This window comes from Pelobates fuscus, chromosome 1, assembly GCF_036172605.1.
Source record: "Pelobates fuscus isolate aPelFus1 chromosome 1, aPelFus1.pri, whole genome shotgun sequence".
Lineage (NCBI taxonomy): Eukaryota > Metazoa > Chordata > Amphibia > Anura > Pelobatidae > Pelobates > Pelobates fuscus.
Window position 1 is genome coordinate 319,605,880 of NC_086317.1, and position 69,281 is coordinate 319,675,160.

At 42.9% G+C, this 69,281-nt stretch overlaps 1 protein-coding gene across 1 annotated transcript; it reads left to right on the top strand.

Annotated features, from left to right (window-relative positions):
- Positions 1–24,767: 24,767 nt before the first annotated feature.
- RP2 (RP2 activator of ARL3 GTPase) lies at positions 24,768–56,075 on the top strand. Its single transcript, XM_063459431.1, has 5 exons — positions 24,768–25,035; positions 51,057–51,722; positions 52,766–52,880; positions 53,707–53,792; positions 55,477–56,075. The coding sequence occupies exons 1-5, from the start codon at positions 24,886–24,888 to the stop codon at positions 55,558–55,560; spliced, it is 1,101 nt and encodes a 366-aa protein (XP_063315501.1). The 5' UTR covers positions 24,768–24,885; the 3' UTR covers positions 55,561–56,075.
- Positions 56,076–69,281: the final 13,206 nt, after the last annotated feature.

Here is a 69,281-nt window from a genome sequence, read left to right on the forward strand (position 1 = left end):
ACGGCGGAGCCACATGTATAGGGGGCCCACCGCTGGTTATATCTAGAGTCGCAAATGTGAACCCCAATGAAAATGAGTATAAGACAGCGATAAACCTATGTGTCAAAAACGTGTGTACAGAGCATATAGTGTAGGTACGATTAATAATGCAATAAGGCACTGGGCCCAGCAGCCGGGGGGAAAGCCGGCCGTGTCTTAACCGATACAATGTGGCTATATTCAGGCCGGTACCAATGAAACTGTCAGGCCGTAAGTTGTAAGTCAGGGGGTCCAGGTGACATCCCTCAATCCCTGTAAGGAGGCGAAGCCCTAACCTAGGTATAATGCTAAACTATATGAAAAGCCATGTACAAAAATCATAAACAACGGACATCTTAATGCCCTCATAGAAATACCCGCATACTAATCATATCTGTTCCCTTCAAGTATTTACATATATCTTTTTTTTTTTTTCTTTTTTTTTTTTCTTTTTTTAAAGTTAACCAAAAGATTGTTTTACCCGTAACATAGGGGCGGAGGGGTACACAGTGGCGGTGTGACACGTATGGACTTAAGGTCTTGGCAATTTGTCCCAATTGAGCCAATAGTCCCCCCTCCCCCCCCCCCCCCCTGTTTGTTTTTTTTTTTTTTTTTTTTTTTTTTTTTTTGTCTTTAAGCTTATTTACTGAGTTAAACATCTAAGTATATATACTGTGCTTGGCGTTTTCAACAGATTGTAATTATTTTCATCATTTTTTTTTTTTATATAAATAATCATGTCACAACTTTGTCAAAAACCAAAGTCCAACTACCTGTACACTCTATTTTTTTTTTTTTTTTTTTATATGAGGGGGGAGGGGAGGAGGGGGGAGGAGGGGAGGAGGGGGGGAGGGGGGGAGGGAGGGGGGGAGGGGAGGGGGGGGAGGGGAGGTGGGGGGAGGGGGAGGGGGGGGAGGGGAGGGGGGAGGGGGGGGGGGGAGGGAGAAGGGGGGGAGGGAGAAGGGGGGGAGGGGGGGAGGGGAGGGGGGGGGGGGATGAGGGAGGGGATGAGGGGATGAGGGAGGGGGTACATCGATCCAAACAACACAAGAGGCATAGCAATACAAATACAGGCTAATTGCAATAAACGTGATAATTACAGTTCCGTCCTGGTGTAAGTTCACTTAGGGACAGGTAAGGCAGGAACCAGATGCCCAGGAGGCCGATGACTTCGGGTCGGAGTCCCAAGCCCACGGAAAAAGCCCCCACATACTGACACCCAGCCTCGAGCCCCCCTAAACCAAGCGGGGGGCATCCGGGCTCCCCCAAAAATAAAGCTTCCTTCCGTGGCAGAAGTGGCATACAGTAAATAAGGGGAAACTGGCAAACCGGGGGTAGCAAGAGGTTCTGCAGAGGAGTCCCGCAGGGAAAGCAGTAAAACTGAGGCATCGGGGGGGGGCGAGACAGGCACCGCTGATCTGGACCCGGCCAGGGCTTTAAAAACGCCCAGCATGGGCCCTAGCTCCATGACCCGTACCCCCACCCAAAAGGGAAGACGACAGCCTCCCCGACCCGTGTGGACACCCTCCCCCGGCAACCCCCCTCCCCAAGGGGGAAGGCAAAAAAAAAAAGGTACCCCTCCGGGGACAGGGCAGAAGGGCAGGGGTCCCCCGGGTATGGTGTGGGGAAGGCACATACGCTACCCTGTGACCTTCAGCGATGGCTCCTGGCTCCGGCGGCACTCCAGTCGTTCGGCAGCTGAGGGAGGTCATCGATGTACAGGGAGACGTCTGGGATCTCCGAGGGCGGCTGAACTCCAAGGCTCCGCAGGAAACGCTGGGGATCGCCGCCAGGTGATAGAACGTGCGCCCGGTCACCCTTGAACACCTGCAGCTTGAAAGGGAAGCCCCAGGCATACTTCAGGCCTGCTCCTCGCAAGGCCTCAGTGATCGGCCGCCACTCCCTCCTGCGCTGCAGTGTCGTGGGCGCCAGATCATGGTATAGGGAGACAGCTACCCCCTCGTGCCGGATGGGCCCATCTCGGCTCCTTCTCATGAGGGCCTCTTTGGTGCCGAAGTAAAGGAAGCGGACAATGACGTCCCGCAGGGTGTTGTTATCCGCCCTCTGGGCTCGCAGGGCTCTGTGCACCCGCTCAATGTGCCACTGTTCTTCAGGGAGGTCAGGGAGGAGAGGCCGCAGGAGAGTAAGCAGTGTCTCCCGCAGATTTTCGTCCCGCACCTCAGGGAGCCCCCTAAGGCGGAGGTTGTTCCTCCGGGACCTATTCGCCATGTCCTCCAGTGCCAGGTCAGTATCCACCATGCGGGCCGCCATCTGATTCACCCGTTCAACAACATCGTTGTGGGCTCGAGCGGTGGTATCCATGCGGTCCTCCAGGGCTGCAGTGCGTTCCCCCAAGGCTCCGATATCTGCCTGGAGCACAGCCGTGGACCTGGCTATTTCTCCTGCCAGGAAGGCCCTGACTTCAGCCAGTTTGGCCAGGACAGTTTCCTGATCAGCGGTCGGTGCCTCAGTATCGGCCTGGGTCGGGGTGCGCGGAGATCCTCCGTCGCCATCTTGGCTCCCTGTTCGACCAGGCCGTTGCATGGCGAAGTGGTCGAGGACGGAGGCTCCGGATTCTGCAGTTTTTTTCCCCAGCTTGTTTGTACGCCTCCTCTCCATGTCTGGGGACCCGTTTTGGGGTAATTTGCAAATATTTAGGTCGCTTTAGTGGGCTTTAGGGCGCGATGAGTGCGGAGCACTAATGAAACACGTCCGTGTTCATCGACGGTTCGGCCACGCCCCTCCTTGTTGTCTTTCTAACACCTCTCTTTATAGCTGGATAACTATCACCACTAATTTTTAACCAACTTTGTTTCCCTTTATGAGTATTTTGATATAACAGTAAAAATTGAAATTTAGGAACTAATTTAGAATTTCTGTAAGCAGTATAACTATATATATTCAGGCAGATACTAGATACTAGGATACTAATACAGGCTGAGATGTGTCTTATTATATGAAACATTATTGACTAGTAGCATTGTTATAATTGAGCAACTCCACATATGGAATCTCCCCTATATTGGGGACTTCTCTACATCTTTTGTGCAGGAGCATGTTAGTCTGTATATTTTGATGTTTATGTTACAGTATTTAAGGGTTTTTTTTCATGTTCAACACAATGCTGAGTAACAACACATCATGTAACTCTAGCTACGTATTGGCCTATTTGGCTGTTTCTTATTGTCATTTACCCCACTAAGAAATGTATGAGGGGCAGTATTGCAAATCATTCTTCATGATAATGAGCTTGTACCAATTATGCATTGGCCATAAAAACGTGAATTCATTTCATTTTGCGCATCTTGATAAAAGCATATTTGCCCTGTTAGTTGAGAGATACTGGTATCTCTGCATATGTAGTGTATCAAACTTTGGTTTACATTTAAAGGACCACTCTAGTGCCAGGAAAGCATACTCGTTTTCCTGGCACTAGAGTACCCTGAGGGTGCCCCCACCCTCAGGGACCCCCTCCCGTCCGGCTCTGGAAAGGGGAAAGGGGTTAAATCTTACCTTTTTCCAGCGCTGGGCGGAGAGATCTCCTCCTGCTCTCCTCCTCCGATCCTCCTCTTCTCCTCCCCGTCGGCTGAATGCGCACGCGCGGCAAGAGCTGCGCGCGCATTCAGCCGGTCACATAGGAAAGCATTCATAATGCTTTCCTATGGACGCTGGCGTGCTCTCACTGTGAAAATCACAGTGAGAAGCACGCAAGCGCCTCTAGCGGCTGTCAATGAGACAGCCACTAGAGGACATAGGGGGAAGGCTTAACTAATTGATAAACATAGCAGTTTCTCTGAAACTGCTATGTTTATAAAAAAATTAGTTAACCCTAGCTGGACCTGACACCCATACCACTTCATTAAGCTGAAGTGGTCTGGGTGCCTAGAGTGGTCCTTTAAGGTTACATTGGATTCAATACATTTTCTACATCGATACATCAGATGAATGATATAGGTTTTAGCAATTCAGAATGCAACATATTTACAGATTCACCACAAGTAACTTTTTTCATGATTTTGTAATTCAATTTGTCTTATACTGATCAATGATCAAAAATAGATTCTATACTCCATAATATCATTTAACTAGATGTTTCTACATATCATCCGAGATAGGTGTCTTTATACAGTGCATTTAAAGGACCACTCTAGGCACCCAGACCACTTCAGCTTAATGAAGTGGTCTGGGTGCCAGGTCCAGCTAGGGTTAACTAATTGTTTTATAAACATAGCAGTTTCAGAGAAACTGCTATGTTTATCAATTAGTTAAGCCTTCCCCTATTTCCTCTAGTGGCTGTCTCACTGACAGCCGCTAGAGGCGCTTGCGTGATTCTCACTGTGAAAATCACAGTGAGAGCACGCAAGCGTCCATAGGAAAGCATTATGAATGCTTTCCTATGTGACCGGCTGAATGCGCGCGCAGCTCTTGCCGCGCGTGCGCATTCAGCCGACGGGGAGGAACGGAGGCGGAGAGGAGGAGGAGAGCTCCCCGCCCAGCGCTGGAAAAAGGTAAGTTTTAACCCTTTTCCCCTTTCCAGAGCCGGGCGGGAGGGGGTCCCTGAGGGTGGGGGCACCCTCAGGGCACTCTAGTGCCAGGAAAACGAGTATGCTTTCCTGGCACTAGAGTGGTCCTTTAAGGTCTTTCATTAATAGACTAGGATAAACTGTTCAAGAAGAGTAGCACTGGCTTTTTCTACCATCTCATTTCAGTAGTGGTTATGTTATAGAAAGAGGAACAGAAATTCTGAAGTGGATTAACCACTGCAAGAGTGTAAGATTAAATTAACATTATCCTTATGTACAACTAAATTGAAAGACTGACAGATGGATATCTGTCTGTGAGCCATTCAATGTTCACTTTAAGCATAATAAAGAGTTGTCGAAATATTGTGATGCTTTTTGTACTCATGATTATTTCATAGAAGATGGTTTTGATTCAATGCAATTGCTTGGGATTTATTTACTCAATGGTGCAGCCACCAGCCGCTGTAGCTACGAGCTTTTCATGACATCATGACATTGTCACGTATTCATCCGCTTATAAAAATGTGGTTAATGACATTTACTGTCCACACAGGAAAAGTTGTGCCGAGCAGCAACCTAATCCACAGAAGGGTTAATGCTGAGCAGCAATTATGCAAATGAAACCTGGTAACTGACTTGGGGGTCAAAGACCATTTTTTGGGTTACAACATCTCTGCATCGGGATTTCAAATGGATCCTAAAAAACTAGAGGCTGTACTACACTGGCCATTACCCTCTGGTTTAAAAGCCATTCAAAGGTTTATTGTTTTTGCCAACTATTACAGAAGATTCATCAAGGAATTTTCTTCTGTAATAGCCCCCATCACTAATATGACTCGCAAAGGGGTTAGTAGCACGGTATGGTCCAAAGAGGCTGTGAATGCTTTTGAGACTCTTAAACAAAGATTTGCCTCTGCGGACATACTAAAACATCCCGACACAAGTAAACCCTTTATTTTGGAGGTTGATGCATCCGAGACAGGGGTAGGGGCTGTTCTCTCTCAGAGAGAAAGCCAGGGAACACCATTGCATCCTTGTGGCTACTTCTCCAGAAAGATGTCTCCTGCTGAGCGCAACTACGATATTGGCAATAGAGAACTGTTGGCCATTATTCTTGCCCTCAAGGAGTGGCGACATCTTTTGGAGGGTTCCAAGGACCCCCTGTTGATCATAACCGACCACAAAAATCTGGCATATATAGGGGATGCCAAACGTTTGTCTTCCAGACAGGCTAGATGGTCACTGTTCCTTTCACGTTTTAACTTCCTCATTACTTATAGACCTGGTTCTAAAAATACCAAGGCTAATGCCTTGTCCAGGCAAGTTGATAATGAGTCAGCTCCGGAACAGGTGACATCTCCTATTATTCCACCAGAGTGTATTATTGCTACTACTGTCCTCTCACTGTCTTCTCCACTGCTTGGCACCATACTGGAGGCCCAGCCTAAGGCGCCCAGTGGTAAACCGTGTGATAAACTGTTTGTTCCCCTATGTGAAAGGGTTAATATCATGAAAGTGTTCCATGACAATATAATTGCTGGACACCCAGGCATCAATAAGTCCACTGCCGCGATCACTAGATCATTTTGGTGGGATTCACTCAGGAAAGATGTAAAGGAGTATGTGCAAGCATGTTCTGTGTGTGCAGTTTCTAAGATGACTCATGCACTTCCTTGTGGCCTGTTGCAGCCTCTTCCTGTTCCTGAGATTCCATGGTCCCACTTATCCATGGACTTTATTGTTGAGCTTCCTAGCTCTGCTGGGTTCACTACTATTCTCATGGTTGTAGACCGATTTTCTAAGATAGCTCACTTCATTCCTCTCAAGAAGTTGCCATCTTCGCAAGAATTGGTCCTAATTTTCATACGTGAAACTGTCCGTTTGCATGGCATCCCTCACAATATTGTGTCTGATAGGGGCTCTCAGTTTGTGTCCAGGTTCTGGAGGGCGTTCAGTAAACAATTGGGGATTGATCTCTCCTTCTCCTCCTCCTACCATCCACAGACCAATGGTACAGCTGAGAGGGCTAACCAGTCATTAGAGGTTTATTTGCGTTGTTTTATTAATAGCACACAGGACAATTGGTCCGAACTACTCCCGTGGGCCGAGTTCGCTAGAAACAATGCTGTTCATGACTTCTCTGGGCACAGTCCATTTTCTTTCAACAATGGTAGGCATCCTATGGTTCTCCCTGCCGTATTTTCTGATACTGCCATTCCTGCTCTGGATGAGCATCTGGCCTCCATTCGGGATACCTGGGTTAAGGTTCAAACTGCTCCAGGGGCTGCTGCTGAACTCTTCAAACATTTTGCTGATAAGCGTAGGAGTGCCAACCCGGTGTACCAAGTGGGGGGCCGGGTTTGGTTGTGATCTCGCAACATCAAGCTTAAGGTCCCTAGCATGAAGTTTGCCCCCAGATTCCTTGGTCCCTATAGAATGCTTCGTAGGATCAATCCAGTGTCTTACTCTTTGGCTCTTCCTGGATCTTTAGGGGTTCCCAACACTTTTCATGTGTCCTTACTCAAACCTCTTGTCTGCAATAGATATACTGTTCCTTGTGTTCCTCCCCCTCCGGTGGTGGTGGGTGGTCAGGAGGAGTATGAGGTTTCTTCTATCGTGGATTCTAGGTTTTCTCGGGGCACTTTACAGTACTTGGTTGTTTGGAAAGGTTACGGTCCTGCTGATCGTTCTTCGGTTTGGCTTTTCACGCCAAATTTCCTCTCAAGCCTGGTCCTGCCCGCCCGGTGGGTGTTCTTCAGGTGGGGGGGGGGGTAATGTCACATATTCATCTGCTTATAAAAATGTGGTTAATGACATGTACGGTCCACACAGGAAAAGTTGTGCCGAGCAGCAACCTAATCCACAGAAGGGTTAATGCTGAGCAGCAATTATGCAAATGAAACCTGGTAACTGACTTGGGGGTCAAAGGCCGGTTACAGCCTATCAGATCTAGAGGAGGGGTATTTAGGCCCAAATCTCATCCTGCTCAGTGCCCTGTCGTGGTTTCCCTTGTGGTTGTCCGAGAGCGCGTTCCTGTTTATAGTTTTCTACCTGGTTTTTGACTTTGGCTTTGTTTATTGACTTCTCTATATTCTGGTATCCTGACTCCTGGCTTTCCTCATCGCTGTGTCCCTTTCTGTGTTCCCTGACCTCGGCTAGTATTTTTGACTATTCTTTGTACGTTAAATCCGGCCAATCTAAGGACCGGTAATACGTTACTTATTTATCATCCGTGCTGTACAGTTCTACGTGCTGGGTCAAACAGTAATCCTGACAGACATCAAGGACTTCACAGGCAGCCAAAATGTTAAAATTCTAATGGGTTGTTAAGGCTTCGGTTCTTGCCCTGTTCTGGTTCTATTTTCACTACCCAATATTCTCTCCGTGTCTTTCTGTTTTTTTATCTCAGCTATACTAACTATTCTCCATTCTAAAATCCTTGACTAGGCTAATGTAACTTGCTATCCCTGATTACAACGTTATAGAGAATTGCAATCTTAGTGAGTGCCCGTTACCGAAGTGATAGGATAGATAGCATGAGTTGCCTCTCTATGCGTATTACATGTTGAGAAATAATAAAATTAACTATTTTTTTTTTTTAATTCTTTATTTAAGTCGTGCATGAGTATAACAAACATGTGTGCGTAACCACAACGGTTGTCGTACACAGAGCATAAAATATTGTCAACATGTGGTAATAAAGGCTGGGCACATTTTTTTTTTTTTGAGAGAAAGAAGATTAGTAACAGTATTCTGGTCTAGGCTAGCTTTGTCTTATTCATTGGTAAGATAAGTGTCCCACTAGCGTGCTCATAGGGATCTTTTGCGGCTATAATCCGTGCAATATTGCGCAAGGGTACAGACGTTTATGCATGCAAATTACAGAAATGCGTTTACTTTTCCCCGGTGGAGTAAGATAAACATAAAATAAAATAACGAGGTATAATAAAGTGGTGAGATTCCAAAGCACTACTGGGGATAGACATGTAATCTGATTCCTCAACCTGGATGGTATAGGTATCTCTATGTGTGTTACTGGCTTTTATTCACCGTTGAGACGCTACCAGTGATCTCTTGTATAGGTCATTATGTCTATCTCTTGTGTGAATTACGCCCGTTAATGACAGACTCGTGGGCTATGGAAGTACTAGACTGTGGACGGGCGGGGGGGAGGCAAAGTGGTCGGTAGACCTTCGTATGGAAAGGAGTGTGGCTAACATGCCAATAACTGTAGCAGCCTACTAACTTAACCGCAGCTGTAAAACATATAAACATACGTAACGGTAAAACAATTAAGTCCAGCATATCTCGGCTCAGGTAGTCACTGTTTCGATCCGGCCAGTCATGGGACCGCGGGGGATGAAGGGTGTCACTCTATCAGGGTTCCACCTGTGTGCCGGTTTGGATGTGGCTTGTGCCAGGGCATTAGTCAGAGCGTCCTGAGGGAATCCCAGTGTGGGGAGTAGCATTGCAGCTTCCTGGAGGTCTCGTACTTCGTATGTGGAATCTCCATGCAGTATCATCAATTTGCGGGTCTGGTGCCATTTATATTTTAGTCCACGGTTCTGTAGGAGCGTCGTGAGTGGTCTGAGCAGCCTTCTCCAGGCCAAGGTGCCCCCAGTGAGGTCTGCGTACATAGATAGTTCCATGGATTCAAATTTGTAGGGGGAATGATTTCTGGCTGCCGCCAGGACAGCAGTTTTGGCTGAGCTTTGCTGGAACCGGACAATCAGGTCCCGTGGTGCTGCCGCTGGGGCCGAGGTTGGCTTTGGAGCTCGAAAGAAGCCGTCTATGGTAAGTGCTTTCGCCTGCCGCTGTGACAGTAGAGCCATCAGCAAACGCCTCAGGAGGTGTGGTATTTCGGCCTGTGGGGTAGTCTCTGGTATGCCCCGTATTTTGATGTTGTTGGCTCGGCGTATATCCTCTAATGACGAGAAACGTTGTTCATGTTCGGCATTCTTTTTCTGTAAGCTTATAACCTCCTGTTGTAGAGAGGTAAGTTGGTCCGAGCAAACAGTGGAGGCAGTCTCTAATGCTCCCATGCGGCCTGTCAGGCCCTGTATGTCGTTGCGGAGTGAGGCTACATCCGCGTGGATGTTCCCTTGGAGGTCTGCGAGGAGCGCCTTCAGTACCTCTGTTGTTACCGGTGAGGTATCCGCCTTTTGGACGGTTAGATTAGGTCTCTGCAAGGGTGTGAAGTCTGCTGCATCTTCCCCTGAGGAGAAGTCATCAGATAAGTCGGAATAGTTTTCCGGATAGGCGGCCATCTTGGGCCTAGGGGCCTCGTGTGCCTGTTGCAGGAGATCCGCAATCGTAGGTCCCTGCCTCGGTTTTTCGGGTTTTATTTTCTTGCTCTTGCGCCCCATCGTGATATGTTGTCGCCACTGGACCTCGAGAGGAGCCCAAAACGGGTGCAATCGTATGTAAATGGTGATTTTTGGCCCGGAGATGCGGGAGCTCTTTTGATATGCGACTGTTTAGCTCGGCTGCTTGGCTCCGCCCCCAAAAATGAACTATTTTTAAACGAAAGTTAAGCAAGCTTAAGTCTGTCACGTCTAAACATTTGTTATGAAGGAACACAACTGCAGATTTCGTATAGTTTGAATATTTATTATAAAAAGTAAAAGGTAATGACTTTAATTCCAATTTACAGGTACTGTTGTTTTAAGTAATAAACGATAACTGAAGTCCACAATTATAAGCACTGTAGCTTTAAGTAGTAAATGATAACTGAAGTCCACAATTACAGGTACTGTAGCTTTAAGTAGTAAATGAAAACTGAAGTCCACAATTACAGGCACTGTAGCTTTAAGTAGCAAATGATAACTGAAGTCCACAATTACAGGCACTGTAGCTTTAAGGAGTAAACGATAGTAAATTGCAGACACTGAATCAATAAAGAGTCTCTTAGTAGAATCAACGGTTTAGGTGATAAGCAGTCACAATAGCTGTTCCATAGACTTTAACCGAAGCAAGACAGATGCAGCTAACTGAGATAAAGTATGAGTTGAAGTTAGCTGTAACGGTTTTGTATTATCGAAGGATTTTGGAGACAGGAAATAACAGCTTGAGATGCAATGCTTATCACAGAGGTTTTACTTAGCTTCCGGCACATAGAACACTGGTTCCCGAGATCTCCTCAGAGGCGTTTATCCTGGATGGAGAGTGTTAAGCTTTTAGTTGTGGATGAGGAGAGGTGAAGGGAACTTGCAGAGTCTTTCAGTCCGGTCTGGTAACAGAGGTTTTCACAACGAAGTTGTAGCCGGTTCGTGAGTACGGAACGTAGTTCAATAATCCAGCCTAGATCAGCTGGTGCAGTCAGATTAAATAGGCAGACCGTGTCATAAAGGGGTGTGGCTAGGCTCTGTGGAACCAGGAAGTAAGAGGATACCATAGTTAAGGCATGACAAAGTCATATAGCTAGTGTTTAAACCTGAGTGACTTCTAAGTGGGTCTGCCGCCAAGCCATGGTTGAGCACAGTAGTCATCTGCTAAGTATGACCACCATTTTATAATGTGATAAAGACAAGATGGCCTCAAGCCACACAGTCGTGTCTGACTACGAGAATAAAGCTAGTTCAGTATATCACGCTAGTGATGCTCATTAATTGTTGGGGACCAAGGCAGCTAGCTAGGCACGGTAATATATACCAGTGTAACTGCAAGTAGACATGCTATCAGGTTAGTGCCCACCTGGGCGTAGTGTTAGTAGCAAGTCGCCCTGCAGTGTCATTAGTTCGCATAAGGAAACAGCAGAAATGAAAATCAAAGTATAATAGAACATAATACTCAAGATTCGGTGTATGGCATTTAAAGGCAAAATTAGCTACTCGGGTCGTCAAGGGGAAAGTCCAGCCCGGTGTCAGTCCCAGAAGCTAGCTTAGCCGATTCCTTTAGGTGGCAGGTTAGCTGGACCACTGGAGTTGGTGGCATCAATGCCTTCGGGGTAGGTATCTGAGCGCAGTCCAATAGTGCTTGCTGATCCAAGATGGGGTCTGCTATGTTTGTGCAGCTGGGGGCTGATGTCTGTCGTTGCAGGGTTCCGCTCAGAGACCTGTCGCTTAATTCCCCACTGTGTTCCCCTGGGCCTCAGCAGTGCAGGATGGATGTAGGGTGAGTGTGGGACTGACTCCATGGCAGGGGTATCGTGTTTGGCGGTAAAATTTCTGTTTCCCAGGGCTTGGTTACGGGTGAGTGTGGTCATCGCTTTGGGTTGAGGTGTCGCTTACGAGTGTGCGGGTTTAGCGCCGGGGTCTTCCCCTTCTGGGCCCTCCATCCAGGGAGGCTGAGGTGGACCCTGGGCGGTGTGGGACCTGAGTGGGTCTCCGTTGAGTGAGTCATCTGTCTCCCCGGCTTCTCTGGGGATATTGGAGGTACTCCGCTTTTTTCCTGCCGGGAGGGAAGGAGGTTCTGTAGTCTTGGTTCCCATCTATCCCGTAGCCTCTGCCAAAATGCGCTGAATATAGCCTCTAGCCGCTCCTCAAGCGTCCCCTGTGGGCCTTGTGCTGAGATGTCCGATCCGGCAGCTGCCATTTTGGTCTCAGTTTCTGCTTTGAGCGCCGGCCTCAAGCACGGGTGAGTAGCTTGATGTGTCCCATAGCTTGGAGGCATAGCCCGTCTGAGTTTTCCGGGATAACCCCCACCGGCTGGGGGGGGTAGGGGGTTTCCAGCCACCGCAGCGTGTCTGCCAGCCAGCAGGGAGATCGGCCGCCTCTCCCATGCTCACCCCCACTGGTAGGCCGCAGGTCGTTTTAGCGGTCCGGTTTCTTGGCTGCATGTGAGAGTTCTGCAGGGCGTAGCTCCGTTGTTCACCAACACTCTCTGGTGTTCAGATTCTTTGAGGTGCCCTATTAAAAGTCGATTTGCGATATTTTTAGCAGGTTCTCACTCGGAGCTGTCTCTTGATGCAACCAGTTAGCTCGGCGGTCAGGCCCCGCCCCCGGTAGTGGCCACTTTTAACAGGATAATGCATCCTGACACACTGCAAAAAAAATTCAGGAATGGTTTGAGGATCATGACAAAGAATTCAAGGCATTGCCTTGGCCTCCAAATTCCCCAGACCTCAATCCAATTGAGCATCTCTGGGATGTGTTGGAACAAGATATCTTGTCCATGGAAGCCTCACCTCGCAACTTCCAGGACTAAAAGGATCTGCTGCTAATGTATTGGTGCCATATACCACAGGACACATTCAGAGGTCTTACGGAATCCATGCCTCAATGAATTAGAGCTATTTTGGCAAGAAGAAGGCGACATACTCAATACTAGGTAGGTGGTTTTACTGTTGTGGCTGATCAGTGCATATCCACCTGTAACTGGTGATGTAATATATTTTAACTTAACACCAGGAACGTAATAAATCCACCAGTAATGGGTGACAAAAAATACTCACTCGTAACCAATGAGTTAATATATCTACTGGCAACCATTGATGTTTTTGAGGTTTCTTTTCTCTACCTGCCTCTCCAAATACGTTATCAGGTGAAAATATACATTAAATAAAATATCCAGTATAAATATGAAACTGCTAAAGTTGTGAATTATCCACATAATATATAAGCAGCTTTTGAGTTGATACACAATGACTGAAATATTTGACACATAAATAGGACAATGTCAGATGGATTCATGGTAAATAAATTATATATACAGTTCTGTATACATTTATTTTTAAAGAATACCAAGTACCATAACAACAGTGCTGAACTGCTCGACGCCAAGCTGGCACGCATCTTCAGAAGTTGGTCCACTCACATTCAGTGCGTGTCCTTTCTTAATGGGTCTTGCCAGTGATATAAGCTGCATTATTGGCAACGTCAAACCTTGAGTGTCCGCTCACCGGTCCCATACCTCATAATGTTGGGGGGAATGCAACACTCATAATGAATATACATTACCATCGGTTGAGACATTATACTAGAATCTTGTATAATAAGCAATACATACATATAGCCATGCGTATATGTAAAAAGAAAGCCATAATGATGTTTTTTTCAGCCTTAATTCATTGATCCTGTAATTAAAGCACACTCGGTTCAAAAGTGTAAGACGGTAATGGGACCCCAATTCTGTATAGTGGTTGCTTGCAGTGTTTTTGCACACGTATTTCCTTTCTCTGATTCCCAGCATGCAAATTCTGCACGACTAGTATATTCCAGGCACACCTCTGACACAGTTTTATCAATCTATAATTGGTAATGTTAGAGAAAGTCCATGGGCAAATGTTGTTGCTTAAAGGAACACTTCAACACCATAACAATAAGAGTTCACTGTAGTGGCTATGGTGCCAGGAGTGCCCTGGTACCGCCATTACTTTGGGTACCCCAAGTGCTGCTCCCTGCCTCCACAACTAACTACATAGAGACAGGAGGTAAGTCCTGTTGTGACATTATATTAAAAAAATCAAGCACTTAAATTTTTATTGTTTGTGCAAAAAAAACAAACATTAAATTAAAAACTGCGGTGGATTGGCACAGATGCCATTTCTGGAGCTCGGCGAGGTTACTGCTTGAAACTGCCTTTTATCAGCGATCCACTATAAAAAAGGCTGGCATTGACTGCAGAAAGCTGGGTGGGACACACATATGCCGTTCTTTCTATCACTGGGCCTGAAGGCCTGTCATACAGAGAGCCCCATAGCGGACTGGAGGGACCTAGACTGGTACTCCCTGATCCCACACAGAGCTAACTTCACATAGCCAAGGATATGGGCCGGATGACATAAAAAAACTGACCCAGCAAAAGATACCCATGAGATAGAGATCTTGCTTCACTGCACACCCCAAACTAGGTGAGTGGAGCAGGCTGACAGAGAGGCCTACCATTCTACAATGCAAGATGGTATGGAAGATGAAGACCTGTGACAGACCTCCCCACAACAACCATTCCAGTCACCAATGATCCGGAATGTATGGCACCTGCTACTAAACAGGACATTCAAAACATTTTTGTAGACACCCAGAAGCTGTTCACGACTGACATAGCGGTGTTAAAGATCAAGTGCAAGCTGTCACCACCTAAAGCCTCGGAGGAGGAAATAATAGATATAAAGGGCAGTCTGACTGCTGTTGGAGAAATGGTGAGGCAGCTACAGGCCCATCATTCCTCCCACACTGCGGGTGGATACCCTGGTTGAAAGGGGGTACCAGAAGAATTTGAAAATCAGGGGAGTCTCGGATTCAGTTAAAGTGGAAAAATTATCCCACTTTATTAGGTGCATGGTGGCCACACTGCTGCCAGCAAACAGGCCAAGCAGTTTACAAGCGACAGGGTCGCCGCATAGCAAAGTCTCCAATGGCATTGGCTACTGCCCCATATTATACCTTGCTGCCTGACACTTCCAGATAAGCAAGCCTTTATGGCAGTTATACAAAACAGACCACCTCTGGACTTTGAGTCTTATAATACCACATTCTTTTGGGATCTCCATCCACCCTGCTCTGGCGGAAGTCTAGTCTTTGGGAAGCAGGAATTGCGTATCGATGGACTGCACCTAGATCACTCAGTCACTCAGGAAGGCAAATTGCTCAAAGCTACTATTGCCGCGGAGGTCTCCAACTTACTTTCCATGTTCGGATTGGGAGACGGATCACAGGAGCACTTGGGATATGCCACTACTAGTACCTGGGATGGCGCAAATGTGACTGCCTTCATCACAAGATGGGGACAGGACTCAGTAACATGAGTGGCCATGATCTGGTTCTTACTTAGTTTATTGTGCACTCTGTTATAGTTCCTAGTTAGTAGCAGCCCTTGCCTGATAGGCATTTCCATTCCAAGATTCAGAAGCTGTGGTGCCGACATTCTGATATAAACGTATGACTAATCTGTTTATCCAAAGCGTTTATTCAGAACTCCAGAATGCTTGGGGAGGGTTTCCCTTTCCCTGGGGTCCAGTGGGGCTGCTGGGCGGGCGGCGCTGGCGAGGGAGCACTAATTAGTGAGCTCTCTGCTCAGCTCCCTCACGCGCCGCAGAGTAATGCGGGAGCCGGAATATGACGTCATATTCTGGCTCCCGACATCACTCTGCAGTGCGCGAGGGAGCTGAGCAGAGAGCTCAGGGGAAAGTGCTCCCACGCCAGCGCCGCCCGCCCAGGATTGTTTCTTAGCCGCCAGGCTAACAAAATATTTGCCCTGGGCATTTGGGGGCAGCTTTTCTTGCCGCCCCCTGGAAAATGCCGCCCAAGGCAAATACCTTGTTTGCCTTGCGGCTAATACGTCCCTGTCTGTATGTGTGTCTATATGTGTATCTGTTTGTATTTGCGTCTGTTTAACTGCATGTATGTAAGTCTGTATGTGTGTCAGTGTTTGTATCTGTAGGAGTGTCATTCTGTGTATCTAAATGTGTATCATTCTGTGTGTGTATTTGTGTCAGTATGTGTATCTGTGCATCTGTATCTGTATGTGTGTCTGTGTATCAGATTCAGCATGTGTGTCCATTTATGTATCTGTATGTGTTATATGGTGTGTATGCACCTGTGTGTCTTTGTAACTTTCACCCCACCACACACACTGTCCCTCCCCTTCACTATGCCACACTCACAATATCCCCCCTTAATCCTGTCACTCACCCATGCCATACTCACCTCCCATCGCTCTGCCATACGCACCCTATCACACTCACGTTCTCCTGCACTGTCACGCTTACCCCCCAATCCTGTTACACTCATTCTCCATCACTCTGTCACACTCGCCCCCTTTCACCCTGCCACACTCAATGTATGACATTAACCCCTCCAATTCTGGCATTGGGAGGCATGAATGTGACACATGGAGGGGCTGTGGAAGGGGTGAGACATATGAGAGGGGGAGGGCAGGGCAATTTTCACACCAGGGCTCCATGGTTTCTAGTTATGCCTCTGTTCTCTCAATAGGATCACTGACAAAATGCCTGCCAATCTCCTATCTCCTGAACAAAGTTGCTTCAAGTGCCTTTTGTAGTACCTGCTACCTAGATATAGGGGAAAGCAAAACCTAGTTAAACAGTGGAATAAATAATTCAGGTTCTGTCTGCAAGGAGATGCTTAGTACGTCCTTTGCCAGCGAGCAGTGCACAGAATTGACATTTGGCAGTTCTGGGCTGCCAAAGTTACGTGTGCTGGGGGTGTAACTAGCCCCCAGCACAAAAGTGAATATATCTCTGAATGTGAGTGTTTAAAGCCAAAATGCTGTATATACATACTCCTACCACCACGACTATTTCTAAAAGCAGAAGTGCTTACGGTGCTTGGAGTAACCCTATAATGATGACTCAAAAACCTTAGGTTGGTATGCTTACCTTACCAATGAATGGCTATTCATCATTTTTCTAGGGAGAAATATAGATGATACAAAACTCAAACTATAAGAAATCTCTAAATGGAAGAATACTAATCTTCCAAAGAGAATCTTTACATTATGTAAATAGCTGCAGTTTGTCAAAAGCTTTTATTTATAGACAGGCAATTGCTAGGCAACTAATCTTCCTGTGTCAGAATTTCCGTTACAATGTGTCAGAGAAAAAGAAACACATTTTCCATGGTAATTTAGAAACAGCTATTGGAATTTACAAGTCAAGACAGAAAGTGATAGCAACAGTATCTAATATTTACTAAGATTTTTTATAGATTATAAAGCGAATACCAAGAAAATCATTAGCGCAAAGTAGCGCATATGACATCTTTCACTAGCTTATTTACATACTTGTTATTGTTCTTTTCTGGAAAGTGAGGTTTGTTTATTTCACTGTATTTAGGTTTCACTACATGTACGTTATAATTGGTTATACATAAATCATGCATTTTTCATAGCCACAAGTCTACAAACATTGAACATTTTTAGAACCCTTTAGGGCTCTTTCGAGATGGGTTTTATGGTTTCACAAGGGATTGTTTATTTCAGTCTGAGAGGGGTATGTTTATTATTATTTATTCTATTTTATTACCTTGTTGTTTTATAAGGCAACATTTTTAAATAGATTTGCAAAAAAAGTAATACAAAAATTCTGTTGAAAAAAGCACTCATATTTTACTTGGTTGCAAAATTGTATTCATAGTGTTACTTATTAAAGTGAGGATTTTCAAGAAATTAAAGTAAATGTCAAAGTTTAGGTCAAAGTAGCCAAAATGTAAGCATAGCTAATAGAGAATACAGCTATTTTGGCCTTAAGTTTAAATTCTCTTTAAATTGTTTCTTTAGAGAATAATCCTGTTAGCGTCCTTCTATGAGGACCATCAGACCTTTAATGACAACATACACCCAGCATGCTCCTATGTATTAAATTCCACCATAAATGAATCTGATTTTGTTTCTGCTTGTTGAAGACTGAAAGTAAAAGAAATACTTCTCATACACAAAAGGTTTCACATGTATGTTAATGCATTTGTGGAGCATATGGTTCAATTCGTCTTGTTATTTATAGGTGAAGATAGAAAAACTGCTGCTGGCCATGGAGATGAAGAGTGCACCAATTAGGTCTACACAAAAATTTCCTTACCATTTCAAAATTAACAGGGCACTTCTCAAAACATTACCAGTTCTACAATGTTGATGATACTACATCAGAGGCTTGACAGGAACATATACATTCTGCATTGTGGTTTTTCCAGTATAAGCTTACCCAATTAAATTTAGTTGTGTTTGTTTTTTTTACCGAAACAATAAAACTTTAAGTTATCTGTTCTTTAATATGTCACTGCAGGACTTCTATGCAGTTAAAGTTAATTGTGGAGGCAGGGAGCAGCATGTGTGGGACCCCAGGTAAGAAGTCAAACTGTTGAAAAAAGTTCGACTCCTTAGTGTCAGGATTAGAATTGATCCAGCACGCAGAATTGTATAACACCTAGGATTAAGGATAACGTCTAACTGTGACTTAGAGTGGCCAGACTTAACCCTTAGCCCTGTTGCAGATAAAGGGCTTCAGTAGGGAGACATGAAACATATTACGTACAAGCAGAGAGGCGGGGAGAGCCAGGGAATAAGACACAGTATTAACCCTGCGAATTATTCAAAAGGGACCAATAAACCTTGGGGCAAACTTCATGCTAGGAACCTTGAGTTTAATATTGCGTGTGGAGAGCCATACCCTGTCACCCACCTGGTAACCAGGGTTGGCACCACGCCTCTTAACAGCCTGCATTTTGAAACGAGCGGCAGATGTTTCCAAAACCGTGTGGACCTTAGTCCAAGTCTCATGTATACATGTGAGATGGTCATCCAGGGCGGGAATAGCAGTTTCAGAGAATACCGCAGGGAGGACAGTAGGGTGACGACCGTTGTTAACAAAAAAATGGACTATGTCCAGATGAGTCATGGGTAGCATTATTTCTAGCAAATTCGGCCCATGTTAGCAAATAGAAATGTGCAATTCGTTTAGTTGCGAATGCAAATTCAGCCAAATTCCGGAAATTCGGATGCTTCCGAATGTCCGAAGTGCCGAATTTCTAAAGTGCCGAATTTCAGAACGCCGAACCGAATTGCCGAGGTGCCGAAGTTCCGAATTTCGGAAGTGCCGAAGTACATCGGATTTCTGAAAAGTGGAAAACAGGAGAGGGTTAGTGGTTGGGTTAGGGTTAAGGGTTGGGGTAGGGTTAGTGGTTGGAGTAGGGTAACCATAACCCTACCCCAAACCTAACCCTACTCCTAAACCTACCCCTAACCCTACCCCTACCCTTATACTTACCCGAAGTGCCGAAAGTTCTGAAGTGTCAAAGTTACGAAGTGCCGAAGTCCCTGTCACGAAGTGCTGAAGTCCCGAATTTCGGAATGCACATCCCTAGTAGCAAACCAGACCAGTTTTCTTGAGTGCCATTAATGATTGGTTGGCTCTCAGCTGCACCATTGGTTTAAGGATGGTAAGAAGAAGAAAACGATAATTCAATACCCAACTGTTTAGAAAATGCTCTCCAAAATCGTGACACAAATTGGGAACCCCTGTCTGACACAATATTTAGCGGAATACCATGTAATCTGACTATTTCGCGTATAAATATATAAGCCAGCTCTTGGGAAGAGGGTATCTTCTTGAGAGGAACAAAGCATGCCATTTTAGAAAAGTGATCAACAACCATAAGGATGGTGTTGTAGCCTTTAGAAATCGGTAGTTCACAATAAAGTCCGTAGACAAATGAGACCATGGAATACTGGGTATAGGAAGCAGTTGTAATAGCTCACAGGGTAATTTATGGAGAACCTTAGAAAACACACAAATAGTACGTCTCCACATACTCTCTGATGTCCTTTCTAAGAGAAGGCCACCAAAATGACCTAAAAACAGTGGCCACAGTTTTATTAATACCTGGATGACCAGCTGTCACATTATCGTGAAATACTCTTCGTACCCCCTCTCTCTCCATTAACGGAATGAAAAATCTATCTTGAGGTTTATCACTAGGAGCCTGAGTCTGAACTACAATTATAGCACAAAGAAGAGGAGAAGACAAGGAAAGAACCGTAGAGGCAATGATACATTCAGGTGGTATGATGGGAGAGGTTTCTTGTTCTTGTACCACCTCTAGGTCAAATTGCCTTGATAGGGCGTTCGCCTTTACGTTCTTAGGACCAGGCCTGTACGTGATGATAAAGTTAAAGCGTGACAAGAACAATGACCATCTAGCTTCTCTAGCAGACAGCCTTTTAGCATCTCCAAGGTATGCCAAGTTTTTGTGATCAGTTATGATCAGGAGAGGGTCCTCGGAACCTTCTAAAATATGTTGCCATTCTTTAAATATAGTCCATTTTTGAACAAAGTTTGCAACACTTGTTTAGCAGTGTTTCATGGGAGATAGGGATATAGTAGGTGCCTTATATACTATAGGTGTAGGTACAGTAGGCGGAGGTGTAACTGAAGGAACTTCAGGCTGCAAATGAGCTATATGTATTAGGAGCGTATTGAAAGCCTGGACAAATTTATCCATACGATGAACATTTTCCTCTAGCTTTCTCTCGCAAGCTGCTATGTGCTAACACAAATCTGCAGGATCTATGGCCATGTCGTAATGTCAGGATTAGATTTGATCCAGCACGCAGAATTGTATCACACCTAGGACTAAGGATAACGTCTAACCAGACCTTTGAATGGCCGGACTTAACATACCCCAGAATAGTCAAAATACTTGCCGAGGTCAGAGACACAGAATGAGACACAACCATGAGGAAAGCCAGAAGTGAAGGATACCAGAAATCAGGGTAGTCAAAACGGATCCAAAGTCAAATACCAGAAAATGCAGTCAGGAACACACTCTCAGATAACCAGTTAGTGTAAACCACGACAGGGCACTGACAAAAAGGTAATTTGGATTTAAATAACCCTCCTGTAATTGGTTGTCTCTGACCTCTGACCCCAAAACGTGCGTGCGCGTCTATGATATGACGCCGGATGCACGTCGGCGCCATCTTTGATGTGGGCGAAGATAAGTTCTTTATAAAAGTCCTAAGAACGTTGCACCCGCTCAGAACCGGAACGGAGGGAGACCGGGTAGCTGCCTGCCGAGCCCCAGGTAAGTTGAAAACATCTCTGACGGCCTGGCTGCTATGTTTTAGTGCAGCCACGCCGGCAAAGATGTTGGAAGCTGTGACACTTAGGATGTAAACTATAGTGGTTATGGTGTTGGAGTTTCTTTATGCAACAACAGGCAGGGCACATTTGCCCAGGGACTTTCTCTAACATTACCAGTTACAGACTGGTAATGATACTGTGTCAGAGGTGTGTCTGGAATGTACAAGTTCTTCAGAATTTCCATACCGGGAAAATTACTGTGCAAAAACACCACAAGCAACCACCATACAGAATTATCAAAATATTGTGATTTTCCATTACCATTTTACCCTTTTTTTTATTCTTTTTTTTTTAATGTGCACAAGGTATCACAATTGCTTGTGCTGCCACGACAGCTAGTGCAAGAGCAGTAGATTTTAACATTAGTATCATTTGCGCATATTTTTAAAATTTATAACACCAGGTAAAAGTGTGATACGCTCCAGCTAGTTAACTGGCCAGGTAGGGTTAAATTCAAGCATGTATTAGTAAGGCATCCTGTCTGGCTAACTGAAGTGGGATCTCGTAAAAACCTGCAATACACCGATAAATACAAAAAGTAATAGTCTTGGCATTAGAGTCACTTTGCCCATATTTGCAAATTATAAAACAAAAGTATGATATACTCAGGCTGTTTATCTGGCTGTGTAAGGTCAAATTAATGCATTTGCTGGCAAGGCATCTAGGCTGGCTAGTGACTGAGATGTTGTCTTGCTAAAACGTGCATTGTACCAATGTAAATAACTTGAGAGAGCTATAAGATACAAACATGATGAATGGGTATAGGTAGTGTGAAGATCGATATAATGTAGCTTACTAAGTTGTTGTTGCTGTTGCTGCGCTTTGTCTGCAGTGTTATGTCAGGTTCATCGCATAGGGAAGAAATAGTGATGGCCCGTGTCCCCTAGTTGGCTGCAAGCAGGTTCTTAGTTAAGGATGAAGCCTAGGGTGAGTGGGTAAATGAGTGTCGACCAGAGAGTGGGCAGTAGGTCCTGTGCTGAGCGCGTGAGCATCAGAGTAATTGGTAATGCCATTTATACCTTGCTCCGGCAGTCGGCAGGACCCGGTCCCGCCCTTCCCATCGGTGCGTGTCAGGCTATACGACCCAGGTAAGAGTCAGCGGGTCAGCTTAGGGATCGGGAACAGGGCTTCCCACCGGCAATTTGTGGTGATGTCTATGGGCTACTGCATGGGATGCGGATGTCGCAGGAGCATAGGTTGTTGGGGTGTGAGACGCTTCCCCAGTCTGGGGAGGGCAAAATCGGAGTTAGCGGTACTCCGTATGAGTATGTTTTATGCCCGTGAGATATATACTCGGGGACAGAGCAGCAGGAGCCGGTGTCGTTAAAGTGACTTCGCGACCCCGGCAAGATGGAAGCCTGTTGGTGCAGGAGAGACCTCGTGTACCGAATCGGTGTGTAACAACAGGGGTACCTTATATTGTATGTGGGTGCCTCGATAAGGAAAGAGCAAACGCAAAACTTGATTAACGATTAAATAATAACTGTAAACTTATGATATTATTAGGTGTGGGTGGTCTGGTCCCGCAGACCCGTAAGGAAAACTCAGGTAGTAGCCATCACATATGCTGCATGGGTGGACCCTCGGGGGACAAATGTCTTGGATGTTGATGGGTTCCACTCATGGGGTTTGGAAGCTGAGCGGGGCTGTTTTGTGAGTCTTGTGGAAGGCCCAGGGTTGTTAGGTGTGTCGTCGCCTCCTGCAGATCCGCGATGGAGTACGTAGCTTCTCCATGGAGTACCAGGAAATTATGGGATGAGCGCCATTGATACCTGATGTTTTACCTGATGTTGTGTGCACGGAGCAGGGATGTAAAGGGTTTGATGGATGTCCGCCAAGCCATGGTTCCCCTGGATAAGTCCGTGTAGAATGTAAGGGCCATGCTCTCAAAAGTGTACGGTGGGTTACTCCTGGTTGCGGTCATAACTGCATCCATGTCTTGTTGCCTCTGGAATCTTACGATTAAGTCCCTTGTTGCTGCCGCTGGGGCTGTAGATGGCTTGGGGATTGTGAACATGCCGTCGAGGCTCACCCCTTTAGCCTGCTAAGACGGGAGTATTGCGCTCACCAGGCGCCTCAGGAAGTGAGGCAGTTCAGTGTCTGGAACCGAGTCTGCTATGCCTCGTATCTTGAGATTTTGAGCGCGGCATGAATTCTCAGACACCGCCATCCTTTTATCAGGTGTTGTCGTTGCATCGACTTTAATTCCTGTTGTAACAGAGTGACTTGCCATGTGTGGTTGCGAGAGTCCTGCTCTAGGGTCCCCATGCGGCCTGTCAGGCCTTGGATATTTTTCCGGATATCAGCCACATCGGCCTGGATGTTCCGCCTGAGGTCCGCCAGCAGTTCCTGCATGACCGCCTTCGTGACCAGGGTTGAGTCCCGTTGCGGCTTGGGTTGCGTTGGTACCAGCGCTGTAGGTAGGCGGGTTTCCTCTGTGTCCGAGGTCTGCTCATCGGATTCATCAAAGTCGTTGTCGACGTAGGCGGCCATATTGGGCTCCAGAGTGCCATGTGCCCGCCGCCAGAGATCCCCTATGCTCACACCTGGCTGGGGCTTTCCTGGCTTTTGTTTTTTATTTTTCCTTCCCATCACATTCGTGTTTGTCATGGGAGCTGAGCTTGTCTCACAATTTGGGGGTAAAGGTAGTCGTTTAAGCGGTTTCTGTGCTTGATGTTACAGAGCTCTCAGAGAGTGGAACCAGTCAGCTTGGCTGTTGGCTCCGCCTTCCATCTTACCATGTTTAACTGAGTGTGCTTTAAATACAGAACCAATAAAGCTTTAAGGCTGAAAAAAAATATCATTAAGACTTTCTTTTAACATATAATAAGCAAGGTTATATGTACCTATTGCCGTATAAAGTGTTACTATAATGTCTTGAGAGGTGTGGGATTGGGAGACTGATGGGTGAACACTCGAGGGCTGGCGTCGCCAATTAGTTTGTGTCACTGGCAATGCCTATTAAGGAGAGACTCACACTGAATGCCTTCCACGCATCATCTGACATCAGCAGTGGCCGATTGTGGTCCAATTGAATGCTTCTCATCGAGGCTGGTAGAAAAGGGAAGGGGCGGACAGAAGAACAGACAATGCAAGAAGAAGGGTGGGAGAGTACACAGGGAGGGTAGAGCTAGGTTAACCCTTGCAATAGAGAATCTCATTACATCTGTCACCAGTGTGTGCTTTAAATGTAAATTTTGCACAGAATTGACATCAGGCAGCCCGAAACAAAGCTAAAGGCCTGCCCAAATCGTGTGTCAGGGGTGCAACTAGCCCCCCAGCAAAAAAAGTGCAAATATATACGTTTCAAAATGCACATACAGACTTCTACTACCATGATGACTCGAAAAGCAAAATGGTCAATGGAGTAACCATTTAAACTGGTAAACCATTTAAACATTTAAAATCCATGCCTGCTATACATACAGCGTGGCTACTTTGGCTTTAACTTTAGAGCCTGACAATAATCACTTTTAGTGAATTAACCTGGTAGAGAAAAATCTGAAAGAATTCGAAATGTAGAGTTTGTTCTCAGTGTCCTCACCTAGAGATTATAATAAAGCTCGGAATGCAAAAAAAAAAAAAAAAATCCCTGATCAAGGGAAGCCCAGTGCAAGGTGGGGCTACTGCGGGTGCGCGCACGGCGGCTTCACTGGTGACGTCATCATGAAGCCTTCCACTCTCCCCATTGCCATGGTAGCGAGCCGCGCGTGCCCGTGCGGAGTGAGTGTCCTGCTGGGGAGAGGTAGAGTCTCACCGCCTGTCAGTGTGCGGCCCGGTCACTACCGACTGCTCGGATAACACGGAGTCATGGGCTGTTTCTTCTCTAAAAAAACCAAACGAAAGGGCAAAGAGCCGACTGCTGGGGAGCAACAACAACCACCACCACCACAACAACAGCAGCAGCAGCAGGAGAATGGGGAGGGCAGCAAGCAGTATAGCTGGGACAAGAGGGAGAAGGTAAAACCCCGGAGTATTAATATGGGGGGGTATAATAAACTGTGTGTCTGAGCCAGACTGTATGCAGTGTGTGTACTGTATGTGTACTGTATATATGGACGTGTGTATATATATTAGTGTGTGTGTGTGTATGTGTAATTTGCCAGCCTGTGTGTGTGTGTATATAATCTACCAGTGTCTGTGTATATATAATTGTGAGCCAGCCTGTATGATGCCCTGTGTGTATACATGAGGCAGTATCTGTGTGTGTTTGTGTGTACATAAGCCAGCCTTATGCTCTGTGTGTGTATACATGAATCAGACTGCATGCCCTGTTTGTGTTTGTATGCAAGAGCCAGCATGTATGCCGTGATTGATGTGCATGTATATGAGGGAGCCAGCCCAAATGCCCTCTTGTTAATATTCGTGTTTGGCAATGGCAGTTAACTAATTTCATATTACATTAGCAATGCATGTAATGTGTTGTACAGATACTCCTTTGTGTGTGGGTGGGCCTTCTGATACATGTTTGAATGTTTGTGTGAAGATACAAACACACACAGTATTAAACAGATGCAGTGCTTTGAAGGTTTAGCTCTTTTTTTTTTTTCAGTGGAATTTTCAACAAATCCAAATTATTTGCTGGCTTTGCACTTTTTTGGAGCTTTATATTGATTATGCTATCAGGAGTCCCCAGGACATCATCCACTACTGATCTGTCAAACTGGTTAGGAACAGTTTCATACATACCTTGCTGTGTTGGTCATCTGTTGTCATTCTGAGTTGTTATATTTTATATTTCCAAATTAATGCTTTACTATGGGGGATTTAAACGCTGGGCGTCCTCATGCAAAGAGTGGGGACAACTAGTGTTGCTTTACAAGTTCAACTCTGTGTAAATGTAGGAAATTCCTCTAGTGGCTGGCTACCGGATAGTCTTAACCCTACAATATAAACATTTCAGTTTCTCTAAAATTGCAACATTACCTTGCAAGGCTAAGGGGACGGGGACACTGCACCCAGACCACTTCAATGAGATTAAGTGTCCTTTTAATTATGTTTTAAATATTAGGATTTACAGGGCTATTCACTAAACGCTGGTTTGAACAGTTAAGGCTAATCTATCTGAACCTAAACAATTCTCCAACTGTGCATTAGTGTTTAACCCCTTAAGGACGGAGGACGGTTCAGGACCGTCATCGGCATTTTTGCGTTGCTGACCGTTGACGGTCCTTAACCGTCCAATGTACTTACCCGATCGCCGTCGTTCCCCTGGCGGCGATCGGCGGTGATCTTGTTGTGGGGAGACTGCCTGCAGCCCAGACAGTCTCCCCATGGCGGATTAGGACCACTGGGGCCATGTGATCACCCAACAGGGCGACCACATGGTCACAATAGGTGTCCATGTGTCTGCCTGCAGGGGGACTGTCTGTGCTGACAGGCAGTCTCCCTGCAAGTGTAAAATCAGAAAAAAAATTAAAGTTAAAGTTAATAAAAAAAAATATTATTATATATATGTGTGTGTGTGTATGTATATGTATATATATATATATATATATATATATATGATATATAGACATATATTATACCTATATAATATACATCTATATATCATATATATATATAATGTCATACTAAGTGTATTTTTATATTAATATGTAAATATATTAATATAAAAATACACTTATAATTAAATTACACACGTGTGTATATATATAATATATATAATAACTATATATATTATTATAAAATACAAATAAGTAATTTAAATTAAACATGTAAAAATAATAATAAAAAATTTAAAAAAATTATATATCTATATGAAATGTTATTCTAACTGTATTTTGATATTAATATATATATATATTTATATCAAAATACACTTAGAATGAAATTGTATATATATCTATGTATATATAAATAAATAAAAAGAATACGAACTATACATATGTCCATATACAAAATTACAGAAATAATTATATAAATATACACGTAGACTTCAAATATATAAATATGCATATATATTTAAATTCTACGTGCGTATTTATGTAATATTTTTACATAATTAAGTAATTTTATTGATTGCAATTTAAGGGACCTGCCTGCCAACCCAGGTCGAAAGTCCAGAGAATTTAATTTGTTAGCACTGTATTTTACCCTGTAACGTTCTACGACACCCTAAAACCTGTACATGGGGGGGTACTGTTTTACTCGGGAGACTTCGCTGAACACAAATATTAGTGATTCAAAACAGTAAAACATATCACAGCGATGATATTGTCAGTGAAAGTGACTTTTTTTTGCATTTTTCACACACAAACAGCACTTTTACTGATGATATAATTGTTGTGATACATTTTCCATTTTTTCAACACTAATATTTGTGTTCAGCAAAGTCTCCTGAGTATAACAGTACCCCCCATGTACAGGTTTTATAGCGTTTTTGAAAGTTACAGGGTCAAATATTTTTACATTGAAAATGGCCAGATTGGTTACGTTGCCCTTGAGAGCGTATGGTAGCCCAGGAATGAGAATTACCCCCATGATGGCATACCATTTGCAAAAGAAGACAACCCAAGGTATTGCAAATGGGGTATGTCCAGTCTTTTTTAGTAACCACTTAGTCACAAACACTGGCCAAAATTAGCGTTCAATTTAGTTTTTTACTTTTTTTCACACACAAACAAATATGAACGCTAACTTTGGCCAGTGTTTGCGACTAAGTGGCTACTAAAAAAGTCTGGACATACCCCATATTGAATACCCTGGGTTGTCTACTTTAAAAAAAATATGTACATGTGGGGTGGTATTCAGAGATTTATGACAGATAATAGTGTTACAATGTCACTATTGATACATTTTAAAAATGTATGTTTTGAAACCGCAATATTCTACTTGTACTTATAGCCCTATAACATGCAAAAAAATTGCAAAAAGCATGTAAACACTGGGTATTTTTAAACTCAGGACAAAATTTTTAATCTATTTAGCAGTTTTTTTCATTCGCTTTTGTAGATGAGTAAAAGATTTTTCACATTAAAGTAAAAAAACATGTATTTTTTCATCATATTTTTTCATTTTTTTTAAATTAAATTACATGAGATTATATAAATAATGGTATGTAAAGAAAGTCCCTTTTGTCCCGAAAAAAACAATATATAATTTGTATGGGAACAATAAAGGAGAGAGCGGAAAATTACAGCTAAACACAAACACCACAAAAGTGTCAAAAAGATGCCTGGTCGCAAATGTACAACATCGCAAAAACAGTCCGGTCCTTAAGGGGTTAAAGGACCCACAAAAATAGCACGCAAAGCTATAGACAAGAAACAATTGTAGGAAAGTCTAAACATCTGTAGTCCCGTCATGACTTTGGCTTTTCGATTCCCCATATGATCGTAATCACCTATTTTAGACCCAATTTTGTTATTTGGATTTCATTTCACCATAATTAGATGTTTACGGGATAACCCTGTTAGTCTACAAGTTGGCATGTACGTAAAATTAAAGTTCATGTTTTTATCCTTTTTAATTTATAGATCCCTGCTAGAGGCACATTATGTTATCAGAGTACTGCACTGGGATTCTTTTCAAAGTTAGGGTGATAGTTATTGATAAATATTATACCTAGTTTTGTGTGGTTACATATTCTGGTGTTATTCAGGAAGAAGGGGTTTTAGTGTCACTAGAGGCCCTTCTGTGTGTTATCACATACCACATGACACTAAATGTGATTAATGGTTTTGTGTTTTTTTTTGTGAAGCATTGGATTGATGGAGTGCATAAATTGCTGTATGTGGACCAAAGTTCGATCAGCATGATGATTGTACCGTTGGTGGTACATGCTACGCAAAAAGGCTTATCTTTGAGCAGGATTAAAGATATGTTTGTAATGGTTTTGTTTAAAAGGACACATGACATGTGTGACATGTCATGATTCCCTTTTATTACAGAAGTTTGGTCCTTAAGGGGTTAACAAAGGAGGCCCTAATTCTAAAACTAACAAGGGAGACGTATAAAGAGAGGCACTATAAACTTTATAGCAATGAAGTGTTTATGGTGTCTGGAGTCCCATGGCACCTACTCACAGTTCAGTGTTAAACCATTTTCAGACACTTTAACACTCTGCCTTAGCCATACCAGTTTATACCAATGACGGGCGATTTTGATAGTCACAGGCATCCATTATTGTTTGGACTAATGAGGAACATTAGCCTGAGTTAACACACCTTTAGTTGTTGTCTTCCTCTGAGGCACCTGAGGAAGACTGTTTAGTCTAAATGCATTTTGTGCTGGAGGGGAGATCCAAAGATCTGTGCCACATAAGTGGTTGTTAATATCAGCCTAGTTTTCTTTATTGTCAGATATATGCTACGCTATGAGATCTGTCTTTCTCATTGTTATTAGATGTCATTCTGCTCCATCATTATCACTATTGCTGTTAAGAAAAGTATTGTCATTTATATAACTTTGTTTATTTTGGAATTGGTTCAGTTTGTTTTAAACGGTGTGCAGTTTATCCTGTTTGCTTATTTTACCTTATGTGTTGTGAGAGCCATTATTGTTTTCACTGTACGTGCACTTTATTAGGAGTGTAATTGTTTACAGTAGAACTTGAGCATTTTTTTTTGGGGGGGGGGTTTATGCCTCACTAGTAGCAAGTACAGTATACCATCTTTATTTTTTGCGATCATTTTTTCTTTTGTTACTTTTAGATTGCATTGTATTTATTTAGAGATGTTATTCCTATTGGTGTTCTGTTTCGGTAGCTCCTTGCACTTTAGGTGAACATTAAAGGATCACTATAGGGTCAGGAACACAAACATGTATTCCTGACCCTATAGTGTTAAAACCACCATCTAGCCCCTCATGCCTCTATAAATATAGCAAAATTGTACTTGTATTCAAGCCTGAAGCTGTAGCTCTGCATGCTGCTTGCCTCAGGAAAAAAAAGCAGTCTGCTGACATAATCAGAAGTGGTAGCCTGATCCAATCACAGTGCTTCCCTATAGGATTGGCTGAGACTGACAAGGAGGCAGATCGGGGCAGAGCCAGCATGATTCAAACACAGCCCTGGCCAATCAGCATCTCCTCATAGAGATGAATTGAATCACTAAATCTCTATGAAGAATGTTCAGTGTCTGCATGCAGAGGGAGGAGATACTGAATGTTTGGATGCATTTTAGGCATCTCTAACAGCTATCTGAGAAATGGCCAGTGAAGTTATCACTAGGCTGTAATGTAAACATTGCATTTTCTCTGAAAAGACCGTGTTTACAGCAAAAAAAAGGTAATGATTCTACTCACCAAAACACATTCAATAAGCTGTAGTTGTTCTAGTAACTAGAGTGTCCCTTTAATGTAGGACACATTTTACCAATGTGGGATATTTACTATATTGTAGATTTGCAGATGTTTACCACTATAGATATGTGCATGGCTATGGGACCCAACATGGGTGTCTTTATTTACTCTAAATATTTTGCTGCTTATTTTTTAGTAAGCCAGTATTATTCATTTACTAATTGGTTTTGTTTTGGTTGGCGAATGAATATTCAGCATGACCATGAGAACCGGTCACACTCGAGATGTTTGCTATACGTCCTTGGTCATTTGCGGCGTTAAGCAATTTTATCTGAGCCATGACGTCATTTCCAGTTCCCATTTTGCTGCCTCTGTCAATGAATAGCGGACATGTACAGTATCTCACAAAAGTGAGTACACCCCTCACATTTTTGTAAAAATTTTATATCTTTTCATGTGACAAAACTGCTACACTTTGCTACAATGTAAAGTAGTAAGTGTACAGCCTGTATAACAGTGTGTCAACATTATAGTTGATCCAGCACGCAGAATAGTATCACACTTAAAGACTAAGGATAACATCTGACCGGACCTTAGAATGGCTGGTCTTAACGTACCAGAGAATTGTCAGAATACTTGCCAAGGTCAGGGACACAGAACGAGACACAACGATGGGGAAGTAAAGGATACCAGACATCAGGGAAGTCAAAACTGAGCCAAAATCAAAATCCAGAAAAACACGATCAGGAACACACTCTCGGATAACCAGCTAGTTGAAACCATGACAGGGCACTGACCAAAAGGTAATTTGGGTTTAAATAACCCTCTTGAGGCTGTAATTGGCTGTCTCTGGCCTCTGACCCCAAAAGGTGCGTGCGAGTCTATGGCGTGATGTCGCATGCACTTTGGCGCCATCTTTGATATGGGCGAAGGTAAATTTCCTATTCAAACCGGAACCGAAGCGGACAGCGTCTCTAGGAACGTCATACTTGCTGAGGACCGGAATGGAAGGAGATCGGGCAGCGGTTTGCCGTGACCAAGGTAAGTATACAACATCTCTGTCGGCGTGGCTGCTATGTTTATGTGCGGCCATGCCAGCAGAAGAGCGGGGAGCCGTGACAGTACCCCCACTTAGACCACCCACCGGGTGGGCAGGATCAGGCTTGAGGGGAAATTTGTCATATATGCCCGAAGCAGAAACCCTTCCAATCAACCAAATACTGCAGAGACCCTTGAGAAAATCTGGAGTCGATTTATAGAGGAGACTTGGTACTCCTCCTGTGCAGAAACAACCAAAGGAGGGGGAGGGTCAGAAGGGGTGGCTTCCGTAGGGATACCTGAAACGTATTGGGTATACCCTGAGAGGCGGGGAGAGCCAGTAAATAAAACACCGGATTAATCCTGCAAGATATTCGAAAGGGGCCAATAATCCTGGGTGCAAACTTCATGCTAGGAACTTTGAGTTTAATATTCCGTGTGGAGAGCCATACCCTGTCATCCACCTGGTAACCAGGGTTGGCACAACGCCTCTTAGCTTGCATTTTGAAATGAGCAGCAGCTGTTTCTAAAGCTCTGCGGACCTTAGTACAAGTCCCACGGATACATGGTACATGGTCATCTAGAGCGGGGATAGCAGTGTCGGAGAACATCGCAGGGAGGACAGTAGGATGACTACCATTGTTAACAAAAAATGGACTATGTCTAGATGAGTCATCGGTTGCATTATTTCTAGCGAATTCGGCCCATGGAAGCAAATCAGACCAATTTTCCTGAGTGCCATTAATAAAACATCTCAAATATTGTTCCAAAGATTGGTTGGCTCTCTCAGCCGTACCATTGGTTTGAGGATGGTATAAAGACGAAAATGATAATTCTATACCCAACTGTTTGTTAAATGCTCTCCAAAATCGTGACAAAAATTGGGAACCCTTGGGGGGCGGAGCCTAACCGCGAAACAGGAGAGACGCCATTTCTGGTAGCTCCCGACCGGGTACTAAAATCCTCCATAATCTGTCCGCTTACCAGACCCATCCAGCTCCAAAACCTGCGGGAACAGACTGGGGACCATCTGCAACATCTGTTGATGCCTTTCATATACTCCCCAAAGCAGGGGAAGTCGAAACGCAGGTCTGGGGCCTACTACTCACAGGCACCCGCGTACCTCGAGGGGCTCCTCTGCAACCGGAGCCTGTATGGTGCTGCTGACATGCCTGATTGCCGCATCCCAGCACACACACACCTACTGCCAGCAATGGGATGCAGATCCCAGAAGCCACAGCCTGGCAACAACGCGGAGCAGCGGGAAATTGGCACTTTCATGAGGCAAGTACCGACCAAAATGGCGGCCACAGACGGCCCTGAAGGCCCAGACCTCCCAACAACCCCAAATATGCCAAGACTGACCCCCAACCCGTCGCCAGCAACACAAGGGGAAGCACTGACTACCTCCACAGATATCCCTGGGGGCACAGCCCCTGCTACAAAGCAGGACCTCCATAACATGCAGAATACACTGCTGGAAATACAGAGGCTCCTCACTGCAGACATGGCCACCCTAAAATCAAACATGAGACAGATCAGTGAGAGGACGACTGCGGCTGAAGGGGACATGGGAAAAATACGCGGTGAACTAACGGTAATGCAAAGCGCAATGCACCAACTCCAAAAGGCTCAGCACAACATGGCACTACAAATAACCGCGCAGGAAGACAGACACCGCCGCAACAATGTTAAAATCAGAGGGGTACCCCCCGCGATCACAACGGAGGAATTACCCCACTATATGAGGAGACTCATTGCTACTCTATTACCTGCGGCCCTAGACAAAAAGTTCACCATGGCTGGACTGTACCGCCTGCCTACCATCACCAAGTCCTCGACCCCAATCACGGGCGATGTAATTGTTCGGTGCTTGTCACCCCAAGACAAAAGCTGCATCATGGCGGCAGTGAAGGGCAAGACTCCATTGTTGTTTGAGGACTCGCATCTAACATTCTACCAGGACCTTACCAAGGCCACGCTACAGTGGCGTAAATCATTGACAACCCTTACTAGCCGCCTACGCTCAGCAGGAGTAACATACCGATGGGGGACGCCGAGATCCCTTCTTGTATCCCATAACGGAACTGTTCACAAGCTCTCAGCGGAATCCGAAGCAGAGGCACTGCTCCAGGCTCTGGGTCTTGCAGACACCACACCGGCCACATCTACTACACCTCTCACCCAAGCCTGGGACCCAGAAGCAGTAATACCGTTTGTGCCATGAAGCACACCAAGACCCGCACCAGCCACCTGGCTGATCAGGGAGAAGACACCGCTCCGCGTTAGGAAGCAACCTGCAACAGTTCATATATGTCCTGTATTTGCATTTGTACTTTTCGCTTTAGTTCTCTCCGTTGCCAAACTACTAACATGTTACCCTTTGGGTTCTCATACTTTACAAGGCCAGACCCTACTGGGAGCAGTATAAGCCCTGGCTTGCATGCACATACACATTAGGCGCACCCACCAGAGGTGTACAACCCCCCCCGACGCCCCCTTGGTTAGGGGCACTTACCTCTTTGGGGAACCAAATAGCCCTCCTGACACCACCTACTTCATCACTTTGGCTACCCAAACGACTGACTCACGCCCAACCCTCATGAGCTAAGAAGCTACACACCGACACTCTACAACCACCCTCACGTCACTTTCTCGTTACTAACAAGCACCCAGAATGTTAACACCCCGCATCCACCCACTCTAGCTAGCCCATACATACAGCCTCCAATCAACCTGATGGTGGATTACCATCACATAACCTAACTATGCTAGCATGCACCGACTCCAAAAACGGGGCTACAACCCTACTACATATTATAAAAAGTGCGTAATATCCTCAATGATGTAACAGTCTTTTGCAAGCCTCGCTCACTGTGTGATGAATGTTACAATGTATTATTACGAATGTGCCTGTCCTTGTTGACGTGACAAGGCGGGCTTCTGTATAATTCGCTGCGCACCAAAAATAAAGAAATATAAAAAAAATAAAAAAATTGGGAACCCTTGTCCAACATAATATTAAGCGGAATACCATGTAATCTGACTATTTCACGTATAAATATATGAACCAGCTCTTGGGAAGAAGGTATCTTTTTTGAGCGGAACAAAGTGTGCCATTTTAGAAAAGCGGTCAACAACCATAAGGATGGTTTTTATAGCCTTTAGAAATCGGGAGTTCCACAATAAAGTCCATAGACAAATGAGACCATGGGATACTTGGTATGGGAAGCAGTTGCAATTACCCACAGGGTAGTTTATGGGGAACCTTAGAAACTGCACAAATAGTAGAAGTTATTGCGAAAATATGTATTGAAAAAAATACACGTTATGGTTTGGACTAAATAGCTAAGCTGTTACATTAGGTGAGTTCGAGAATGTTTCAGTTTTCACAGTGGTCTTCATTAGTTCTGGGTAATACATCCAGTACTGTGGGCTCAGCACAGAGAAGTGAGGCCAATGAGAAAGCTGCCAGGTTGTGTGTTGCTCTGTGGGTACAGTAATGGAGGCAATTCATTAAATAAATTCACATTACGTAATTAAGGGGGCGGGGCCTCATCTCAGCAGCTCCTGCTGAACGCGGCATTTAAAGCTGACTTTCACTATCAAAACGGCACTCAATCGAGATTAAAAGGCCACCAAACGAGCGAGGGAAACGAGGTGAACAGAATGACACCTTTTAAGCGATACATCGAGCAATACTCACCCGCAACGATCGTTAGGCCTACAAACATGGCAGTCGCAGGGGAGACGGCTGCTCCCAGTCAGCAGCAAGGAGCCGGCTATCTTGAAGTAAGCCTCTCCTGCCCCCCTGGACCGGTGGGGGTCATCCCGGCCTACCCCCACATGAACCACCGGCAAAGCAGTGAAAGCTCCACAGAATCCTGAGCCAACCATTACTGTGGTTTCCAAAATGGCGGATGCTCACCACACCGCCGACCCAAACAACGCAAGGTGCGAAACAGAGCTCCGGCTGCACAGCATCTTTACTGCCTTCTGGGTGAAATTGGAAGTCTGCATGAGACCCTCAACGCCTGAGAAACAGCCCAAAACCTTGCCACGGAGCACACCAGCCGGCCAGGCGGGGAGACGCAGTAGCCCCCTCCGCACTCACTACCATGAGCGGCTGACACCAGCAGAGGTCCTTCTTGGGGCCAGGCCCAGGCAACCTTCAAGAGAGCAACAGTAAACTGAGAACGATTCCTGGAACCGCGGGGGCGCCTATGAGACAACCCACACAACAACCTCGTCAAAGGGGTAAAGCCAGTTCGAACCGGCAGGTGCAAAAGCGAGACGTAAGACCCGAAAAAACAACCGTTTCAGGAGGTCCCTTGCGGAGCCGCAACAACCCATGGCACAGATGGATCAGTCCGGATGGAACTCGCAGACCACATGGGCCACAGCTCCTTAAGAGAAGAATCCTTCGACACCACTCAATCCCGCAGAAGTCCTCCACTCAATACAAGCAGTGGAACCCCTATAAAAGGCCCAGTGAACAAGCCTTGCCCGCAACCAAACGATGAAGTAATGGGACTGGAGTGGGGAACAGCCATCTTATCTGGGACTGGTGGGGTAATATGGAACAAGACTCTTGTAATTTCTCTTACAGGACCACTAGACATGCAGAGGAGGGCATAGGTTGAACAGTGCATTAACCATATATGGCACAGCAAAGGCAGAGATGTGGCTTACCAACCTATATATAGTATACTTGCCTCCCCAGGGATATTCATCCACCCTCTATTACGCAAAGTTAGACGATAGTAATCTACCGTAGAAAAGCAGTTACCTAGCCTGTTTAACTCATGGCTAGTTATATATTTTTTTTCTCGTTTTGATTTTTGTCAAAAGTCAGTATGATAAACAGTATTTTGTCTGCCTAATCTTATAACTGACATGTTGGTCTAATCTTTGATGAATCTACATATGTATATATAAAAAGTGCAATGTTCTGATATGCCAAAAAAAAAAAAAGTCTTTAACCCCTTAAGGACCGGACTGTTTTTGCGATGTTGTACATTTGCGACCAGGCATCTTTTTGACACTTTTGTGGTGTTTGTGTTTAGCTGTAATTTTCCGCTCTCTCATTTACTGTTTCCATACAAATTATATATTGTTTTTTTCAGGACAAAAGGGGCTTTCTTTACATACCATTATTTATATAATCTTATGTAATTTAATTTAAAAAAAAATGAAAAAATATGATGAAAAATTGAAAAAAATACATGTTTTTTTACTTTAATGTGAAAAATCTTTTACTCCTCTACAAAAGCGAATGAAAAAAACTTCTAAATAGATTCATGTTGTCCTGAGTTTAAATGATTTTAGTTAGTCCTGAGTTAGAAATGTTGTCCTGAGTTTAAAAATACCCAGTTACCCAGTGTTTACATGCTTTTTGCTATTTTTTTGCATGTTATAGGGCTATAAGTACAAGTAGGATATTGCGGTTTCAAAACATACATTTTTAAAATGTATCAATAGTGACATTGTAACACTATTATCTGTCATAAATCTCTGAATACCACCCCACATGTACATATTTTTTTTAAAGTAGACAACCCAAGGTATTCAATATGGGGTATGTCCAGACTTTTTTAGTAGCCACTTAGTCGCAAACACTGGCCAAAGTTAGCGTTCATATTTGTTTGTGTGTGAAAAAAGTGAAAAACTAAATTGAACGCTAATTTTGGCCAGTGTTTGTGACTAAGTGGCTACTAAAAAAGACTGGACATACACCATTTGCAATACATTGGGTTGTCTTCTTTTGCAAATGGTATGCCATCATGGGGGTAATTCTCATTCCTCGGCTACCATACGCTCTCAAAGGCAACGTAACCAACCTGACCATTTTCAATGTAAAAATATTTGACCCATATATTTGACCCTGTAACTTCCAAAACGCTATAAAACCTGTACATGGGGGGTACTGTAATACTCAGGAGACTTTGCTGAACACAAATATTAGTGTTTCAAAACTGGAAAATGTATCACAACAATTATATCATCAGTAAAAGTGCTGTTTGTGTGTGAAAAAAAAAAAGTCACTTTCACTAACAATATCATCGCTGTGATATGATTTACTGTTTTGAATCACTAATATTTGTGTTCAGCGAAGTCTCCCGAGTAAAACAGTACCCCCCATGTACAGGTTTCAGGGTGTCGTAGAACGTTACAGGGTAAAATACAGTGCTAACAAATTAAATTCTCTGGACTTTCGACCTGGGTTGGCAGGCAGGTCCCTTAAATTGCAATCAATAAAATTACTTAATTATGTAAAAATATATATATGCATATTTATATATTTTAAGTCTACGTGTATATTTATATAATTATTTATGTAATTTTGTATATGGACATATGTATATTTCGTATTCTTTTTATTTATTTATTTATATATACATAGATATATATACAATTTCATTCTAAGTGTATTTTGATATAAATATATATATTAATATCAAAATACAGTTAGAATAAAATTTCATATAGAAAAATATATATTTTTTTAATTTTTATTATTATTTTTACATTTTATTTAATTTAAATTACTTATTTGTATTTTATAATAATATATATATACAATATATATAGTTATTATATATTCTATATATACACGTGTGTAATTTAATTATAAGTGTGTTTTATATTAATATATGTACATATTAATAAAAAAATACACTTAGTATGACATTATATATATATGATATATAGACGTGTGTGTGTATGTATATATATATATATATATATATATATATATATATATATACACATATATAATTATTATTTTTATTTATTAACTTTAACCTTTATTTTTTTTCTGATTTTACACTTGCAGGGAGACTGCCTGTCAGCACAGACAGTCCCCCTGCAGGCAGACACATGGACACCTATTGTGACCATGTGGTCGCCCTGTTGAGCGATCACATGGCCACAGGGGTCCTAATCCGCCATGGGGAGACTGTCTGGGCTGCAGGCAGTCTCCCCACACCGGGACCAACGCCGATCGCCGCCGGGGGAACGACGGCGATCGGGTAAGTAACTAAGACCGTTAGGACGGTTCAGGACCGTCAGCGGTCGGCAAGGCAAAAATGCCGATGACGGTCCTGAACCGTCCTCGGTCCTTAACCCCTTAAGGACACATGACGTGTGTGACACGTCATGATTCCATTTTATTCCAGAAGTTTGGTCCTTAAGGGGTTAAGGGGTTAAATGTTGATCTATGTTGGCAATAACTGTCGTGGCATTGCTTGCCTCCTTGTATTTATTTTGTGCATGATAAATGAAAAAAAAATATTGGCTTGCATCTTTTCATGAGTAAAACTAGTGCTATGTGCTGAAATACAGAGCAGTAGATTGTGATATGCTCAGGGCTGTGATTGAGTATAACAGGATGGCTATGATCAGCCATCAGATATGGGGAAATAGACTGAGAGTTTTTAGCCACTTCCTGCTTTGGGCAGTGCTCTCTATGCAATTGCATACACTGGAGATTTTCAGAAATTATTATTAATAAAATAGGGGTCAAGCCAAGCCTGAAGTAAATATATACCTTTCTGCTCACTTACTCTATGATTCATACGGGGAAGTAGACATTCAGTATTTATTGTGGGTGTGTAGGTTTAGAGAAAAGGATCAATGCACAAGTGGGACTATATTTCAGCTGTGTGCATGTGTTTTTAGCTACACATATCCTTTTTAGTATATTCTTTTATTTAAAAACAATTAGTCTCTATGGTCTTACCTGAATCGGTGCCGGGCGTGATGCAGTGAAGATCAGACTGTCCGTTTTCAAACACTGTGTCCGTAATGTCCCTGAAAGGGTTAGTGGCCACCACATATGCTTTTTAAAATAGCTGTTGCATTTTCTTATCAATACATTTTCAGTCAGTTGACCTCCGGCTAACCTGTCATGCCATTTTAGAAGCCAGTGACTGAAATCCTCTATAAATAAAAATAAAGGGGGAGCTAGTGTGTCTATCAACTTTTCTAATATTAAAGGAGAGCGTGGAGACTCTGAGCATAGGTTCTGCAAACTGTGTAGCACAGGAAAAAACATTAGCGGCCTTCTGAGTGGCTACCAGTGGAGGTGTCCCTTAGCAGCAATGTAAACATTGCCTTTTCTCTAAAAAGGAAATGCTTACATGCAGGGATGTATCTTACGCGAGGCAAACAAGGCATTTGCCTTGGGCGGCAGTTTGCAGGGTGCAGCAAACAAAGACGCCCCAAACGCCCAGGCAGATCCCTTGCTTGCCTTGTGTCCTGGGGTGCTCAAGAGCTGGCCAGCTGGCCACTTTTGAGTCCCCCAAAGGTGGGCAGCGAGGGAGCCGGAATATGACGTCAGACTGGCTCCCGGCATCACTAAGCGGTGCGCGAGGGAGCTGAGCAGGGAGATTAAAACTCCCTTTCCACCTACTCAGCCTGTCCGCCCCCTGCCTGCCCGACCAGCAGCCCCACTGGACCGCGGGTAAGCAATCCACTCCAGCTCCCCCAGGGAGGCTGAGTGGATTTAAATTAAAATTAAAAAAATAATAATTTCTATGAGTGTTGGTGGAAATGTGTGTGTCTAAGTGAATGTGTCATTCAGTGAGTTCGTGCTTCTGTCAGTCAAAGTGCGGCCTTGACAGGAAGGGGTGGGGAAAATTTTAAATTGGGACGGGGGAGGGGGGGGGTGCCTGAGCACTGTCCTGCCTAGGGCAGCACCAATCCTAAGTACACCACTGCTTACACGAAAATGGCTGCGGGAACAGGCTATACTCACCAGAACAGCTATATTGAGCTGTAGTTGCTCTGGTGACTATAGTGTCCCTTTAACCCCTTAAGGACCAAACTTCTGGAATAAAAGGGAATCATGACCTGTCACACATGTCATGTGTCCTTAAAGGGACACTGTAGGCACCCAGACCACTTCTGCCCATTGGAGTGGTCTGGGTGCCAACTCCCACTACCCTTAACCCTGCAAGTGTAATTATTGCAGTTTTTTTTTTTAAACTGCAATAATTACCTTGCAGGGTTAAGTCCTCCCCTAGTGGCTGTCACTAGGCAGTCACTTAGACAGCCACTAGAGGGCACTTCCTGCTTCATAGCACAGGTTTTCTGTGCTAGAGCGTCGCTGGACGTCCTCACGCTGTGTGAGGACCTCCAGCGTCGCTCAATTCCCCATAGGAAAGCATTGAAAATCGCTTTCAATGCTTTCCTATGGGGTGCGCTAATGCGCATGCGCAGCATTGCCGCGCATGCGCATTAGGTCTCCTCGGCCGGTGGGCGGGATCAGTCTCGCCCACCGGCCGACGTAGGCAGAAGGTGGAGCGGCAGGGGAGGAGCAGGCAGCGACGTGGTTTTCACCCCTTCAGCAACCGGGGATTAGGGGGTGGGAGGGAGAGGAATCCTGCAGTGCCAGGAAAACTGATTGTTTTCCTGGCACTGGAGATTCCCTTTAAGGGGTTAAACCAGCTCTGCTAGTCTCTCCTTGTGATTTTATGTTACGTACCATAAAACCTTGTTTGGCCTTTTTAATATGTCCTCTGACTTGAATTTACTTTTTGATTTTGAACCCTGATAGACTTCTGACACTTCGCTTTTATAGGGGCCATTATTCCTGTCCTGCTTATTTCCTGTTTATTCCTTTGTCACCCTTAGCATTGGTCATCCTGACGTTTGTCCCTCCATTGATATTGTCTGTCTGCTTCTTTGCGTGCAGTCTGTTTTCATTGACGGTCCATTCTTTCATCTGGTCTTAAAATGTGTAGTCCTATGTTGCTAGCCAGGCTTCAAAGAAGCACTGTCACAGGTGACGGCTGGGAGGTTGACACTTCTAGATGGCGGTAACTCCGCCCAATGGCAGGATATAAACTGAGACAAAGTAGTTAAATTCCAACACAGTCAGCATGAGTACACCATGAAGATTTTGTCTGTATGAAATACTAATTTTGCCGTAGTGAGTTTGTATGAGCTCTTGTTTACATTTATCATACATAAGATTCTAGTGTCTCAGATGGAAAGGTGAATTCAGCAAATTCACAAAGATGGTGTTCAGCCTGCAGATTGAGGTTTGTCAATGACCAATTAAGGGAAATGTGACTTTCAGTTGAACTTGGTGTTCATGCCTATTGTAACATCTATTAACACATTTTTGCTCCAATGCCCACGTGCTAGAATGAGTAACTTCCTTGTGTGTACTACTGGTTAGAACTTGAGATAAGGAGGACACCACAGCCAGTATGAGTCTGTGGTCTGATGAGTCTGACACCACAGCTGGTATAAGTTACATCTCACCCTCAAAAATGTAGGCCTAAGCCTATGACTTAAAAAAAAAAAAGTATGGAACTGCACTCACTCCCATCAGTCAGAGCCAGGGTGCTTTCTGTGACCGGAACCAAACACCAGATTCCCAGGATCAATTAAATAAAATAAAGGGGGTCCAGGCACTCCTTGGTTCAATACAGGCACTTTATTGGAACCACAGCAATGTTTTGACCGTGAGGTCTTTGTCAAGTGCCTGTATTGAACCGAGGAGTGCCTGGAACCCCTTTATTTTATTTTATTTCATTAAGCTTATGACTTAGGCCTACATTAATAAGGTTGCTAGATTTAGTGTGTTACATTTATTGTGTCTTTGGATAAGTGAAAGGACGAAAAGGTTGGCATGAAAGTTTTTTGTTTTTTTTTAAATAAACGTAACCCCTTAGTGACCGCGGATGTATAGGGTACGTCAGACAAAAAATGGTTAACGTTCGCGGCAAATATGAGCGCTGGAAGCGATAATGATCGCTTCCAACCGCTCTAAGAGTATTGCAGCAATGCATAGATGTTGAGGCATCCTGCAATACCCCCCTCACTGCCGGGCCGCTGGGTGATCGTTCCCCAGGGACGATCATTTCCGGGTTGCTCTTTGTGATGCTCAGCAGTGAGGCAGAGCATCAAAAGCCATCGGTCAGGCTTCCGATGCTCTGCCTGTGTGATGAGGGCCTCAAGTGGTCGAGGCACTCATTAAAATAAATTAAATAAAAATATATATAACTAACCCCCCTCCCCCTCCCAGGACCTTGGACGTACCTAGTAAGTCCGAGGAAATCCTAATTACTTACCCGTTCGCCGCTGTTCCCTTGCCGTCGAATGTCTGACAGCCCAGACATTCCCCCCTCGGATTAATAGGACCCCATGGGCCATGTGATCTCTCTGAAAGAGCGGTCACATGGCCGCAATAGGCGTCCATAGTGTTGCCTGCAGGGGACTGCCTGACCTGACAGGCATTCCCCCTGCTGGTGAAAAAAAGTAAAAAAACAAAATTAAAGTATGTATGTATGTATATATATGTGTTTATGTATGTATATGTGTATATCTATCTATATATCTATATCAAGGGCTTGCACTCCTGGTAATATTCTATGATGCCCGGTGCTGGTCTGGCAAAGTCATGTAGATGTAGCAGAAAGGACCACACTCCAAGGTGTTTGTAGAAGTTTTCAAATAAAATGGAACTTTTATTTAATCCATATAAAAGTGTCAACGTTTTAGCCCCCACATGGAGCTTTCATCAGGACAAGAAATAAAAATATGTACATATCTTATATACAACATCATACTAAGTGTATTTTTTTATTAATATATTAGAGTAAAATTACACGTTTGTGTGTGTGTGTGTATGTATATGTATGTATACATATATATATATACATACACACAGTGGGACCTCGGTTTACAAACGCCTCAGTTAACATAATTTTCGGTTTACAAATGAAAATCCATTGAAAATAATGCCTCAGTTTACAAAAAATGTTTGCAATACAAAGCAAGTTTCCCCAGGATGCATTGCACCTGTAAGGTTTATAGCACGCCCCATGCATGCTGGAGCCTGTGGGTAGCACGTGGAGGTGTTGGAGCGGCTTTTGCATTGAGTTTTAGAGCCATTCTGGAAATTGTTTACAGTTGTTTGGGGACTTTTTGGTGCATTTCTCAAGCTGTGGAAAGGTAGGGAGCTGAGCTTCTTTGTTTGCATGCCTTTTTATTGTGTGTTGTGCATTGTGGGTTGGTTTCCATGCCAGCTCATTTTGACTTTTTTTCTGACCTCCAGAACGGATTAATTGGTTTTCAATGCATTCCTATGGGAAACAGTGTTTCAGTTTACAATTTTTTCGCAATAAGTAACGTCCTGGAGAACGCATTAAATTCGTAAACCTCGGTCCCACTGTATATAAAATAACTATTGTGTGTTATAAATCATTTTTAATAATTTTATTATATAATAAAATTATTTAAAAATTTAAAAAAAATGTATGATGTAATTTTATTCAACTCTATTTTGATATTAATTTGTGTGTGTGTGTGTGTATATGTATATATATCTTAAACTACACTTATAATGAAATTATATATATATATATATATATATATATAAATAATACGAAATATACATATGTCCATATGTAATAATTACATAAATTCATAAATATACACGTAGTGTATATATGTGTGTGTATTTAAATTCTACATGCATATTTATGTAATATTTTTACTTAATTTTATTGATTGCAATTTGGGGGACCTGCCTGACAACCCAGGCCATATGTCCAGAGAATGAAATTTGCTAGCATTTTATTTAACCCTGTAACTTTCCAAGACACCCTAAAACCTGTACATGGGGGGTACTGTTTTACTCGGTAGACTTCGCTGAACGCAAATATTAGTGTTTCAAAACGGTAAAACATATCACAGCGATGATTGTCAGTGAAAGTTACGTTTTTCACACACAAACGGCACTTTCACTGGTGATATCATTGTTGTGATACGTTTTACTGTTTTGAAATACTAATATTTGTGTTCAGCAAAGTCTCCCGAGTATAACAGTACCCCCCATGTACAGGTTTTATGTTTTTGAAAGTTACAGGGTGAAAAATAAGGCTTGCATTTCAGTTTTTCACATTGAAATTTGCCAGATTCGTTATGTCTACTTTAAAAAAAAAAAAAAAAAAAGACATGTGAGGTGTGATTCAGAGATTTATGACTGATAACAGTGTTACAATGTCACTGTTGATACATTATAAAAATATAGAATTTATAACCGCAATGTCCTACTTGTACTTATGGCCCTATAACGTTACAAAAAAGCTAAGAACATGTTAACATTGGGTGTTTCTAAACTCAGGACAAAATTTAGAAACTATTTAGCACGGAATTTTTTGGGCAGTTGTAGATGCGTAACAGATTTTCGGGGTCAAAGTTCGAAAAAGTGGGGTGTTTTTTTTACATTTGTTTCATCATATTTTATAACTTTTTTTATAGTAAATTATATATGATAAAAATAATGGTATCTTTAGAAAGACCATTTAATGATGATAAAATAGTATATAACATGTGTGGGTACAGTTAATGAGTGATAGGAAAATTACAGCTAAACATAGACACCGGAGAAATGTAAAAACAGCCCTGGTCCCAAACGGTAAGAAAATTGATAAGCGGTCTAATCACTAAGGGGTTAATAAGAACATGAAGAGATCAAATCAAAGTACAACTGATTAGGATTGGTTGTAATGAAAACAAGTTTGATCTAGCTACATGTGGGAGCTGTACCATCTTGCATAAATGCCACACCAGCTCCTAAACTGAATGCTGAGATTTAGTAGTTTAAGTTTTCGTTTTTGTTCTTTCCTGAGGCAAGTATAAATGTGCTGTAATTATGACATTGGGTAAGGTTATGCTTCTTCAAAATAAAAAGTCCCTGTTGTGTTTTTTTTTTTGTGCCAGGAAGGTTTCTTAGTCAGATGGCTGGGAAGGGGAAGTAAGCTTTTCTCATTGCGCCAGATTATTGCATTATCTACTAGAGATGCTGAAAATGTTTTATCAGTATATCCTTTAATGTAATATTTATTATTGCATCATTCAATTATCTGGTTCACATCAATTGTTACATGTTATTGCATTGAAACCAACTTACTCAATCAAATAAAGATAATCAGCAAGAAAGCAAGCAAGTCATACAAACTGTTAAAAGATAAAAAATTTGCTTGTAAAGGTAAAGTGTAATCTGTTCATGTTAATACAGTTTATCCTCAATCACAAAGTGGAAACCACTTGGACTGTTGCCAGTTGGTGTAGTGTTGCATGCAATAACAAAACCTAAATGATCTTCCTCTGTAGAGGCATCGTGTATTTGGTTTTCCAATGTGTGAGTAAAGAGTTGAATAAAGTCCCCCTCCTCCCCACAAATTTTGTACTGCACTTCATTTGATCTCATCATTGCCTTCAAGTTAAAGCTGGTTGTTATTTATCATTTTATTCCCCCCATATTTTTTTTTTATTAGCGTGCAATGATTATTTAACTCTGTCTTTGAAAGTCAGCATAATACTTAGAAAAACACTTTCATACCTATATCAACTTAATCTGAAAGAAGTTCCTGGTCGCCAGGATGTCATTTAGCCGACAGATCTTCTTCTTCTCTTTCTTCCTCTGACCGCTTACCAGGGTGAATTTGAATCAACTAAAAATTTTTTTGCCATGTATTAAGACTTAATTTCAATTGTGATTTTTTTTATTTTTTTTTATCATTTTTAATATTTACAACCAGATTAATATTTCATATTTAAAATTAATCAAAAATAATTTTGTTATATAAAATTCGCAGGGCTAGATTAAAAACCTATTGGGCCTGGGGCTAATAATTCTGATTAACCCAATTGCATACTCAGATGGAAACCACTAATACAAATATTAAAATCCATTAAAAAAATTTAAATATCTGTTTAAAAAAATAAAAATAAAAAAAAGTACGTACTACATTAAGATCTTAAAGCACCCTCAGCAGGTTATCTTATTGTAATTGAGCTTGCATAGTATTTGTAATGTATATGGAAAAAGTAATATTGAAAGCTTAGCTTGTTGTTTGAGAATTTCTGTTGAAAAACTGTAGATTTAATTCTCTCAGATAATGATATTGCCAGAATTTGCTGCATTCTGCTATAACATACCTGCCAAGTTAATAAGCCATAAAGTTGAAGTATTCCTAAATACTAAAGTGTATTTTAACACAATTCCCTTTCACAACTTACATTTTGTGCAGAGAAATAATCACATGCAGATGACTAATTTCACATTTACGATCCAGAGATTTAAATCCATATCTCTACTTAAATCAGACAGAATTAGATTAACAGTTTTTAATAACAACAAATGACAGTTTAAAATGTATATGAACTAACACTTACAAAAATAAATACAAAAAGAGAAGTCCTGCGCTCACTCCCATCACTCCTGGGCGGCAGCAACAACCACAGTACACTTCAGCCCCAATATATAGTAAAAACCAAACAACGTTGCTGCCGCCCAGGAGTGATGGGAGTGAGGGCAGGACTTATCTTTTTATATTCACTTTTTGTATCACGCAGCTTAGTTACAATGCTGCCGCCCATTACATGTGTTCCCTATTAAGGATTAATAAGTATATAGGGGTGTATATAAAAAATACCCCTCTCTGTCTCATTAGAGATATCTTTGCCAGAAGCTCAAGGAAGCAAGGTGAAGGGTCAGTGTAGGACCCGCTTAGGGGGGTCTGCCTGGACGTTGGCAGGCGGGCATTCCCTCCAATGGCCATTGGAGTAACTAAATGACCTCCATTTGTCTAAATATACATAGGGATTAAGGGGAGAGTGCAGGTAACCTTTTTTTTTTTTTTTTCTTTGTTGTTTTACTTACAAAAATAAGCAAACAGCTGCAAAATTATGTTCTGGAAATAAATTTCTTAAACAAAACACAGAGCCTTCACTAATGCAAATAACCCTGCAAATCTTACAGTAGAACAAGTATAAACGTCTAGTTTAGGGTGAAGCCAGGAGCTGGATTATTTGAGTGGCACATAGCCACTAATTTTTTTGAGGGTTTTAACCAGTTAACTGCTTTTTAGGCCATTATTAAAGGGGCTTAAAAACCGTGTGTATATATATATATATATATATCGATCTTGAAAAAGACCCTTAGGGGTCGAAACGTCGATTGATTTGATGCGTTACACTTTGTTGTAAACTTTTTTACCACATTAAAACCACGGAAAAAGTCCTTTTGAGTGCTCCTACTTCATCTTTGGCTGCATATTTCAGACGCTGGTAGCACCGAAGGCAAGAAAACTTTTATTCCTTTAAGGGAGAGTGCCTGAATCATCTTTATTTATATATATATATATATATATATATATATATATATATATATATATATATATATATATATGTATGTATGTATGTGTGTGTGTGTGTGTGTGTATATGTGTGTGTGTGTGTATGTGTGTGTATATATATGTGTATATATGTGTGTGTGTGTGTGTGTGTGTGTATATATGTATGTGTGTGTGTGTGTGTATATATGTATGTGTGTGTGTGTGTGTGTATATATGTGTGTGTGTATATATGTATGTGTGTGTGTGTGTGTGTATATATGTATGTGTGTGTGTGTATATATGTATGTGTATGTATGTGTGTGTATATATGTATATGTGTGTGTATATATGTATATGTGTGTGTATATATGTATATGTGTGTGTATATATATGTGTGTGTGTGTGTATATATGTATATATATATATATGTGTGTGTGTGTGTATATATGTATATATATATATGTATGTGTGTGTGTGTGTATATATGTATATATATATGTATGTGTGTGTGTGTGTGTATATATGTATATATATATATGTATGTGTGTGTGTGTATATATATGTGTGTGTGTGTGTGTGTGTGTGTATATATATGTGTGTGTGTGTGTGTATATACCGTATTTTTCGCTCCATAAGACGCACCTCACCATAAGACGCACCTATTTTTTAGAGGAAGAAACCCAGAAAAAAAATATTCTGAACAAACTGTCCCATAGTGTTTCTTACTATGGGACAGTTTGTACAGAATATTTTTTTCTCCCCTGTCCCATAGTGTCCCCCCTCCCATAGTCTTCTCCTCTCTCCCATAGTCTTCACCCACCCCCTCCCCATAGACTTCATCCCCCCCCTCCCCATAGACTTCATCCCCCCCCCCTCCCCATAGACTTCATCCCCCCCCTCCCCATAGACTTCATCCCCCCCCTCCCCATAGACTTCATCCCCCCCCCTCCCCATAGACTTCATCCCCCCCCTCCCCATAGATTTCATCGCCCCCCCCTCCCCATAGACTTCATCTCCCCCCCCTCCCCATAGACTTCATCTCCCCCCCCTCCCCATAGACTTCATCTCCCCCCCTCCCCATAGACTTCATCTCCCCCCCCCTCCCCATAGACTTCATCTCCCCCTCCCCATAGACTTCATCTCCCCCTCCCCATAGACTTCATCTCCCCCTCCCCATAGACTTCATCTCCCCCTCCCCATAGACTTCATCTCCCCCTCCCCATAGACTTCATCTCCCCCTCCCCATAGACTTCATCTCCCCCTCCCCATAGACTTCATCTCCCCCTCCCCATAGACTTCATCTCCCCCTCCCCATAGACTTCATCTCCCCCTCCCCATAGACTTCATCCCCCCCCTCCCCATAGACTTCATCCCCCCCTCCCCATAGACTTCATCTCCCCCCCCCTCCCCATAGACTTCATCTCCCCCCCCCTCCCCATAGACTTCATCTCCCCCCCTCCCCATAGACTTCATCTCCCCCCCTCCCCATAGACTTCATCTCCCCCCCCTCCCCATAGACTTCATCTCCCCCCCCTCCCCATAGACTTCATCTCCCCCCCCCCTCCCCATAGACTTCATCTCCCCCCCCCCTCCCCATAGACTTCATCTCCCCCCCCCTCCCCATAGACTTCATCTCCCCCCCCCTCCCCATAGACTTCATCTCCCCCCCCCCTCCCCATAGACTTCATCTCCCCCCCCCCTCCCCATAGACTTCATCTCCCCCTCCCCATAGACTTCATCCCCCCCCTCCCCATAGACTTCATCCCCCCCCTCCCCATAGACTTCATCCCCCCCCTCCCCATAGACTTCATCCCCCCCCTCCCCATAGACTTCATCCCCCCCCTCCCCATAGACTTCATCCCCCCCCCTCCCCATAGACTTCATCCCCCCCTCCCCATAGACTTCATCCCCCCCCCTCCCCATAGACTTCATCCCCCCCCCTCCCCATAGACTTCATCCCCCTCCCCATAGACTTCATCCCCCCCCCTCCCCATAGACTTCATCCCCCCCCTCCCCATAGACTTCATCCCCCCTCCCCATATTCTTCTCTCCCATACTGTCCCCCTCCCCTTGTCCCATAATTACTTGCCTGTCTTGCAGCGTTGGCCGGCAGCACAGGGCGCACCGCGGTAGTGGAACTTGAATTTCATGTTCCGGTTTCCGGCGGGACTGAAAGGAAGTGCGCACTCAGCTTGTGCACACTTCCTTTCAGTCCCGTCGGAAACCGGAACATGAAATTCAAGTTCCACTACCGCGGTGCGCCCTGTGCTGCCGGCCAACGCTGCAAGACAGGTAAGTAAAGCTTCATATTCGCTCCATAAGACGCACAGACATTTCCCCTCACTTTTGAGGGGAAAAAAAGTGCGTCTTATGGAGCGAAAAATACGGTATATGTATGTGTGTGTGTGTATATATATATATATATATATGTATGTATGTGTGTGTGTGTATATATATATATATTTGTAATAAAAAATATTCCATTATTCATTGGGGAGGCCTGGTGTGTTTGCTTTTTTCTTTGATTCACAAGTATACACAAATATAGGGTATTGTGCATCATTTTTACTTATTTTTGTGTTTCAGTATATTTTGTGGATGTTAAAACACAGATGGGTCTGCATGGGAATTTCTATTTGCACTAAAAACATTTTATGTCCATCACTGACTTGTGTATATATTGCGCATAGTTTTTTTTTTTAATGTATTTTAGGATTTGTTTATATTAGAGTTGCATTAACACTTTTCAAGTTTTATTGTGCACTTTAAATTAATTAGCTACAACTGCTCACTTTATTATCATTTAGTTTTGATTAATGTTTCCTAGAGAGAAGTAATGGCAGCCCAAGTTGACCTTGCTGAGCCATCACTAGAATGCAATATATTATTTTTTTCTTCTGTGGCATATATGACGTCCGCAAGCTCTGTGTTATACAATGAATTCTCTTTTTTATTTGTGATGGTCTTCAACCAGCTTCATTAATGTTGCTCTTGGAACATGTCACTCTGTGCAATAACTCAATACGTGTTTTAATACATTATACCAATTTTTTAAAAGCGCAACTACCGGGTCAGGAACTTTAACAAGATCGTAGGATTTATACAGTGAGCATACACCGAGAGGACGTACATATTACTTTGCTCTTATGTACTATTGATTAAAGCTGAAGCCTTGCCTGTACCTTCTTAACTTTTCAAAGCTAACAGAAATGCTTTTGCTTTTTACCTCCAGACTTGTCACATTGAGAGCTCTGACTACATTTAGTGAACATTCTGAAATTCTGAAAAGAGTAAACTTAGAATGGCTCTCCCTTCCTGGACCCTACTTGTTTTGGGGGTCTGGTGCCCAAACACAAGGCCTCAGAGAATACATTGTTTGTCATGAACTTTCCAAGTACCACTCACAACAGGTTAATAGTAAAAAAAAGCTTTGTGTTTCACATTTTTTGTGATGGCTGTTCATATTGAACATTTTGTTAAAATCTGTTTACAAATTTGAGTGCCATACTAATTTAAACATGTGCTGTGATACATTTTGTAATTGTGCCTTTTTCGTTACAGGTAGACCCAAAGGACTACATGTTTAATGGATTAAAAGACCAGACGGTAGGCCGATTGCCAGATAAAGTAGCCGGCCAGCAGTTTGTCATACAAGAGTGCGAGAACTGCAACATCTATATTTTAGACCATTCTGCTACCATCACTATTGATGACTGTACAAACTGCCGCATCTTTCTGGGACCTGTAAAGGGAAGTGTATTCTTCCGTGACTGTAAAGATTGCAAATGTATTGTGGCATGCCAACAGTTTCGTACTAGGGACTGCCGCAAAATGGATGTATTCTTATGCTGTGCCACTCAGCCTATAATTGAGTCCTCCACTGGAATTAAGTTTGGATGCTTCCAATACTACTATCCTGAACTAGCGTCCCAGTTTAAGGATGCGGGGTTAAGTATCTTTAACAACACATGGAGCAACATTCATGATTTCACCCCCGTCTCAGGAGAGACAAACTGGAGTCTTCTCCCTAGTGATTGTGCTGTCCAAAACGTTGTACCTTTACCTGATGTTGAAGAGCTGAAAGCTGTTCGAATTTCTACTGATGCGAGTAGGAGCATCATTCCGGTGACCTGGGGACAAAGGCCGAAGAAAAGTGATGAGTCGTGCTTAGTGGTATTCTTTGCTGGGGATTATTCTATTGCGAATGCCAGGAAGATGATTGATGAGGTAATATAAATCAAGGCCCAATGCTATTTAACAAGCCTGAAAGTTACTTTCCACTGCAAGCCTGAAGGATCAATGACACACAAGGGGGGAATTTCTCCTTGCCGGGGTTACATTTTTACTTGCCCATGGCTAGTGGACGAGTAGAAATTTTGAGTGGTGTGTAAATGTTTACTGTAATATCAGAATGGTATGGTGCTGGTTGGGAGGATGCATTATATCACATAGCGTTGTTATACTCCGTGATGGAGTATGTATGCTGCACTTCATTTTCCCATTTTTGGGTTGAATTACTAGATCTTCTAAGCCTTAACTGGCTAATAATAGTTTTTTTCCCTGGACCTAACCAGTTACTGATCTGATGAGATGAAGGTGCATTTACAATGTCCAGGGAGTTACATTTATTGAAATAGTCTGTCAAAAAGAGCTCACTTTCTAGTTGCACAAGTCAGGTTCTCACAATTTTTAAAACCTTTTACTTGTAGTGCCAAGCCTCTTCCATTTCTTGCAGGGTTTCTTGCAGAGATGTATGTGTTGTAGCAACTAATCCCCAAGGGATAACCTAGAGGTATACTCATGTGTACGGATTGTTATTATGAGCAGTGCTTTTGCCAGTATTTTCTTCGGAAGAGCTCTTATTTGCATTGGAAATGCTCACAGAATTGCCTGCAAAATTACAGTGCATCTGTAAGTAGCTGCCAAGTGAAATAATTGTGGGATCTCTATGTGTGTGCTGTACAGCGTCTACAACTGTGCACACGCTGCACAAACAGTCAAACAGAGTGCAATTAAAGTAAAATTTGCACAAATGTGACAAATATTTTGGGATATGAATTTTAACATTGTGTAATTTTATTTTTTTTATGTTAATACATTTTAACCTAATTTTCCATACAAAATGGAAGTATTTCTGCACATCATCTCACGTTAGACGCACGCTTGTAATAACAAAACATACATTTTAAGTTGTATTTTTGTTTGTTTATTTTCTTTCTTCCGGTTCATAATTAATCCTGCAATGCTTACCATTTCTATTTACAATGCAGATGCTTGGAAAAGGCTTTTCCCTTATTCAGACTAAGGAAGTTGCAATGAAGCCTGAAGATGCAAAAAGAGTATTTCAGGACAAAGCATCAGAATTTATACCTTCCCTGGAGAACGGTATTGCTGAAAATAAATTCATAATGTGTTCCAGCAAAATGTACTTTAATAGCATGCTAGTGTTGGTCATTTTTACCTTTAGCACAGAAAATGTGATTAAGATATTTAAGGTAATAATTTTGAGGTCTATATAGTGCCTTGCAAAAGTATCTAGTTCTCTGACCAATTTTATTTTACTTTAATTCTATAGCTTAATTAGTTTTACTTTTTAGGTATTGAACAATAAACCCACCACCCATTTATTTAACTAGTATACTGTCCCCCTTAGGTTTTTTTTATTTATTTATTTTATTTCTAACGATTTGCCCTCAGACTGCTAGTGCTGCCAGCGGTTAAAGAGTAAAACAATGCGTTTATCAAAAATGTTAAGTTTTCAAATCTGATGAGACTATTTATCAGGTATTATGTGCCTGATGCTCATCTTATCCAATATTTTCAATGTAAACTGTAATTATTGATTTTGGAGAGTTAGAGAACATATTAAAAGTCTTTTTTTCAACTGGTATACGCAGTTGGTTGAGTGTGGGTGGAGGGTTTCTATGTTTAAAATTAGTATTAACCCTATAACTTCTCACAAATCTGGTAAAGGTCAACATTGGGGGCAGGGGGTTAATGTTGTACTAAGGGAAATGGTAGAACTAATGGTTATGTTGATTTACTTTCAGTGTGTTAAGATAGAAAAGTAAATCTTTGTTTACCATTTGTAATTCAACGTAAATACTTTTAGCCATCCTCTTAACATCTATTGAAAGGGGGGGGGGGATAGTGTGGCTCTAATTGTATGTTCAATCTTATTGTGTGTGATACCGTGTATTCTTTATTCAAGGTTCTGTAGTGGCCCTGGAATTTAATGGAGATGGTGCGGTAGAGAACTGTCAGTCAGTCATTAGCAACACTTTCAGTGGTACAAAGGTTGGTTATATTTTTAATCTATACACCAACATGTCTGGAAATGGGGCCATCAAATTGAGTGGATGTAGAATAGTTGGAAAAACCCAATAGTAACCTGTCACTAGTTTTCTATGTATAACAGGAGGGGTTTCTGTTTGCTTTTTTTTTTTTTTTTTTTATTATAAAGCATCTTGTGTATGTGTTGCATACGGAGTACATGCATTTTATGAAGCACATTGAGAACATTATATGGGTATATTGTACTATATAACAAATATATAATTTTTGATTCAATGTAAGAGTGTAAGAAGTAACATAGCATTACGAAGTGAAGTAAACATGCTGTAGCCCCAGTTTCATCAAAATGTTTTGTAAACTCAAACAATGAAATATCAAATACGGAGAATGCAAATAAGTAAGGCCACAGAAGCCAAAACTCTGACCTCTGCCGATGCAGGAGCAGCAAAGAAAGAGGTGCTTTTGGTTTAGGTATTCTGTACTGCTGTTGGAGTTTGAGTTAAGAAAAATATGAAGCTTTCTGTCATGTGGTAAAATTAGGTGACGAGGCTACTGTGCAGTGCCTGAATATTTTCTAACTTTTTGTAGAACAAACCAAGATACACACTTGCTAACCAAGTATGATATGAACACATCCTGTCCACATCTCAAATTCACAACTGTTCTAGCAGCACTTCCCCGGCCCTTTTACAGAGAAGTGTAACTGTTACATCTCTGAATATTACACTGTTGAATAAAACATTGAAAATCACCTTAGAGTTGTTAGTCATTTGTTGGTGTTATGCTCTTTTTTTCGTTTTCGTTTTTATATTTATGTTAAAGATTTAGCAAGTTAAATCACAAGCCAGCTTTGTCCGTTCAGTTCGGTACCAAAAATGTATTATCGTTTATAATTTAATGAAATTTGTCAAAAATTGTAATATATATCCCAATTTAAAAAACGGATTGTATATATCCTGATCCGTCCTAGATTTACTAATGGAGTCTTATTTAATTAATAAGAATCCACAGGGAATTCCAGGATGGATTGACCCATTTGGGTGTAGACTAAAAGTTTTAAATATATTAAAAGACTGCGGATCGATCTGCTCACGTGTGGATTAAAAGGAATTTGATTTGCTTCTACTACCTGAAGCACGTCTGTGTACAAGTCTACTGACCACCTGAATTGTGATACTTTGCTGTAATTAATGGTAAATGCCCCATCTGTCTTTTCTTCTGTAGTCTTGGTCTCTCGCACATTTTTTTCTTTTTAGAAAAGAGTGCCACAGAGTGGTCTTGATGCAGTGTCCTTGTTTGTTTAGAAAATGCAAAGTTTACATTGCAAGATAAAGTCCACCTCTAGTGGCTGTCAGTATGACATCCACTAGAGGTGCTTCAGCTGCACTGGCAGAGTAAAACTGTCATGTGATGCGGAAGCACCCATAGGACAATACCCCTTTATAAGAGGAGTGGTAATGAACGCTGAGTGAGCCTCAGCGCTGGAAAAACTGTATTTCTGACTAGGGACACTACTATAGTGTGAGGAATATAGATTTGTGTTCCTTCTTAAGGTGCTATATAACATATTAACATGTGTTGAAATGCTTACGTTTATAGTACTTTAATTTTATTTTGAATGAATTGCTTTAAAGTTCCCATTTTCTGTTATATAATTTTTTTTATTTTTTTTTATATTTCTCAACAGGTGTTTGCATCGGAAAACAAATCATCCTCTTCTCATGATGTAGACAACTTTTACAACTTTGCCGATATGCAGATGGGAATATAGAAAAATTCCCCTCATCATAAATGATCTATTTACGTATAACAAATGTCTGTTTTTAGAACTGTTAACTGTATTACAGATAATTTGGATACTACATGATTTATGAAAGGCCAATAATACAACATGTATGAAAGCATTTGTACTTGCCAGCTAATGCAGCCATTTAATGTTTCTACACATCTGTTCCTTGCATTTCTCACCTTGCTTTGCCTGGCATGAAGTGATTCTCTTTCTCCTGTATGTTCGATGATTTCTATACTTTGTATGAGGCAAATTGTCATCCCACACCGGATGAAATATATTTAAATACTGTGAGGACATTCCATTGTTTTGTGTCCTAGACCTAGAAGATGCTCAGTTGAATGCATAAGAGATTGTTTTCAAACCTGGGCCAATTAGGGGTGTGGGGAGATATGTCAAAAGTCTCATAATATGTTTCTGGTGTATTGGGAAATATGTGTAGAAATAAGAAATTGTATTTTGTTCTTGTTTTCTTGTATTGTTTGTTTTTTGTTTTGTTTTTTGCAAATAACTAATTGTAATAATAATTACTTTTTTATACAGTTTTGTTTCTGTATGTTTGTGGTAGGTACTACTTTGCATAGCTAATTAAGTGATGAAAGCAAACCATTATTCTTTTAAATAAGATTTTTGGGGAATTCAAAATGTGTTTGTTTTTTTTTATGCTGAAAAATAATTCCACAATTCAACTATGTTTCCATTTTGTTAATTTTGGCTTAAAATCCGATATTTATTTTGAATTCACTTTGAATTTCCAAACAATAAAATTTGAATTATGAATAACCGTGAGAGAATCAGAATCACTGCACAATTGTCATACATTCCAAAATGTAGTTGCCATGAACAATGTAGCGCTAAAAGATTATAAAAATTAGATCTGCAATTACACAATGTTTGTATGCTATGTTGAAACATATATGTTTATGCAATCTGCAAAATGAAGTTTCTTACATTGGAAAAAAAAATCCACATTTTCAACATGTTTTTACTTAAGTAATGAAAATGCACTCCGAAACCAATAATTTATAATGTGAAAATAGATTGTCTTCTGAGATCATTAAATCGTTTGTAAATTGTTTTGAGAAATGCCTCACTGAGTCATTTATGTTTGTTAATATTACTGAGTCTTTAAAGCAGATCTGTCACTTTTCAGTATTTCTTAGAGATATTCCTCTTGAAATACTGATCTTGACTGTGTTGGAATTTCATTGAGATTCCAACGCAATCCAAAGATGTAATAAGGCAAAGTATGTTAACTACTTTGTCTTATGGTGAAGCCTGAGATTGACAAAAGGTCACAAATGACAGCAGTGGGATTCAGGGTCTGTCTATGGGGCATGGTACAGTCGCATGGAATCCTCTACAGACTGAAGTGCCAGGAGCCGAGAAGGACAGCAGGAAGAAGGTGACGGCAGCCGCGATGGATACCCTGAGGAAATACAACAATTGGCTCCCCTGCACTCTGTGGCCATAGAACCCCAGGGATGTGGAATGTACATTGCTTGACACATGAGACATACAGTTCTGTGCAGGAAGATTTTTTTTATTTTTTATTCTTTTAGCCGTGCTTTGGACTACTTTGTGGGAGGGTTGTTGTACAGTAGAGAGTGTGTGTCTGGCCCATGTAGAGCCAGACTGCCCACCCGGAAATGCCTTACCAGGACTGGCTACATGTCGCTGATGGTTCAAAGAGAGGTGTGAGGATTGGCAGGAGCCCAACCACTCCTTACATTGCCTGGGACTAAAGGCCACCAGTATTCAGCGTGATATCCTGGCAGCCAACATGCTCCTAAATGGGCAGAGGCAGCATGGAACAGGTTGCTGCTAGTAATAAGTGCTGTGCGCGACAAAAGAATGTGTACTTTGTGCATGTGTATGGGTAGGCCAGTGTTTCACAGTCACATACAGCCAGCACACACACATTACACCATACTTGCGTAAAGCACAGTCAGTACTAACCACGTGCACATGACAAAGCCAGCACATACCGCTAGTACTCACTGCACATACATGGCACACCACAAGCATACACACTATGAAAAAGGGAGAGACTATGGGAGGGCAGCGGGTAAGACATGAGTAATTTACAATACTCTTAATTTTTTTCAAAATAAATCCAAATGGCAACAATAGCTGTGCTTTGACTATAGTAGAGTCAAAAAATTGTTTTGCCACCATTTTTCCTTTCAGAATTATTTTGTGAAAAATCAGAGTTCAGCAAAGTTTGTCATGGTGGACAAATAGATTGAGCTACCACTTTAGTCCCTTAGACAAGTAGATTTAAAGGGACACTATAGTCACCCGAACAACTACAGCTTATTGAATTTGTTCTGGTGAGTAGAATAATTACCTTCTGGCTTTTTGCTTTAAACACCGTCTTTTCAGAGAAAATGTTTACATTACATTAGTCTAGTGATGACTTCACTGGCCACTCCTCAGATGGCTGTTAGAGATCCTTCCTGGGTCATGGCTGCTTAAAATGCATCCAAACATTCAGTGTCTCCACCCTCTGCATGCAGACACTGAACTTTCCTCATAGAGATTCATTGATTCAATTCATCTCTATGAGGAGATGCTGATTGGCCAGGGCTGTTTGAATTGTGCTGGCTCTGCCCCTGATCTGCCTCCTTGTCAGTCTCAGCCAATCCTGTGGAGAAGCATTGTGATTGGATCAGTCCACCACTTCTGATGATGTCTGCAGACAGCTTATTTTTCTGAGGCAAGCAGCATGCAGAGCTTCAGGCTTGAATACAAGTCTTTTTTGTATATCTATATATAGTTTGCTATATCTATGGAGGCATGAGGGCCAAGGGGGGCTAGATGTTGGTTTTAACACTATAAGGTCAGGAATACAGAAAAAAAAAAAACACACCCTTAACTTACATTGGATCTGTCAATTTCGGGCGTCTGTGCGAAATATTCAAAGACCTCTAAAAGTGTCAGATCCTTTTATTTTGTAATCACTTATCACCAGTGAGATGCTTTTAATATCGCTTAACTTTGTTTTGTTATCTGTAGTTTTTAATTGTTCAGTCCGAAAATGTAGGATAATATCATTGGAACTAATACATTTGAGCTCACAGTGAGCAAGCTCCTGGGTTACTCCAGAACCACAAAAAAAAAAAGAACCAGAGGTCTGTTGATTGGTAAAAAGGAGATCCTTGTTGAGGAAAAATAGCTTAAAATTGAAGCAACAAATTTCCATATGTGGAACAAAACACAAAAAGGGTCTCCATAAAGGAGGAATCATTTGGCAAAGTTTTAATTTTAATCCACACAAGTAGACAAGTATGTGAGTCGGTTTCTTTAAATTCTAGTTACATCAAAACTACAGCTACCACTTTCATTTCCTTTCATGTTGATTGCCTTTGTAGTTCAACTGGTCAGCATGCAGTAGTGAGGCCTAGAATGGCGTAGTTAGATTATTAAAAATCAAGAATACATGCTAAAAACAGAATGGTTAGATTGCTTTCACTTTAATTTTTTTTTTTTAACTTTTTCCAAATACACCGGTGACCTTGGAGAACTTCTGTTAAAAATTGTTCTAAAATTATATTAGTCTTATTTGGACCATGGAATCACTTGAAGTGTAGTTGTGTAAAATCACATTCACTTTGCAGCTACTGCCATCTGTTCCACTCAATTGGCACTTATGCATGATTGTTTCAAAGTGTGCCAGATTGGAAAACCCAAAAGATTGGGAGATGGTCCTAGTTTTATTTATTTATTATTATTATAATATCCGCTTGCCTGATACCTAGAGAAAATCAGATGTCTTAAAATCCAGAAAGACTTTCTTTTGTCATCCCCTGCTTTAGAGCCAAAATGCCTGCTGAGCAGAATCTTTCCTCTGTAAAACATTACTAATTATACATTATTGTTACAATTTCAACTTAACCCTATCTAGATTTCCTTTGCAATTATGAACACCGAAAAGATATTAAGTATTTGGAAAGGATAATATCTCTGTAACTTTAGATCCAGAGATATAACTGACCTATAAAAGCCCAAAGTTGGCCTGCACCACAAAATGGTGACTACGCCAACACATGGCTTATCCTCTTCTGAGAATCCAGCTTTTGATGAACTGGCTAATAACCCATATAAAGGAACCATTTATCCTTGGATGAGGAATCTTCTCCTGTGATGAAAGCTGATATTAAGCAGCTCCTAAGTGCTACTTCATGCTCGGTCAATGTTATTTGACATGAGGACAATGGCACATTCGGTAACGGCAGCCATCTCTTCCACAGATAAACATAGAAACATAGAATGTGACGGCAGATAAACCATTCACCCGATCTAGTCTGCCCAATTTTCTAAATATTTTCATTAGTCCCTGGCCTTTTCTTATAGCTAGGATAGCCTTATGCCTTGACTATGCATGCTTAACCCCTTAAGGACCAAACTTCTGGAATAAAAGGGAATCATGACGTGTCACACACGTCATGTGTCCTTAAGGGGTTAAACTCCCTCACAGTGTTAGCCTCTAACACTTCAGCTGGAAAGCTATTCCATGCATCTACTGCCCTCTCAGTAAAGTAATACTTTCTGATATTATTTTTAAACCTTTGTCCCTCTAATTTAAAACTATGTCCTCTTGCTGTGGTAGTTTTTCTTCTTTTAAATATAGTCTCCTCCTTTACTGTGTTGATTCCCTTTATGTATTTAAATGTTTCTACCATATCCCCCTGTCTCGTATTTCCTCCAAGCTATACATGTTAAATTCCTTTAACCTTTCCTTGTAAGTTTTGTCCTGTAATCCAGGGGTCCTCAAACTCCGGTCCCCCAGATGTTGCTGAACTACAACTCCCATGATTCTCTGGCTATCTATGTAATTCGAAGAATAAACCAGTTTAGTAGCCCTTCTCTGAGCTCTCTCTAAAGTATCAATATCCTTCTGGAGATACAGACTCCAGTACTGTGTACAATACTCCAAGTGAGGTCTCACCAGTGTTCTGTACAATGGCATGAGCACTTCTCTCTTTCTACTGCTAATACCTCTCCTTATGCAAGCAACCATTCTGCTAGCATTTCCTGCTGCTCTATTACATTGTCTGCCTACCTTTAAGTCATCTGAAATAATTACCCCTAAATCCCTTTCCTCAGATGTTGAGGTTAGTACTCTATCAAATATTCTACCCGTGGGTTTTTACATCCAAGATGCATGATCTTGCACTTATCCACATTAAATGTCAGTTGCCACAACTCTGATCATTTTTCTAGTTTACCTAAATCATTTGCCATTTGGCTTATCCCTCCTGGTACAGCAACCCTGTTACATATCTTAGTATCATCAGGAAAAAGACATACCTTACCATCAAATAAACAATACACACACACCTGGCCATTCACCTGATCTAAAAGAAAATAGAATTCATCAGACAAGGCAACCTCCTTTCATTGCTCTAGTTTTGATACTCATGTCTCCACTGAGGTCTGAAGCCCCATACCAAGCAAACTGCAATGCACTGTGCGTTCAGTTACCTTTGTGTCATGGCCAGCATTAAAGGATCACTATAGTGTCAGGAAAACAAAGCGGTTTTCCTGACACTATAGTGCCCTAAGGGTGCCCCCATCCTCAGGGTCCCCCTCCCGTGGCGTAGTAGTAGAGGTTAACACAGTAAAGGAGTTTAAGCATGCGTGGGATAGGCATAAGGTTATCCTAACTATAACATAAGGCCAGGGACTAATGAAAGTATTTTAAAAATTGGGCAAACTAGATGGGCCGAATGGTTCTTATCTGCCGTCACATTCCGACTGACTCACTTGGCATTTAGGTCACATTGTCAAACCAAGGTCGGACTTTTATTTTTATTTTTGTCTACTTTTCAAGTTTGTTTTGGACTTTTCGTTTTTAGTCTTTGGGCTTTTAACTTTTTTGCTTTGTTTAGCATTTTCTCCTCATTTTGCACCCTCTTTCTCTCTATTTTGGGAGCCCAAAAGTGTGCACACTTGAGATTTAAAGTAACAGTGGTACCAGCTTCTTTTTTCACCTAATATATGTTTTAAGACAAGCCTTTATTACAATAATACTAGTATTTGTTATCATTCTACTTTATGTTATATGATTGAAATCAGACTGAAATAAAATTCTGTATATTTTATATCATCTGTCTATGCATTGTGCATATGCTCTTCACTTTTGCACTTCTGTATAATCAAACCACACTGGCTAGCCTTCACTCCCCATGTGCATCAATGAGCCTTGGGTGTCCATGACTCCGACGCCGGTTCTTGCATCACATTTTGTAGGTATTAACCACTACATACCGAGAACACCCCACAAGACTTGCCATTTTGGAGATGCTCTTACTCAGTCATCTATTCCATCACTATTTGGCTCATGTCAAAGTCACTTAAATCTTTTCGCTTGCCCATTTTTTCCTCTTCTAACGCATGAAATTCAAGAACTGACTGTTCACTTCCTGCCTCATTTTTCCAGGGCTGGTGCAAGGATTTTTGCCGTCCTTGGCAAACAAAAATTTGCCCCCCTCCCCCATATGCTCTGCCCACCATTTGACAGCACAATACCCCACCCATATGATCTGCCAAATGAGCAAATGCCAGTGCTGCACACAGCGTCTTTTCTCTGAAAAGGCAGTGTGTTTACATGAAAAGCCTGCAGGGACAGGCTATAGACACCAGAACCACTACATTAAGCTGTAGATGCTTCTGGTGACTATAGTGGCCCTTTAATGTGAGGTAAATTACTTACCACCACATGAGGACAAGAGGATGATGATGGGCTCAGGCTGCAGTCTGACTCCACTGGTATGGTGTTAAAACAGGTTCTCTGGAGGCAGTGCTCACAAAAACAATGAACTGGAAGCAGCTCCATTTTACTGGGCCCCTTACACAGATCACGATCTGGGCCCAAGGGCCTGACTGTGAGTATGCCTACAAGACCCACTCATGAGTTCACTCACAGGGAGGGGAGTGCCTGTATGTAGGGGATGTGTTATGTGTTATTGTAGAGGATGTAATGTGTGTGTGTTCTAATGGAATGTAGTGTATAGGGATACCAGATTGTGTAAGGGAGGTATTGTGTGAATCTGTGTTTGTATGTGTAATGGTTGTAAGGTGTGTTTCTGTGTATGTAATGTGTGCATTGAGTGTTTGTAGGAGATGCATTAAGAGAAGCAGTGTGTGTGTGTGTGTGTGTGTATCTAGGGGATGCATTGTGTGATTCTGTGTATTTATGGAAGGTATGCATTGTGTGTTTCTGTGTGTGTAACGGAAGCATGGTGTGTTTCTGTGTGAGTGTAAGATGCATTGTGTATGTGTGTAGTGTGAAATAAAGGGTTTGTGGGGTAGGATAGGGGCAGAGAAGGGAGCAGCTTTTTATTTTTATTATATTTATTTTGTTAATATAATTTTTTTGTATATTTTTTCTTTATGTTTTGTGTCTTACACCCCCTTTAGTGTATCTCTTACAAGCCCCTTATGTGTCTCTTATCCCCCCTCCCCCTCTTTGCATGTCTCCTACATCCTCCCGTTTGTGTGTCTTATTCCCTCCTTTGTGTCTTACTCAGGGCCGGATTAACATAGGGGATGATGGAGCTGCAGCTCCAGGCCCCGGCCTCTGGAATATGCCCATTGATAGACAAAAAAAATAGCATTTTTTTTTTTTTTTTTTTTAAATACTCTTCACATGATTTTGCTTAAGTATGGAACCTTAAGAAGGATGTAGGGGAACAAAACTAGTGTGGACTGGCTGACAATGAAATTAGTTAAGGTAAAGCTTTGTGCACTCTGTGAATGCTCTTGCTGCTTCAGTCTCTAACACTGTTACATGTTCCCTTTCTTCTACACTCAATACATACACTTCTTTCTGTCCCATACTGTATAAGAGGAGCTTGCGCCTGCTAGTAAGAAGGTTAGGAGAGGAGTGACACAAGTGAGTGCTTAGAAAGCATAGAGCTAGCACATCATTAGATGCATTTATGCCAAGCCCTTGGTTGGTCATCCTGCATTTTTGGCATTCACGCCAGACTGACCATCTAATCCTTCATTCAGACACGCCCTCTTTTTGGCCATGTTTGTCCCTTTGGGCGGTTCGTGTTACGTGATTCACGTCAGTGGCCCACCATTGTACCCTATCCACCGAAATCCTGCTTTACCGGACACTGCTGTTAGGGGGTATGGATTTACTTGAACAATGAAAGTGAGAGACTAGCATAGGGTATGTTATTTCTTAAAGCTATATCCTGTGAGTTTCCCTCCAGCACCAGATACATGGCACTTGGGAGGTAGAACTGTTTAAGTGTTTTCATTCGATAAGATTCTGTAATAAGGCCCATTATAATTGTCAGCACTATGGCCATTGGCAATTTTGATTAAATTGTCACTGAAAAATAAAAAAAATAAAATAAACAATATTGTACAGACTTCTTTTTATATACAATTTGTAGTTATAGACAACTATTAAGGATAAATAAACCCAAGACATTTGATGTGCCTATTTACTTTATAAGGATACCACTAAGCCGTGATGTCATCATGCATCATAATAATCTGAGAGTATATAACAAGAGTTTGAACAATCTGAAGCCAGTCAGTGTGGAGCTGGGACTACAGGGTAAACAGGATCTCATCAGAACAAACCAAAACCTTCTGGATAATCTGCTGCATGGACCTGAAGAGGATCTGAAGAGGATGGTAATGGTAATAATATGGGGTCAGGAAGGAATTTTTTACTTGGATATGTCACCCATTTTATGTCCAAGTTTTTTCGCCTTCCTCTGGATCACGAATTCACTAAATATTGAATTGTAGCAAATTAGTCTGACCAGGTTATTCACCAAACACCAAATTTTATCCACATGTGTTTTTGTATTTTTGTAAAAGCTTGGTACAAATTTATTAAAGCAGCACTGTCATGCCGAATCCCCTTTTTTTTTAACCCCCCTCCCGCCTCCACTACATCCAATCGACCCCCCTAGTCACCCCCAAATGCCCCTAAGCCCCCCACATTACCTATTTTTTATTCTTTATTTTCTGCCCCGATCTATATTCAGGGCGCCGCCATCTTTGTGTAGGTAGGTGAAGTCCCTGTGGGACACGTCATCTGCCCACACTAGATAGACTGTGAGATTCCCGCACATGCCCAGTGAAACACCTGGACATGCGAACGGGAATTTCATCTATTCATTCATTCATCAGACAGACGAATGAATGAATAGAAAAAATCAAACGAACAAACACCGAATATCAGTATTCGTTTGTTTGTTCGGTTTATTACAAGGAGGGAGCTACCGGCGTAAAGACAGAAGAGGCAGGGAGCTGTGCTCCCCACCACTTCATAAGCCCCCCCAGGTCCCCCCTCACTCCATGGGGGTCAATATGACCCCCATAATAGCATAAGGGAGATTAAAATCTCCCCAATGCCCCTACTCGCTATACCGCGAGTAGGGGCATGTCCACTAAACAGTGGCTGCTCACTGTAAAAAAAATGGTAATACAGGCGTGGCCTGGCAGCGGAACGGAATGGCCGCATAAATCTTTAGCTCCTCCGACCAAGCCCGAAAACAGCTTACAATCCGCCGCCTCACCCCGTTATGGGAAAGCACTCTAAAGCAGGGAGTACCCCCAGACCCTCGGGGACTCGCCAAACACAGATGCATGCCTCAATGCGGCAGTTTCTGGCCGCGACACCGGACCCGACCTCCCGGGCGGCCTCGGAGGCCTACACACAGTCTGAAGCCTCTACTCCCACCTCGCAATCTCCAGAGAGAGGAGACCACATGGCAGCCCCACCACCGGACTGGCTAAGCCTCCTGAAAGAGTTACCCACCCGGGCAGACCTGGCGACCGCCAACACGGCCCTTCAGGCATCCATCAGGGCAGACCTTCAATTAATGAGGGCAGACATACAAGGTATGGCGGACCGCATGGCCCAAATAGAGGCAGACCATGATAAATTGACAGAAGCGCAAACCTCCCAGACAAAGACTCAAGCTCTCCAAATGACCCAAATGCAGGCCATGGCACGACATATAGAGGACCTGGACAATAGGGGCCGCAGAAACAACATACGGATAAGGGGCCTACAAGAAGTGGACGAGACCCCCGCGCAGTTAACGGGCCTGCTCACGACCATATTCAATGGCCTGCTGGACCGCCCCGAAGAGACCTCCATAACATTTGTCAGGGCACACAGGGCGCTTAGACCCAGAGGCCCACCAGAGGCCCCGCCAAGGGATGTGATTTGCTGCCTGGAAGTCTATGCGCTGAAAGAAGAGATCCTGCACGAGGCCCGCAACAAAAGAGAAATCACACATAACGGACAACAGCTTCAACTGTTTCCAGACCTTTGCCCGGCCACCTTGGGATATCGCAGAGCTTTGAAACCACTGACCAGAGCTCTGGCCAACCAGAACATTAGGTACAGATGGACATTCCCGACAGGCCTTATTGCCAGTACTACCGGCGGCCCTAGACAGGTCCGTACTGCACAAGACCTGAAAGATCTCACAGATGAACTCCATTTGCCCCCGCTACAGATGAACTGGCCGGACCCACTCGACTACTATAACAGCCCTCCGCTACCACTACGGGGACAGCCACAACCACAGCGCCGGCAGAGGACCCGGACAGAAACTGCGAGACCGGCCGGAACGATCCACTAGCCGCGTCAAGCGACCATGAAGACGAAGAGGGGCCGGCGGAACACGTAACTATAACCGCAACCAACTGGGCCCTAAGCCACACAAACACACAGACATTACACAGGGACACTGTTCTTTTTTTTTTTTTTTTCTATTTTGGCCCTTGCTGTATTTCTGGGGTGGGGGGAGGGTGCAGGGGAACATGTAGGGGACTTGATCTATATCGGGGACTCTTTTTGAAATGGGACTACCGGGGCCTGGACTGTTCAATGGGGCATCTTGGCTGCTTGGGGAGGGGGATCTGGAGGGTGGGAGTAGAAGGGAGAGATGGTTCCCCCCCCCCCCTGAATTAGTAAACCGGAGAGGTCACCTCCATAACCTGAGCTACTAGGCCCCGTATCTTTGCCCTTTCCCCCCCCCCCCCCAGGGCCCCCACTACCCGGACTCATACCACGGTATACTCCTGAGAGATACAAGCCCCCCCTAGAGGTGAGAAGGGAAAGGCAAGCTAAGAGTCCCACACAAGAAATACTACCGAGGGGATCTCCACCCGAGCCCCAAGACCAAAACCGCATGGTTACCAGACCCCCGGGCCAGAATGGGGACGGGCGATGAGGGGCAATCAAAATACACAGACTACCCAAAACCACTCTGGCCACGCAGACTAGGCCAGATACCCTAGTAGTAACGGGATACCCGAGGGAGGGGTCTCCCACACGATACTGACCGCTAAGGCTGGCAAGACAATCTCCTAGAGGGGCGAGGAAGGAGGACATAGGACAGGCAGAGATTTTCTAAATACAGTCCTCTGGAAGGACACACTTTAATACCACCCAGATTCCCGACCCCTAGACAGAGATCGACCTTTGGGGAAAAGGAAGAAACAGGTCACGCTCCCACCGGACGGGGGTGTACAGTTTACGGCAGGGGGACCCGACTGGACCGACTGGTACGGCCGAGTCGGCTCCCACCTAGCCCACACCTTTACCTTATTAGGTTATATAGTTAGATAAACAGTTAATTGTTCACGGTTTATTTTGTTGTTTTTTTTGTTGTTTGTTTTTTGAGTGCGCAGCTCTCGCCCCGGGGACCCGGGAGGGAGAGGGGCAGCTGAAGGCTAACGCTGGTAGCGTAACCCTTCCCGCCACCCACACCCTCTCAATACCAACCACACCTACCCACCCCTTCCCACGAGCAGACAACCCAGAGACGACATGACCTCGCACTCATACACCGCTCACAAGAGAGCGGAGATTAACCTCCTATCCATTAACGCAAAAGGTCTGAATGTACCGGAAAAGCGCTCCACAGCGCTCCGACACTTCCACAGTCAAAGGGCACATGTTGTCCTAATCCAGGAGACACATTTTAAGGAGGGTCAAGCCCCTAAACTCACAGACCATAGATATACCCAATGCTTCCTCAGTAACAACCCGGAAGGGAAAACTAAAGGCACGGCGATTCTGATACACAAATCCCTACATTTCGACCTCACCGACGTCCTCAGTGACACACAGGGGCGCTACGTTTGTGTCAAGGGAATGGTAGCAGACCGACCCTACACGTTCGCATGCCTCTACGCCCCCAACAGACGCCAACACCGTTTCTTAAGCTCCGTGACCAGAGCTATAACAAAATTCGCCACGGGTTGTCTGGTTATAGGGGGAGACTTGAACGTAGCCCTGAACCCACACCTAGACACGTCAACAGGCACTTCCTCAATACCCCGACACATACTGAAGGACATTGACAAAACCCTACACGTTCACCGACTAGTAGACTGCTGGAGAGCGACCCATCCAGGCGACCGTGACTACAGTTTCTACTCGACCCCTAATGGAACGTACTCAAGAATAGACTACTTTCTAATGCCACACTACTATCTGACAGAAATCCGACGATCCGCAATAGGCACAGCTACCTGGTCGGATCATGCCCCAGTCCAACTGACACTGACATCCCCGCTATTCAGACCCACATGCAATAACTGGAGGCTAAACGACTACCTTCTAAACGACCCAGTAGCCCAGACAGAAACTAAAACACGACTGACACAATACTTCACGGAGAACGACACACCTGACACCACTCCTTTCTGCCTGTGGGAAGCCCACAAATGCGTGATAAGGGGACATTTTATAGCTAAAGGAGCTGCCCTTAAACGAGCAAAAACCGCCAGACTCACCACCCTACTGAATGACATACGTAAGCTAGAGGACACACACAAGCAGTCCCACCTCCCAACAGACGGGGCGCAACTGACAGCACTACGCAGGGAACTTTCCTCCCTCCTCAACACCAACTACCATAGAGCATACATTCACTCCAAAGCGTTTTTCCATACTAACGCCAACAAATGCGGAGCCCTTCTTGCCCGCATGATTGCCAAAAAGAGAACGACAGCATACATCCCCAAAATCAGGAACAAACAGGGTCAACTCCAGAGCATGCCACGAGACATGGCCGACACCATACGGACGTATTACACAGACTTATACTCACTAGAATCACACCAGACGGAGAGGGAACTAGCAGAGAAGAAAGCCCGCATAACACACTACCTACAATCACGTATAGGCACTAGCCTAACACAAGAGGCAAGCACGGAACTAGATGAACCAATCACATTACAAGAACTAACAGGGGCCCTTAAACAAACCAAACAGGGCAAGAGCCCAGGTCCGGACGGACTCCCGATTAGGTACTATAAATCTTTCTCAGAACTCCTTCTCCCACGCCTCTTGGCAGCCCTCAACGCGATCCGCGACGGGACCCAAATTCCACCGCAGTCCCTGGCGGCGAACATCAGTTTAATCCCTAAGGAGGGGAAGGACCCTGAATCATGTGCCAGCTACCGGCCTATATCCCTGCTTAACTGCGATATTAAACTCTTCACCAAGATACTATCGCAGAGATTACAGGCCTACCTCCCGGACCTGATCCACGGAGATCAGGTGGGTTTCACCCCACATCGGGAAGCGAGGGACAATACGACTAGGACACTTGCCCTGATCCATGCCGCTACAATCAGTGACACGGGCCTTCTTCTGCTCTCAACAGATGCAGAGAAGGCCTTCGACAGAATATCATGGG

Coding starts and splice junctions, on each gene's coding strand:
- RP2 (XM_063459431.1), top strand. CDS start 24,886: ATGGGCTGTTTCTTCTCTAAAAAAACCAAACGAAAGGGCAAAGAGCCG. Junction 25,036..51,056: donor GCTGGGACAAGAGGGAGAAG/GTAAAACCCCGG, acceptor TTTTCGTTACAG/GTAGACCCAAAGGACTACAT. Junction 51,723..52,765: donor CCAGGAAGATGATTGATGAG/GTAATATAAATC, acceptor TTTACAATGCAG/ATGCTTGGAAAAGGCTTTTC.